Source organism: Phodopus roborovskii, unplaced genomic scaffold (assembly GCF_943737965.1).
Source record: "Phodopus roborovskii unplaced genomic scaffold, PHOROB, whole genome shotgun sequence".
Lineage (NCBI taxonomy): Eukaryota > Metazoa > Chordata > Mammalia > Rodentia > Cricetidae > Phodopus > Phodopus roborovskii.
This window is the reverse complement of record NW_026126540.1, coordinates 5038012-5110100: the sequence shown is the minus strand read 5'-3', so window position 1 is coordinate 5110100 and position 72089 is coordinate 5038012. Positions and strand designations below refer to the sequence as shown.

Sequence of the window (72089 nt, the reverse complement as noted above, 5' to 3'; positions counted from 1 at the left end):
GACATGGATTTGGTTCAATAATTACAATCTTCACAGTGTGCTGTGGGAACCTCGCCTGGAGTCAGGAGGAGCAGGGACCTCTGTAGAAGTGATGGCTATGTAGCCTGAACTCATACATCATGTCCTCACACACCAGATGCTCAAGCTAGAGCACACCACATATTCAGAATCCTAGGGGATTTGGGTATATCAGAATTAAACAACGTCTGTTTGCATAAAATGTTAATTATTTCCAATTTGGGAAGTGGCATTCTGTTGGGAAGACCCCATGTGCTAGAATCTACTGAATTCAAAGTGGATGACATATACCTAGCATAAAAATATATTCTAGGTGATGTCACATATTATGGATGTGGAGCTGGGGAGATGACTCAGCAGTAATGATTGCTCACTGTTCTTCCAGCACCCATTTCAGGCAGCTCACCTGTAACCCCAGCTTGAGGGGATCCAATCCTCTCCTTTAGCCTCTATGGGCTCTTCACTTGTATATACAAGCCCAAACACACAAACACATAAGTAAATTTAAAATATTTGCAAAATATAGAGGTGCTAGTTAATTTGGATTATCAACTTGACAGGTCTGGAATCACTTAGGAGTCAAACCTCCATTGTCTCTGGGAGTTTCTTGGTGGACTGGAAGTGAGGTTGGAACACACACCCTAAATGTGATGAGTGCCATGTTGTTCACTAGAATCCCAGAATGAATAAAGAGCACAAAGCAAGCTGAGCACCGAGCAGCATTCGCCTGCTCCCTGACTATGAATTCAATATGACATGCATGCCCCACTGTGATGGACCTGTGCCTTCAAACATCCCACCAGAACAAACCCTTCCTTCCTTACGCTGCTTTTCAGGTGTTTCGACACTGCAATCAGAAAAATAACTGCGTTGGCGGCCACACTCTGCTCTGCTGCTGCACAGTTCATGAGAACTGCAGTTTTAAAACTGCATCATGACTTGATGTTTCTATTAATGTCACACATGGGGGAAGTTAATCAGACCTTCTGCAAGCCTAGGAAGTGGCCCCTTAGGTAGTATAAATCCATTCAAAGACAGCCTCCCCCTTGAGAAGGTTAACAGTTAACCCACACAGAATAAGTAGCAGGGAGCACTTTGCCCAATTCTGTTTTGGGTTTTGTTTTGTTCCCTTTGGAGGGGGTGTTTGTTTTATTTTGTTTTGATGAAGTTTTTAAAGACTCATTTATATTTTCAAGTATGTTTGTCTCTGTGGAGGTAAAATGCACATAAGTTCAGTTTCCCACAGAGATCAGAAGAGCTGGAGTTACAGGTGGTTAAGAGCCACCCAACATAGGGCTGGAAACCAAACTTGGGTCCTCTGTAAGCACTGAGCCATGTCTCCAGTCCTATTGTTGAGTTTTCAAACAGGATTTTGCTAGGTTGTTCAGGCTGGCCTTGAATTCTCAGCAATCTTGCCTTAGCCTTCTACATACTGGAATTACTGTGTGAGCCACTATTGACAGCCACCAATTTTACTTTATTTTATTAGTTTTTATTCGTTTGATTTTTCCAGACAAGTTTTTCTGTGTAGCTTTGGAGCCTGTCCTGGAACTCAAAGAGAGCTACCTGCCTCTGCCTTCTGAGTGCTGAGACTAAAGGTGAATGCCACCAATTTTAAAGGGGAACCAAGAAAGCCAAGTGTATACTTATTGCTCCATGGTGGTCAGAGACTGCTGAGCATCCCTGAACACTGAGTGGTACTGTCCTCAAGGGAAGCCTGCCACACAGTCCTGGCTATGGTGTTCTGAATGTTTCTCCTTCCAAAATTCATGCATTGAAGTCTAATCATTATAGTGTTGGTTAGAAGGTGGGGGGGGGCTCTTGAACATGATTATATAAGGGTTCTGCTGACAAGGATGAAATACATGCCCAATAAAGAGAGAATTAAGAGGATCCTGGGGGGACTCTTCCGCCTCATGAGGACACAGTAGGAAGACACCAAACCTGTTGTCAAGATGATCTTAAATTTCCCAGTCTCCAAACTTGTCAGCAACACATTTCTGTTGCATATAGATCACCCATTTCAAGGTATTCTGTTACAGCAAACTACCCAAGACAATAGCCTTGAATGTGCTGAGAGCCAGAGGAATCTCTAGTTTGCTAACTCTCTTCTGTTTCTAATCCCTGTGAATAAATCATGGGTGTTAAAGTAAGGGATAATTCTAGATCATCTGGAGATACACAATATAATCATAGCGATAGCTCTAAGAGGGACACATAAGGATAAAAAGGCAAAGGGAGAGAGAGAAAAGTTTGTCAGGAGCAGAGATTGGAGCAATGTGCTTTAAAGATGTAAGAAGGGACCACAAAACAGAATATAGAATTCCTCCACAGGGACTCTAGGAAAAGCCAGTGCTGCCAACACCTAACTTTAGCCAGCCAATCCCCCTTGGGATTTTGACCTGAAGATAAATTTGTCTTGTTTTAAGCTGCTGTGTTTATAGAGGTTTATTATAGCAACAGTGAAGAATGTACACAATTTCTTGCCTTCCCTCCTTATCTCATTCTGGACCACCACATGTCCCATGGGACAAAGGACAGGCAAGCCAGTGGGTGTAAGTTTCTGTCAGGGAAACTCTTATCCCCTGTGATAAGAGCTGAGCCCCCCAATCTTGGCTGAAGGCTGCTGGTCCCCTGAGCAGCAGCAGTGCTCAGAAAGGAGAGCCTCATTTCCAGGGTTTCGGTCTCTTATTAGAGAAGGCATCAGACAGCACATGAGTGTGGACCACAAATTCACACCGCTAGTCTCCAAGGGAATTCAATTAGTCTGCCCATAATTCCAGAAAAATACAAAAAACAAACAAACAAAAAAAGCAATCTCAGAGATGGCAAAAAAAAATGGCAGTCTCAGAGATGACCCTCAAACCCCAAACAAAAAGAAGGGTGTGCTCTTCCATCATAGCCCAGAGGACAGCTTATGTGTGGGCAAAGGAAGGTGACCCAGAATGTGCGATTGGATGGATTACCAAAACTGATTCATAAACCCCAGACTCCTACCTTAAGGAAAAAAGGGGTGGGGCTTTATATCTCAGAATGACAAGTGCCACTCTTATGAGACAGCTCAGTCAGAAAATGCTTGCCTTACATGCACAAGGACCTGCGTTTCTTTTCTTTTCTTTTTTTTCTCAGAACCTGTGTGAAAGCACAGGAACAACAGTGCTCCCTTGTGATCCCAGTCCCCCACAAGGCAAACACAAGTATTTTCCCTCAGACTTGCTGGCCAGGAGGCTCAGCTCCAGGCTAGTGAGAGAGCCGGTCTCAAATAAAAGTAGACAATACATATGAAATGGCACCCAAAGCTGTCCTCTGGCCTACATGTACACAGTCATGAACACACACACACACACACACACACACACACACACAAAGACAAATACCATATATTTCTCTTTTAATTAAAAAATAGCTGAAAAGAGAAAAGTTGACTTTAAAAACTATTGCATTACTACCAACATCTTGCAGGGGGCATATGGCTTAGTTCTTTGTATGACAGAATATCTCTTTCTAGCCCAGGAAATCTTCCTAAGTCCACCTCAGTGCTGAGGTTACCAGTGTGTACCACAACACCCTCTTGAGTCTGGATTTGTAACCACTAAGTAGTAAGTCTCCTGGTCATAACCAAGAGATTTGGAAAGTCTCTTGACAGATCAAAGCACTTTACAGAATTTATACTGCACTGTAGATACCAATATGTTTAGTGAGGGGACCAGGTTTTCTGGTATGTTTGTATTAATTAGTGAGTAATTATAGTGCCATATTGTTTATTGATTTCTAAAATGATATATTGCAGCCATGCAATTGTCCATACCCACAGGGACGTTACAGCAGCTTGCTTCTCTACAAAAATGGGAGAGCATCTTGATCAGTTCAGGTTTCCATCTTCAGTAGCCTCAATATCTGAGGATCTCCTTTGACAGTGCTCTAAAATAAGGGGCAGAAATGGAAGGTGACAATTGGGACTTTAACCTTGGCCACCAGCCACATAGAGCTCTTTCCAGCCACACTTCCCTTAACACCTCTCTCTCTCTCTCTCTCTTTCTGTGTGTGTGTGTAAATGTTCATGTGTCTTCCTTAGTGTCATTGTTAAGTTTGTGTCCACTTGACACAAACTAGACATACCTGGGAAGAGGGAGCCTCACTGGTCAATTGTATCCCATGGCAGGTCTGTTAGGCGTTTTCTCGATTAATGATTGATGTGGGAAAACTAAGCCCAATGTAAGTGGTGCCACCCCTGGGCAGATAGGCCTGGCTTGTATAAGAAAGATAGTTGAGCAAACCAAGGGCAGCGAGCCAGTAAGCAGCATCCTACATGGGCTCTGCGTTTCTGCCTTGATTTCTCTTGAGGATGCACTGGAACCTGTAAGCCAAAGAAAGCCAATCCTCCCCAAGTTGTTTTGGTCAGAATGTTTTATCACAACAACAGAAACGAAATCAGATTACTCAGATACTCTCCATATAATTTTCTGAGATAAGGCATCTCTGAAGCTAAAGCTTGCCCATTTGGCTAGACTGGCTGGCCCACAAGCTCCAGGGATCCATCAGTCTCCATCTCCCCAGCACTGGAATTACACACTGTGGTGGTTTAAATCAGAATGGCCCCCGAAGCATATATATATTTGAATACATGGTCCCCAGTCAGTTGAACTGTTAGGGAAGGATCAAGAGATGTGACCTTGTTGGGGATATCGTGCCACTTTGATCTTTCAAAAGCCTGTACCATTCCCAGTGTTCCCCTCTTGCTCTGCCTCCTACCTGGGGATAAGGATGGAAGCTCTCAGCTACTGTTCCAGCACCATACTTGTTTGCCTGCCCAATGCTGTGCTCTCTGCTATGATGGTCATATATTCGCCCTCTGCAACAGTAAGCCTCCATGATGGCCATATATTTACCCTCTACAACTGTAAGCCTCCAATAAATTCTTTCTCCCATAAGTTGTCTGTGTTCTGGGGCTCTGTGATAGCAATCAAAAAGTAACTAAGGCAGTTATACACCATTAAGCTTGACTGTCTATATGGGTACTGGGGATCTGAATTTCGTCCTCATGCTTGAGTGGTAAGCATATTACTAAGACATCTCCCTGGCTTGTGGTCTTTATTCCTTTAATTTAACTAAATTTCTATTTTGAGGTTCCATGCAACCAGACAAAAACCAAAAAGACAACCATGGGCTTTGCCTTTTCATTGAGTCTGTGGTCTCATAGTCTCAGGCAAAGGAAGGTGTCAAGGCTAGATAACTCCAAAGACACCCATCAACTCAGGTAGAGGTCCCTGGAACTTGAGGGTCTGTCCATTGCTCTTGTAATGTATGTGGCCATCTTTAGACACCCACCCCTAGCATCCTCTCAACCTGGTGCCTGCACCTTCCCAAAACCCTTCCTACAGTTAGGAGACATGCGGTCTGTTTGGTTTGAATTCTAGTTCTGCTACTTACTACCTGTGAGATCAGAAAACTCTGTGGCCTGTGGCCTGTTTATGACTTTCTTTTCTTCAGTTGTGCATTAAAAATAGAGCATCTATCTCAAGGTACTACTGTGAAGAAATACATACGGCATTTAGAAAGAAGTCTGTACTCTAGAGTTTCATGTTGCAGTCACTAAACACCATGAAGGGAGGGTTTTTATCTCTTTCTTCACTGCACTTAAAGCCTGGTACAAGAGAAGTTGAAGGGTGTCGAAAGATTTAGGGAGTGCTTTTTCTGCCCTATGACTTTGAACCTCTGTTCTTATGTCCCCTCCTTCTGGCTCTGGGCACTCTTCTCTGACTGCATAAGAATCTTTTCTCTTTGGGTTTCTGGCCAACATGTTATTGGCCCATATCCCAGCACTAAAATTCCTAAAGCCAGGAAAATGTGCAACCCATTTCTGCTCTTCTTCCCAACTAAATCACCTCAAGGAAGTAAAACAAACAAACAACAAAACCACTTTATCTGCTTGAATAGACAGAAGAGAGAAAATACAAAAGAAAAGCAAAGGTTAGGGGGAAAACAATCTCAAAATAGAGGGTAGAGAAGTAGCTCAGTGGATTAAGTAGTTATTGCACAACCACAAGGACTTGGATTTTTATAAAGCTAGGCATGAGCATGATGGAGCAATCCTATATATAACCCCAGGACAGGGGAGTCAGACAGGTGAGTTCCTACAGCTCATTGGCCAGTCAGACTCAAGCTAGTGAACTCCAGCTCACTTGAATGCAAAATTATGACGATTTTTCTCTTAATCAGAATATGAAAGGCAGCTCCTCTTTGCCAGGTGCTAGCTGAATCTAATCAACTTGTGACTAAAGACCCTTAGAAAGGATGGTCCTGGCCATGTCACTGGGGTCCTATCTCTGACATTTGCTTTCTTTGATAAGGACTCTGCTATTATTGTTTCAATCCATGAGATATTTGCCTTTGATACAAGTTTTACTGTTCTGTAACACAGTCCACATCCAGATATACCACACCCTATTTCTGAATAGAAGTCAGGCCTTGGAAGTGTTTCCTACCAAATCAGGTTTCCTACAAACCTGTCATTCTCTATCCTTCCTTCCCTCCCAGCAATTGGTAGCCTCCCTCTACTCATTAGCTAAAGCCTTCAGTGTTTCTTAGCCAAAAGACACTCAGGAGGAACTCTTTGCCCATATCCTGGGGACCCTCCTCAGCCTTCACCTGCCTTAAAAGAGCCCTGAAATCTGGACACAGAATGGATGGGGCTTCTAGGATTGCAACATCAGAGCCTATAACTTAGTACAAATACTTATGGCAAAATGGCTCAACATTCTGTTTTAAGTGAGATCTTTTTCTTGTTCTTAGTTTGCTCCTGACTGAGATTAGCTTGTCACATACCCTATGCTACCCAAGGAGGAAGATGGTGAGCTAGCCAAGATGTACTTTCCTCTGTCTAAATATTCCTTCAGTCACAATATTGCATCACTCACATGGTATGGTGTGATATAATACTGAGGTGAGAGCCCTGAGGGAAAGCACAAATATCTACTCTCTAAATCAAGGCCCGATTACTGTTTTCCCTTGCACAGGCCAGCAACTCTTGACTATATCCACTTTCCAGGCTCCTCCCCCCAAAATGCCTCTGTCTCTTTGAAAACAACAACAACAAAAATTCAGGTTAGCTTTGTTTTGTTGTATTTTTGAGGCAGGATCTCATGTATTCTGGGCTGGTCTACAAACTCCCTACCAACCACCTATGTCATCAGTGATGCTCTTGAATCTCTCATCTTCCTGCATCACTTCCCCATGTACCACCACTCTCACTTTTACATAGCAGGATGGGTGGAAGCCAGGGTTTTATGTATATAAGGCAAGCACTCTGTCATGGGAGCTACATCCCCAGCCCACAATGCCTCTTTTAAGACTTCACACTAAAGCACTAAGGTTGAAGATGAAAATATTTCAATTTCCTTTTTATTTGTTTATTTATTTATTTATTTTGGTTTTTCAAGACAGAGTTTCTCTATGGGACAGTCCTGGCTGTCCTGGAACTTGCTCTGTACACCAGGCTGGCCTTGAACTCACTGAGATCCCAGCCTCCTAAGTGCTGGGATTAAAGGTGTGCTCCACCACCGACCAGTTCACTACCTTTTTATAGGAAACAGAATTTGCCCATAGCTTTCCCAGTTGTATGTGCTGTGAGCTGTTCAAGTGTGCTTAGCCAACATGGCCCTGTAAACAATGAAGCATTCAGGGCAAAACCGGCTTCAGCTACTGCCTGAGGACTACAACCTCTGGAGACACCATGAATGACACTGACCACCCAAATTCATCAGTTAATATGAAACCCAGGCTCCACATCACAACTCTAAGTAGTGTGACCAACTGTGATCTGCCTGCACCTATGAATGTTCTTGAAATGTGGGGCTTTTCTAAAAACCACAGAGGTGATGCAGCCTTTCCTGGCCTAGCTCTCCTCACACAGCCTCCCTGAACCATATAGTTTTCATAGAGGAATCACAATCGTTTGCTAATGGTCAAAGGAAATGGAAAAAGTGCAACAGAATTTATAGACTTACAAACCACCATGAAGATGAAGCTCAAGAACTTTTATAGAAAAACAAAAGAAGGAAGGAAAGTGAATTTTCAAATGAAAATGTGTTATTCATTACTGCCAAACTTCCCTAGGCCTGTAAGATCTCAGGGACTGGTATTAGATAGGTTAGGCTTCAAAAGGCTAGAAGTTGCTGTCCCTTCTGGGAAAATGTCATAATTTAGGGTGGTATTTCATTAAACAATACAAAACAAAAATTCTGCATGGGAACTGGGTGTCAAAGACACAGATCCAAAACTGAACAAAGAACAATTTAATTAATAGCCTTCAGACAGAAGCATATCTTGTCCAGTCCAACAGCAGGGTAAGTGGATCCCACACCCAGTGGCAGCAAGAAGAGATGCTAAGATAACCAGAGTGAGCTGGGCTCTCCCCAAAACTGTTAATATAGGCAGGCAAGATGGTTCCAAAGTTAGGAGCATTGGCTGCTCTTCCAGAGGACCAAGCTCCCAATGCTCATATCAGGAAGTTTAAAACTGCCTGCCACTCCAGCACCAAGGAATCTAACACTCTCTGTGGCCTCCTCAGATACACACAAACATATGATATAAGTGTTCATGTATGTATACACACAGACTCATGCACACACACACACAAATGAATAAATATATAAAGAAATAAATTAAGACTATTAATATACCAAACATCACTAAGACACAGTCTGTACATCAGTGGCCAACAAGATAGGCTCAGCTGACCATCTTAACCACTTTATTTATCTATACGTATAGGTCATCTGGTAGCTAAGATGGCAGTTACAACCAAAATGGCTGTAGTCCTGTGATGTTGGTATAACTAATGCATGACCACAGGAAACTAAAAGTGGGTAGCACCCAGTGGTGGTAGTCAGAGGGGCTACCTACCTACGACTGTGCCTGGTTATCAGGAGTCAAAGAATGGACGTGACAGTTCCTGCCTGCATCATGAAAGATATGAGAAAGTAGTGTTTTTCCTGGCAAAAACAAACAAACCCACACCACATTGATGAGGTCATCTGGAAGAACCTGGAGATGAAGGTATCAGAAACCTCTAGACTCAGGGATAAGAACAATGGCAACATAGAAAACTGAGGGAGGCTGAGTCTCTAGGAGGGAATCCAGAGAACAGACTGAATATGCCCAAGAGGTAGGATGACCAAAGCCCTGAAGGCTGCTAGACTGGGAAGCATCATCATGGAAATAGAGAACAGTCAGACAGTTGGGTGTCTGTTCTCCTTGCCACCGCAAGGTCAGGTGAGCTGCCCAGTACCTCTGCAGAGGGGAGTAGAAAAGAAATAAATCTGAATGTGCTCTAAGGAACAGGAGATGGAGGAGGGAAACCTACAAACAAGGTAGACCTTATTCTAACCAGTAAAGAACAGGTTGGGAGGGGAAAGGGAGATAAGGAAATATTCACCAGAGAAATAAATAACCTTGAGACCAGGGAAAAACAGGAGGGGAGCCAATTTAATAGAGTAGTAAACACCTTGATCAGAGCTGACATTTTCAGATAGTTTCTGAACCAGGCATGGTGACACACACCTCTAATCCTAGTGCGTGGGAAGCTATGCAGGAGGATTGCCATTGGCTTGAGCCTAACTAGGGCTTTGAGTAAGAACCTGTCTCAAAGTACCATTTAAATAAAAAGAAAGAGGTGTGAAGGATAACCCAGGTAGGTAATGAAAACCTAGGTTACAAGTAAGATGGAATTATGGGAAATTTATTAATTAACTGGCAAGTTTAAAGATTGGTTCCTTCTGTCTCAGCTACTATGAATATTATCATGTCAGTTATACAGAGAGAGAAAAAAATATCAATTTTTTTCTACAACCCATTGCAGGCTAGTTTTATAGACACCACCTCAAGTCTCAGCTTCAAAGGGACAATATTTACTGCCCATCAATATGGATCCTTTTTTTTCCCCTGACTTCTGTAGTCTACCATCCTCTAGACTTCTTCAGGATATGTTCTCACCCATTTTCACAAGACAAAAGCCTGTCTGTCTGGTTGCCCTCTCATTTGCCTTCATTCCTATATCTAATGTATCCATAACTCTGGTAGTTCTGCCTCCAAAACATCCTTATCCCTCCCTGCTCCCACTCACCTTTGTGCTATCCAAAGCCATATCCTTCTGGCCTGGCCAGAAGTCAGTGGCCCTGTAGCCAGCCTCTATTCCTGTTCTTATCTTGCTACAGGCTATTCCATGTCACATTCAGAAAATGTGTCTTAAAATATAAATTAGGTCTTTCAAGTTTTAAAATATAAATCAGATCTTTCAACTCCTCCCTTTAAACCTTCCCTTCTCTCAGGACCTTCAGGGTTTGCTGATCCCCCCAACAGGACTCCTTCTTTGCTATATGTGAGATCTGCCTGTTGCCTTCCTGACCCATGGCACTGAGAGTTAACCTGCTTGAGGCAGCCTCCCCAAATCTTAGCAAAATTGTTTCCTTTTCATAAACCCCCTTTCCTCCCAACTGGTTTCCTTCCCTGGTCTTTTCTTCTTCCATCAATTATCTCTATGATGAAATAGCTAGTCCATCCATTTCTTTCTATTACCCAGTGCCACCCCCACATATGTACTTAGGTAAGCTCCCTGCGAGCAGATGCTTATATTTCCAGCACTCAGAACCACATCTGGCTCCCTTCCAAGGGACCAGACAAACAACTATCAGATGAATACATGAATACCATGGGATCCACTTGTTTCCTGAAAAAGAACATTTTCTTCTGGGCTCAGTTTCCTCTTGAGTGAAATGAGGCCATAGCGCTGACCAGGCAGTGAGATGTCTCTGTCTTTTCTAGAGTTTATACATTCTCCTTCTGTGGTCTTTGAGGGAGTTGAAGACAAATAGTTATGGTTATAGTTTTCTATAGTTAGGATTAAAGGTAAGTTACGTAGACTTCAGACACACAAAGATAGGACAGATGATGGAATATTTTCTTTAAATCTTACTAAATGTTAATGGACTAAATATTGTTAACTGTGATTCTTACTTGATAAATGTTGTGTTATATATTTTGCTTTGTTAAAATTAAAACCCTTCTTTTTATTTAGACAGAAAAGAGGAGATGATGGGAGATGTCATTCTGTAAATATGTTTCTCTTATTTGTTAATGAATAAAGCACTGTTGGCCAATAGGAAAGCAAGATAGGTGGGACTAGGAGACATGGAGGAGAGAGGAAGTAGTAGGGAGGAGTCAGGATGTCCGGGCCCACTCTCCGGTAAGATGAGACCACGTGGAAATACTTAGATTAATAGAAATGGGATAATAATTAAGACAGAGCTGGCTAATAAGAAACTAGTAACTGGCCAACAGCATAATATCAAATACAGAGTCTCTGTGTGTTATTTGGGGCTGTGGTGGGACCAGACAGGTGGGGGAAAACCTTATTTGTAACAGGTTCCCTTTAGTCTGTAATTGAATAAGTCCTCTAATAGTTGGCTCAGTCATAGAGTCATTTCTACATAGGTACTTAAGGGCTATTTGAGCCCTCTCTTGAAGTATCAATTAGTGTCTGCAAGGGCGAAACTTCATTAGTCATACAGTTGAACCTTGCCAATAATGTAAGGCAGAATAAAGGGAAAGTTAGAAGTCACTCGCTACAGCAAACCCTGTCATGAATTGCTTGTGTACAGAGTTTATGTATATTTAGCATTTAGTTTTTCTTTTATTTGTCTCTTCTGAATTGGAGCCCCAAAATTAAATGCAAGAAAACATAGAATGGAGACTGCTCAATGGTTTTCAATTTCCATTAATTTTTCCCAGTTTTTCATGGCCACAAACTAAAAGGGAGAAGAAGCACTGATTTGGCAGAGCTTGCAGCCACATGAATGCAGTTTACTGTGTCCCAGCAAATGGCTGTAGGATGCTTGCTGCACAGCAAAACCCTCCTCCCCAGTGAGAGATTCCCTTTGAAGATCTAGAAAATTAAGGGACTCCTAAGCTCCCACTGAGATCCAAACCAAACTTGTTTCAAATCAGGCCATGGTCCATTTTACTGTATGTAAACTTATCGGCTTCAGCCGATAAGCATGGAATAATAGCTTTAGAAAAATGTAGAACTTGGATTAAGAAGATACTAGCTAAAATGAACCCCAAGGCATTTGTAGAAATTGTCCTGATTCTCCCCTATACTTTGCACAATCTAGATACCCCAGACACTTTAAAAGGTCCTTTCTAATTGCATGCATATCCTTAGATTGTGCACATTGTTGTTTAGATATGCTTATCTCCTTGGGATAAGCCACCTTTCCCACAACCCCAAAACTCAGGGAAAATGAGTCCATCCTACTCAATAGAAGCTGGGCAGTGATGGAGTTCAAGGCCAGTCTGGTCTACAGAGTAAGTTCCAGGGAAGCAAGGGCTACAAAGAGAAACCCTGTCTGGAAAAACAAAAACAAATAAACAAAAAGAATACTCAATAAAGCCTAATATAACATATTTTCCCCAACATCATTATTGCTTCATGAAAGCTGTTGCTAAATGATAGATACTATGTTTTTGTTTTTAAGAAAGGATGTCATTGGGCAGCCCATGCTGGCCCTGAATTTAACACTCCTGCTGTTTTAGCCTTCCAAACTTCTAAATATTCTTAATGAACATTTTTAGTTCCCACATAGGTTATTTTTTAAACCTTTTCCATTTTGAAATAATTATAGATTCATAGGAAGTTGCAAAATATCCAAATTTATTGTACGAGTCACACAGCACTGCCCCCATTGGTAATATCACAAGGTTAAAATAGTTAACTGGCATTGAATAATACCATTAACATGACATATGACCTTACGTGGTTTGGGGTTTTTCACAGGCACTCTTATTTCACAGGCACTGTGCATTTGTAGTTGTGTGTATTTCTGTATATAGTTCTGTTACCATAACAAAGCAGCTGAAGCAATCAGCTCTCAAACTGAGGTTTATTTTGACTTAGGGGCTCAGTCCCTGCCTAGTTGGCCCTGCTGCTTTGGAGCCTGTAGGGAGAGCAGAGCGTATGTGACCAAAGTTGCACACCTCATAGAAGGGGTAGGGTATCTGGGTCTCCCAGTACTCTTTAAAGACATCCTCCTTATGGCTGGGAGACTTCCCTTAGTGTTTGTCTCTTCAAGTTTCTACTACCGTTCAATAGTTCCATGTTAGGGACTAATTCCTTGAAATGGGGGCCATTCAAGACCCAAACGGTAGCACTGTGGTTATATTTATGTTCCTATCAGCATAGTCATGTGGCTGTACTACGACAGAGCCTCCACATGCTCTCCTTTTGTAACCACTCTCCTGGCTCACCTCTGCCTTTTTGGAATCATCCATTCTTCATTTCAAGAATGCCATATAATTGAATTATACAACATATCACCTTCTGACATTTTCCCCCCTCAGTATAATGCCCTGCAGATCCATCCAGGTTGCATAGGTCAACAACTCATTCTTTTTTTATTGCTGAATAGCAGTTCATGGTCTAGCCAGAGTTTTGCTTTTTCTAGTTTGGGGCTATAACAGCGAAGCTGATTTCAATATCTGTTTACAAGTGTTTGTGAGAGCATGGGTTCTTATTATTCTGGAAGAAATGCTGAGGACTAAAACTGTTGGCTCTCTCTGCTAAGGACAAATTTAGTTACAGAAGACATTTCCAAGCTGTGTCCCTAAAGTGGCTGTGTTTCTACTCTCCCAAGAGTACCTGAGCAATCCAGTTCCTCTGCATTCTTCCAACACCATAGCTCATCTGATGGTTTAAGTAGACTCTTAATGTGACTTTAATTAGCACTTTCTTAATGGCTGTTAATAAGCATCTTTTCATGTGTTTCTTTGCCATCTGTAGCTCCTCTCTGATGAAATGGCGTTCCATGTCTTTTGCCTGGTTTCAAATTCAGCGATCCAGATTTTTACTGTTGACTTTGAATGGTCTTGGTCAATCACATAGTTTACAAATGCTTGCTCTCAGTCCCAGGCTTGTCTTTTGTGTTCTTTATTGTTTTATTTTTTTTCCTTTTTGCCCCCTCCCTCCTCACCCCCATCCATTCCTCAGAGGGCAAGGCCTCCCATGTGGAGTCAACATAGCCTGGTACATTCAGTTGAGATAGAGCCAAGCTCCTTCCTGCTTCAAGAGAGGGAGGGGGGATTATATGAATGGGGTGTGTGTATCTTCCGTGTTCTTAAGAAGATCTTTCAGTTTGATGCAGACTTGTTTGATGAATAACATAATTGGCAGCACCTCTAAGAACTCTTCACAGAGCCCTGCGTGCAAAAAAGTCTTCTCTCCATTCTCTCCTAGGTGTTTTTCTTACATTCATGTGCACCATGGGTGTGTGGAAAGCAGAAGACAGACAACTCAGGGGGAGTTGCTTCTCTCCTTCTGCCATGTGAATCCTAGGAATCAACTCAGGTCTTCAGACTTGGCAGTAAGTCCCTTACCCACTAAGCCATTTTGCCAGCCCTTGAAAGTTTTTGGAGTTTTGCCTGTCAATTGGTGATCCTCCTTTGATGAATTGAGGTTTCAGGGTCAGATCATGAAAGGCTGGCCTGATAGCTTATTTGACTATGGGTGCTCCTCTGCTCCAATACATTTGTTGAAAACAATGCTTTTCTGTCATTGAACTGCCTTGCCCCTTTGTCTGATGTCAGGTGGGCATTTATACTGGCATGAGTTGAAGGACATACTCCAACAGGCACATGTGCACTTATGTTCACAGAAGCCAAAAGGTGGGAACAGCCAAAATGTCTACCAACAAATGAATGAATAAACAAACTATGTTGTATGCATGTAATGCAGTGTTTTGTTTTGTCTATCGAGGTATTTTATTTATGTGTGCATTTTATAGGCCTAGAAAAAGCAGGCCCAGGTTTCCCTTCTGTCCTTTGTCGTGGTCTATGGCATCAGCTGACATCAGTAAAATGAAATTAAACTGATGAATTGGGGACATAGCATTTTCCCTTTTTTTCCCCTAGGGTTTTTCCCCTAGGGTTCGCTAATGTATGACTCAAGATTCTGTGAGTTTACAACAGTTCCTGGTTCAAATCCACCAGCGGAGCCACACTTCATCATCATTGTAAAAAGCTGGACACTCACTTTGTATCAAGCCTCATAAGGACCTGGCACTTGCCTGTCTTTTCAATGTTGACACTCTGGAAAGCATCAGCCTGAGTGCTCATGCACACCACTATGGAGGCATAGAAAGGAAAAGATGAAATGATGCAATGTCACTTGACCATAAAAAGGAACAAAGTATTGGCACATGCTGTAGGGTAGTGGACCCCCAAGAATCTATGTGAGTGAAAGATAGCAGACACAAAAGGCGACAGGCTGTACAATTCCATTCATATGGAATATCCATGAGAGATGGCTCCATAGAGACAGAAAGAAGATGGTCAAGTGGGGCAGGAAGCAGACTCCAGATTTCCTCCTGGATGATGAAAGTCTAGAACTAGAAAAGCTTACAGCAGTTCAAGTGCACTGAGTGCCACTGAATTGTTAAATTTGAGAAAATCTTAAGTGAAATTTACTTCTTTTTTAAAAAAAAAATCATTTGAATAATTTTGTGTGTAGTAGGCATGTAGTTACCACTGTGCAGTTCACACTTAGACCCACAAAGGAGAGCTGAGTGTGAACTTTACACTGCATCTGTATACTCCCTGTATGGGCAATTTTACCTAAGGTACAGATCCCCAGCTTCAACGTGCATTCACAAGTCCCCTATAACACTCAGGTGGGGATGGCTGGGCTGGTGCAATTGGTATGCCATTGTCATCCTATTGACAATAGGAAATTAGGTCTAAAGAAGTTAGATTTGGCCTAAGTCACTTCCTTTGATCATTCTTCATGTTTCTGCTTACCCACCTTACTGTTAAAAAAAAATCTCCCCCATGGTCTGGCATGGTGACACATGCCTTTAATCCCAGCACTCAAGACATAGAGGCAGGTGGAGCTCTGTGAGTTCAAGGCTAACCTGGTCTACACAGTGAGTTTCAGGACAGACAGGGATCTCAATTTCAGGGTCTCAACCCCTTTAGGGGTTGAATGCCTTTTTAATAGGGGCTGCCTAAGACCATTGGAAAACACAGATATTACCATTATGTTTCATAACAGTAACAAAATTAATTAAAAAGTAACAACAACTGATGTAAAGGGACCTTGTTTCAAAACAAAATAACACCTCCTGTAAAAATTAAAGATACTGTCTACATTATTTGAAATTGTATACAAAGGGGCTGGGTTTATTGTCACATGCCTTTAATCCCAGCACTCGAGACAGACAGGTGGACTTGTGTGAGTTCCAGGCCAACGACTGTCTCAATATACCATCAAACTGCACATATCAAACTGCAAGTGGGGGAAAGGAGAGGTTTTTCATCTTCCCCTGGCTCTCTAGACTTGTTCTGATTGATTAGAGTTTCACAGCTTCCCTTCCTTCTGGTTTTGACAGTGATGAGGAAACTTCCGGAATGCATTAGCAAGACCCGCATGAACTGTCACCACAATGCCTCTGCAGACCCACAGGACACGTCTGCCTTCCATTCACAGAAGGATGTGCCTGTGATTTGCCTTCTTCACTAGACAGGCTGGAGGCTAGCTAGGGCAGATAGCCTCATCTTATGCCCGCTACCTAACTCAGGAGTTTCAAGCATCACATACCCAATTTGCTGACGTAGTGGAACTGATTCAAGGATTGATTTTTGCTATCTTGTCCTTCCACTCACATGCTGACAGTGGGATGGTAAAGGAATCTGCTCAGGTCACAATCCTTCCTAGAGCCCTCCAGTGACCTCAGAATACAGCCGCAAGTGACAGATGAGCCCCTTGGCTTGTAGCTTCCTCTGCCCACTTCTCCAGCCCCAAGTCCCGCTCTCCCATCATCGCAGTGTACACACCTTCCCAACATCAGCCTCCACCCTAGCTCTGTGCATGTCAGATCTCACATGTGCTGTTGATGCATCTTCCTTTCACATAAGATTAAGACAAAGATTGTGTTAGTAGATGCTCCAATGTTTTTTTTAATAATACAATTACCTATTCTTTATTTTCTAAGAGATTTGTTGAACCTTTATTTTATGCCACCACTGCCTTCAGTGTGAAGGCCCAGTAATCACTCTATAAGGCAAAGTCTCTGCCCTGTGGAGCTTATAATTGAACAAGGGAAAGATGATGATCCTGTGAGGGGGGGTACACATGGGTGTGTCTGTGTTTTTAAGCGGTACTAAAGGATGCAAAGAAAACAAAAGCAAACAGATGAATGAATTGCATGAACTCAGAGTTCAAAATCAAGCCGCTCAGCCATGCTGCTATAGAGGTCCAGTGAACTGCTAAAAATTCAAAACATGAAAGGGTGCTAAAACTGATCCTGGTGATGCAGGCATGTAATCCCAGATTTTCAAAGGGCCGAAGCAGATACATAATGATTGCAAGGCTTGCTTGGGCTACAAAATAAATGCAAGTTCCTCCTAGGAAAGTTATTAACACAAGGTCTCATAACTAAAAATAAGCAAAAGGTTGTGAGTGTAGTTCATTGGTAGCTTAGCATCCACAAAGCTCTGGGTTCGATCCCCAACACTCACACACACACACACACACACACACACACACACACGAATTTACTTGTAAAATACATAAACTATAAACAGTTATCAAGTGCTTCTAATGCCAGCTAGTGCTGTATGTCTAGGACACAGCAAGATCAGAAAAGAAAGTCTGTCCTTGTGGAGTGTGCCTGTCTGCTCTGGGATGGTCTTTCTCAACACTGTGAATATATGTTCCTCTCAATGGTTTATAAATAAAGCTGACAGCCAGGCAGAATAAGGCTGGGCAGGCAATCAAGATGGAGATGAAGAAGGGTGGAATCCAAGGAGCAAGATACCAGGACACCAGTAAGCCATGAGCTACGTGGCAATACACAGATTAATAGAAATGGGTTAATTTTAGATAAGCCTGAGCCATCGGCCAAGCGTTTAGATATACTATTAATATTAAGCCTCTGAGTGTTTATTCAGGAACTGGCAGACAGGAGAAAACCTCTGGTTATACCTGTCATAGCTAGCAAGTGAATATATACTATGTCAGATGAACAACAAGCAATTTGAGGGAAAGTAAAACAAGTAAAAGGGGGAAGATTCTTGGGTTATGTGCAAAAAGCAGGAGTTATTGATATCCTAACTACTCCACCAGCAGCAGCATGATGAATCTCCCTGAGAAGGCTGTTCTAGACTTCCTCTAAGACTTTAGGAGCTGATTTCAACTCCATCTTTCAGCAGAGTGAACTGCTGCATTGTCCTGGTCAAGGACTTGAAGTCGGCACTGAAGGATGAACAGGAACAGGCATTTTACAAGTGGCCCTCTCACATACACACCCTCACACTTCTCCCCCAAAGATACCTGTCTCTTTAGTCAGGGTTGGTTTAGTCAATAGATGGACATGATTGGAAAATAATAAAGGTGTAAATCTTCGAGCAAGGAGGTAAAGGAGGTGAGATGGGGAGACACAGCAAATAGCGCTGAGGACGCAGCAGGAAGATCCTGAGGCGGGCTGGACTTCTGATCCAGAAACCAATTCCCAGGATGCAGCAGCTCACCTGAACAAAAGCCGCATAGACCCAGGTGAGACTCAGAAACCTTACTGGGTGACTGTGTTTCTCTCTCCTCCCCAGCACCAAAGGAAAGCCTGATTGAAGGGCTATGCTATGCTATGGCTGAGAAAGGAGAAATAGGAATCCTTGTCCTGCCTCGTTGGGCTGAACAGTAGTTTTCCCAGAACCAGGGCAGGTAGCCTTAGTTCTAAACCACTAAATACTCTGCATTTTCTTTTAAGGTGTATTTCTGGCTAGGTGTGATGGCACATACTGCTAATTCCAGTACTCAGGAGGCAGAGGTTGGCAGAACTTTGTGAGTTCCAGGCCAGCCAGGTATACACAGTGAGTTCCAGGTCAGCCAGAATTACATAATCAGAATCTGTCTAAAAATAGAGTGTATTTATATTCATTCATCTCTCTCTGTTTCTAGAAGTTATCCCAAACTACTAAACACATTAAAAAATGAAAGGGGCCAGAGAGATGCAAAGCATTTAAGAGCACTGGATGGTCTTCCAGAAGACCTGGGTTCAATTCCCAGCACCCTTAATGGCAGCTCACAACTGTCTATACTTTCAGCTCCAGGGGATCTGATGTCCTCTGTGGCCTCTAAGGTTACCAGATATTCATGTGGTGCACAGACATAAATGCAGGTAAAACACCCACACACATAAAATAACTTTGAAGAAAAGAAACCCAAGAGTCTTTCAATATCCAATGACCAACATAAAGTCAAGATCTGCAATCACTGTTCACAAAAAAAATTCATCGGGCTGAAATAAACCAGCTGCTCAAGACAAACCCAACTACTGCCCAACTTGAGGATCAGAAGAGTATTTTCTCATAAAGCAAAGTAGCAGCCTGTACCAGTATGAGCAATACCAGCTACATCTTCATCAGGGGAGATGGCAGCAGACTCTGCAGCCAGACTGTCTCCATACCTTACACAACCTGTCTGGTCTCAGCTGCTTCTTCTGTGAATGGGAAATGAGTAACCCTGGAGGGTTTTATGAGATAATGGAGGGCCTTTCTCACGGTGTCTGGTGACCAGGACACTGCACACAGGTACTGGAGCTGCCATTGGCATGCTTCTCAGCATGCCAGGCCCCTCCTGCCTCAGGCCTCTGTATCCACCATGCCCTCTCTCGGCCTCATATGCTTTCTCCATGACATGTCTGTCTGACTCCCTCTCCTTTCTCACAACATCATGTTCTTCTAAAAGCAAAATGCTTTGGGGCTGGGTTGATAGGTAAGTACTAGAGTTCTTATCTAACATGTGAAGCTCTTGGTTAATTCCTTAGTATTGCCAAGAAAAGTATAGATGCTTTTCCTATTTCCTGTCCAAACTGGCAGCGACCTTACCTGCCCTGACTCGCTTTTCTCTATAGCACTTCTTATACTTCAATAACCAATTGCTCTGCTTTCTTTATCTGTAGCAAGGCCCCACCCCAGACCTGAGTAGGCCCCCAGAACTTAGCACAACTGACTCCATGATGGAAGTACCAATCAGGCCATAAAATTCTGCACACAGACAGTACCACCTGCCAAAAGGAAACAAAGACTTAGTCCATCGAAGTCCATAGTTCTGGGAAAGTCTCTACATGTACTGGCCTTTGTGGTTTTTTTTTTTTTTTTTTTTGTTTTTGTTTTGTTTTTGTTTTTGGTTTTTTTGGCTTCTGTACTTCTGCTTCTAGCTGTTCTTGGTAACTGACGTATGTCAACCCAGGACATGACTTTTGTGCTTAAAAGCTCACCCTGAGAATGGCTCAGGGCTACACTGGTATTCTGAACACCCAGTGTAGTAGTCACCTAGCTAGTAAAAGACTTTCTATTGGCTTAAACCTATGTCACAGCAGGCTTCTCTGGTGAACACCCCATATTATCTACCTTCCATTAAGTGAGATATTTCTGCCTTCTACACTACTCTGTTCCTAACAGCTAAAGCAGCAGAACAGAGTAGAAGCCTCATGAATGAGTGAATGAATAGGGTAGTCAATCAACAAACTTAACACTTTACATCTGATTACAGGGTCCCTCCACATACTTACTGGAATCAGCCACTCAAAAGGAGATCCAGCAAAGTTCTAGATCTTTCCATCTTGTAGTAACAATTCCAAGACTTTGGAAGTCTCAGAGAATTCAGTCAGTGGTGACAAAAGTAATTATGTTGAGACTTCTGATAGCAGATTCCATTTTACAATCTTCTGGTGAACTCAGAATTAGTGATTGACGGTCACTTTCTGCAAGGGCAAGGCTAGAAAAATTACTCAGAATGCAGAGGAAACTATCAGAATCAAACCACTACTGTCAACTGTGACAATTAATGTTTTTAAATTTAAATTGTTGTGTTTGTGCTTGTGTGTGTGTGTGTGAGAGAGAGTGTGTGTGTGTGAGTGTGTGTGTGAGAGAGAGAGTGTGTGTGTGTGTGTGTGTGTGTGTGAGAGAGAGAGAGAGAGAGAGAGAGAGAGAGAGAGAGAGAGAGAGCGTGTGTGCATGTGTGCTCAAGATCAGAGATCAGAAGAGGGCATCAGACAGGTAGCTGTGAGCTGTTAAACGTATGTGCTGGGTCCCCTGCAAAAGCAGCAAGTGTGCTTGACTGCTTTGTTATGTACTCTCTGTTAAGTACTTCTGGCTGTCCTGGAACTATGTAGACTAGGCTGGCCTCCAACTCACAGAGATCCACCTATCTCAGACTCCTGAATACTGGTGGCATATGCCACTATGCCCAGCTAAATGCAGTGTGTTGTGTTTTGTTTTGAAATACAGACAAGAAAGAAAATTGTGCATATTTATGACAAGCTGCCAATTCTTTATGCAGCTGGTCTGAGGAGATCACAAGCTTTCATTTGCAGCTCTGTCCTGACAGCAGACAGAAGCAGGGCAGCAGGTCCCTGGCACTTTATGTACAATGCACCTTGAGAACACTCAGAATCCCCTACGGTGAAATGCAGGAACTCAGGAAGATGCGTGTTCTGGAGTAGCACCAGGAGAGGTAGGGCTCCTGTTTATTAACGAGAGGTACATGCCTGCACAGGCCACTGGCGACAGGTCATCTTTACAGCCAGCAAGGAGCAATCCAGCAGAACAGAAAACGTGCTCCAGAAAGGGCACCGATGGTAGACAGAGTGAGTCAGACTGCAGGTGCAGCTGAGAAACTCGCCCAGTCAGTTAGTCCCGAGACCAATGCAAGTGGTAAAACTGGGACCTCTCAGATGACGGAAGCCATTTGTGCCTACCCCTCCCTTGCCAAAGAGCAGGGCATGAGAAGCCATGCACAGGCATTAGAGCCTGGAATATTTCCCCAATAAATACTGTTTTTAAAATACTAAAATTGAATTATGAAGCTGCATTCAACTGAACAGTCTAGCACTGCCACCTCTGTGTGTGAATTGTGCCCAGAACACAGAGGTCACTGTGGTTCTGTGTCCTATGGGTTGCTGGCTGGGAATCAGCAGGGATTTCTGAACTCTGCCTGCTGCAAAGCCCCCAGAGCCTTCATAGCATTTTAGTTCTCTCCAACCCAACCCTTTCCCACAGGCGCCTCCATTCTAGTCTTCCTAATTAAATTTAAGTTCACCCTGCTCTGTTCTTCTAAAATCTGTGACTCCTCTCTCACAGATATAACCTGGGTTATAGGTTCTTACCAGGCAGAAATACATTTAAGAAGTTGGGGCTTTCTATCTTTTTCTTTCAGGGAGGATTAGTATCCACAAAAATAGACTCCTTTGTATCTTTAATAAGCTGAGCAACTCACAAAGAGAGCTCAGAGATGGACATGATGAGGCAGGAGCATCACAGTTAAGAGCTCCAGAGTAAGACCCCATCTCAGCCTAGATCTCACCACTCCTCAAATGTGCCTGCCTCCCGTCCTCTCCCTCGGTTTATTTAAGCTTTGGTTCCATCCCTACACCCATAAGCTCCATCCCTGTCTCAGCTTTGAAAACTGCCTTTCCTTTCCTATTCCACTGAATTAGAAATAAACTTGAAAAAAAAAAAATGTGTACGATCCCCATTCACCCTTGGCCTATCTCCCCTGGGCACTTACTCCAGGAGATCTCGCCCATGTTCCCAGTACCCAATCTGCCCTCGGGTGGCACATAAGGCCACCACTGGGCTCATCACAGTTCAGGCCTTCAGGCAGAGCTAGATATACTGGTCATGTTGAGTGTGGCAGGCACAGGCGACATTCTGCTCTCAGTGGGAGCCCAGCTACAGCACCTGTCAGGCAAGCAAGGATGAAGGTTCTGGCCAGCTCACTATCACCTGGGGTGACATTTGTTTTATCAGGGACAGTGAAATGAACTGAGGAAACAAAATATAAAAGTGGAGAGATCTGTAAGTTCCCTGGAGGTAAGACACATGTGTTTTATTCATAATTCAAGCTTAGGGCATACAAGTGTCTTGACAGGAGACCCTTGAGACACTTGTTCAAACAATAAATCAGGGAAGTAGCAGTCTCTGGTCTTCATCTTGCTGATCTGAGGGAAGTTAACCAACTCATTATTCTACTCACAATGGAAAACTTGCAAACATGGGGACAGGTGGACAGGGTACACTGGGGCTGAGGAGAGAGTTCAATCCATAAAGGGGCTGCCACTCAAGCACAAGTACTTGGGTTCCATCCACAGAACTGAAAACTTAAACAGTCAGGCATGGTGATAATTGCTTGTAATCCCAGTGGTAGATAAAGACAAACAGACCCTGGGGCTTCCTGGCCAGCCAGCCTTGTCTACTTGGCAGGCTACAAGTCAATGAGAGACCCTGTCTCAAAAAAAACAAGATGATGGTGCCTGACAAAAGAAACTGTCCTACACACACACACACACACACACACACACACACACACTCACACACACACATACACACCCAGAAGAGAAAAGCAACTTTTACTCTTGATAAGCCTATAGCTCCTTTAAAGCATCCTTTTAGATGCCTTTGTGTTGTTTGATGAACAATATATTTAAAATGCTATGACACAGAGACAACAAAGAGTGATTTCAAAAAAAAAGTGACAATTGAACTGGGACTTGAAATAGGCAGTACTTCAAAACTGACCTCATTACTAGGACTGAGGGTCAGCCCTAGATTCAGCAACAGAGCCTAGTGCTGCTCAGATCCAATTGCTGACTGCAACCTTCTACCATGAAAGGTCCAACATCCACCAGAGAAGCCCCAACAGAAGCGCCAAGCAACAGTGATATGGAGCAAGTAGCCTAACAACCAGCTTTCCCCCAGGGTCTGCTAATGATGCACAGCTCAGCTGAAATGTGTCTCCTTATTCTCGGCACTCTTCTAGGGAATCCCAAGCTGCTCTGAGTGAACCCTGGGGACATAGTCTGGCTATATGATTTAGTATCCTGAAGAGTCTAGAACCTCAGGGAGGGCCTAGAACTACATGAGGCTCTAGAGTGACAAGTCTCCTGCAGCATTTCCTGCAGTTCTGTAGGTGACCAGAGAACAAAGGTACTATGAAGACCCAGGCTGGTCTACTTATGTGCGTGTTAGACATAAACCAGAAGATTCTCTGACCTGCAGTCTCTCAAGTAATCTATAAGCTACAGACTGATACAAAGCCCATATGAGAAAAAAAAAAATCTATCCATGCATGACCAGGAAGAAGCTATGGGGTCTCAAGAAAGTCAGACCAACTTGTAGGAAAAGGCATCTACTTCCCTAAGCAGTTTATTAGTTATGCAAAGTTGAAGAGGAGGGAGCTAGGTGCACTGTTGCTCTGCAAGTTTGAGGCCAGCCTGGGCTACATACATAGTAAGACACTGGGAGGGAGGACAGGGATAAGTAAAGAAGATGAGGAAGAGAAAGAGATGGGCAAAAAGGCCATGCTTGTTCAATGTTTGTCCACTGGTCCACGGCTATTCCAAGAATGCATACTGTACCTCAAAACAGGGCATGTACCACCCTTTGCCACCAGGTGTTTCAGTCATAGCTTCGCTTTGTCCAAATTCTACCTAGTCTCCACTATTCTAGTCTGAAAACATTGGTAGGCTCCCATGTTGGATGGATAATAAATTTTTACTCAATCAAAAAGACAAATGAAACCAAACAAACAGCTTAACAAAACTTGGCAACAAGCATCAAATAAAAATGCTCTTATGAAATAAATTTAGCTAGGGGAAAATTCTCTGGACTTTTAAATATGGTAGCTCCTACATTTACCAGAGCCAAAACATCCTTGCAGTAAGCTGCTTTTTAACATCTTAATTATTACTCTGAAATAAAATTCAAATAGACTCTATATCAGCATAACTTCCAAAAGAGGCCACACAGTTTAGTTAGATCATTCCATCTGTATTATCACCACAAAGCTGACAGGTACAAATATAAGCTAAGCTACACAGCCATGCTCTATCAGCCACTCAAGCGCCAACAGTGGCATTGATGGTGGTGAGCAATTTTAGGTAAAGTTCCAAGCAAAATAAAAGTCTTTATTTGACATACATAATCATATTCTTAAGATACTCAGTCACCCTATAAAATCTCAATTACTCCATATTTAAATGTAAACAGACATAGGCAGTAATCTTATTAATTATATACTGGCACAAGACTTGTCAAGATGAGCTAAAATCCAAGAAGGTGGGTGGTAGGGACTTTTATGAGTCTCTTATGGGGACTGTGGTTTCCAGGCCAAATACTGACAACAACACCCATCAAATGTTCCTCAGGTAGTAGTGCCTAGGGATTAAAGAGTGCCTTTAATGTAAGCTAAACAGAAGTAAAGATCAAATAACAAAAAAAAAAAAAAAAAAAAAAAAAAACGTTTCCTATACTCCCTCAAAGTATTTTCTTGGAGGACTATTGCTTTACTGCCCACACTTGGGAAATGTGGGTATAATTTGTGAAAGGTAGCCAACAATGAAATCATACAGAGTACTAACTGTAAGTGAACAGCAACCAGAAAGATCAGGAGATTTATTTTCAAAGAGCAGAAACCATTAGTTACCTGTGCCTCTCAGCATACCAATAACAGAGAAGACTGGTTAGGAGGGTGTGGGAGAGGATGGGAAACCTTTCTATGGCAATCACACAGACAGCCTGGCTCCCATTGGTGCCATGAACACTCCATGGCTTTTTGACTATTATCTGGAGTCCAGAAGGTTGAACATTATGATACATAGACATATTAATTCATAATGAACTTATGTTTTCAAGAGCTCAGTCTTTACGGTCTTTTCTCATGATGAAAGAGGATTTATAGTCTAGTAAATAAGGTAAGCAACATTGACTGCCATCATCAACATATAAGTCTATACGTTTATTTTCAACTTTTCTGTGAACCTGTAGGATTTATATGCATTCAAACACAAATCTAACAGGAAAACCTACACTTTAAATTTTTTCTTCCAAGCCTAGCTTTAAATCATAATCCAGAGTCACACACACACACCACACACACCACACACACACACACACAGAAAAAATCTAAAACGCCTCACTGTTCAAAGCCTAGGCTCATGAAACTGAACAAGTCCTGACCCTGCCTCAGTGATAGAGACTCACTATAATTACAAATTATAGAGAAGTCTGAGTGCTGTTACCACAGGAGCCTGAGCCTCGCAGAGTGTTTCTTGAGGTCTGATAGTGGTGTCTTTCAGATTAGTCAGGCATTAGTGCCACCTGGTGGACACGTGAACTAACCCTAAAATTATTGTCCCATCACTTAAAATGTCACTTAAAAACAAGAGGTAGGAAACCATTTCTATTATTTGGTGACATACTTCATTATCTTAGCTTCAGAGACTTAGTTTCAGATGACCAAAACCCATGTCAATTGCTTTCCCAAAGGCCATACCTCATTTTAATCCAGACTGAATGGTTCAAATTCCATTACTTATAAAGCACTGGGCAGTAGCACTGAAAATGCATACAAGACAGGGCACTTCAGGGTAGAATGTCTGCACATGAAAAGCCAAATGACCAAACAGTAGACCACCCCTCAAGTCATTCCACATTTTTTCCCTTTTTCTGTTTTTTTTTTTTTTGTTGTTGTTGTTGTTGTTATTCATATTTACATGATCAGTGTTCTCTTTCCAACATGTGGGTGCCAGGAATCGAATTCAGGACATTAAGCTTGATGGCAGTACCCACTGAGATATCACACCAGCCCTCTCTTCTATTTTTTTTTTTTTTTTTGTTTGTTTGCTTGCTTGTTTAAGACAGGGTCTACTATGCAAACCTAGCTGGCCTGACTAGCTATATGGACTATAGACTATCCTGGAACTTGAAGACATGTCTGTTCTGCCTCCCCAGGGTGAAATTAAAGGCATGCACCACTTTACCTTAATTCTCACCAACTTTTTTTTTTTTTTTTTTTTTTTTTTTTAATGTATATGGGTGTTTACCCTGCACATACCTGCCTGGAGCCCTCGGAGGCCAGAATATGCAATAAATACCCTGGAATTGGAGTTCCAATGTTGTTACAGGGTTGTAAGCTGGGAATATAGCCAGTTCTCCTAACCACTGAACCATCTCTCCAGGCACATTCTCAACAATATTTAATACAAAGGCCATGGCATTATTTGAAAATATGAATTTCAGATGTCAGTTGTCCTGCCTAGTAAGACATGAATCTTAAACAAACAAATGTATGACTGTAGCTACATCAAGTGAAACTTGTTTGGCAAAGAACAGCATAACAAGCAAACATCTGGGCATTTTCCACATCCAAAACCATCAAGAGTCTTTTACATAAGAAATGTCTTCAAATCAACAAGACAGAAAAATAAATATGAGCACTCAGAAACGGAATCTCAAGTGTCTAGTTAATATTAATGGCTACTCAATATGTAATCAAACAAATGTAATTAAAATGAATACCACTGTTACCTCTTACCAGGTTGACATAAAATCAAAATGAAATAGTCTAGTACTACCAAGTGCATGGGAAAGTCAGGGAAGAGGAACCCTTGTGAAATAATGGTGAAAAAGAACTCTGTAACCTCAAGGGTACATATAATAGTTACCAATTGCTGGCCAGATGACACACTCCCCCTCCCCCACAGATTTAATGATTAAAGTAACATTTATCATTTTAGATTTTGTGGGTCAAATGCCCAGACATGTCTTGCTGGAGTGCCTTCAAGTCTAAAGGCTGGCTGATGGTTGGCTGGGGTTGCAATCTTATGAAGGTTAAGTGCTGGGTAGAGCCTCAGAAATCAAGTTAGGCCAGGGCATAAATGGACTATAGCTGGATAGGATGTGTACATTTGATGGTTACTAAGGGTTGCAGAAATTTATCCCATTGTTTAAAATGGAGCATGAAGCTCTGCAGGTAAGGGGCTCTAGGTTGCTATTAGGCTTTGAGGTGAATTATTTGGGGTGGGGGGAGAGGAAGATTGGGGAGAGATGGGAGAGAGAGAGACATACATATAGATAATAGTCTTAGAATGCCAGGTATGTTATTAGAAGAGGAGTGAGTGCATAGCCTAAACCAAGTGGATTCTTGGAGTAAGTAAACCTATTGCCCAGATAATGGTTTATCAAACTATTTTCCAGTAAGCAGAATAAGATCTGTGGAAAATGGCCAACTCGAGGATAAATACACAAGCTGAGCATAGGCATTTTGTAATTCCAAAATGAAAAAAAAAAAAAAAAAGCTCACTGCAAAATACCCATATCATGCCAATCAAAAGGGCATAGGTAGTAACTCAGTTGGCTGAAGTTAGGATAATTCTAACAAGATAACACAGTATAAGATGATATAATACACACTAAAAACTACCCATGAATCCATACTGAGTTAAGTGATAGAACTCACTACATCTTAGCTATGGGCTATACACAATGAATGTCTTCTGAAGGAAGGGGAAGGCAGAAGAGTCACTTTACAGGATAAACGTAGACCAATAAGTTTATCTAGCATGCTTGAGGACCTAGGTCCTATCCCCAGCAACACACACACACACACACACACACACACACACACACACACACTCACACCACACAGAGGAAGCAGATACTCAAATCCCCAGCAACACACACACACCACACAGAGGAAGCAGATACTCAAAATATCTATTAGGTGGAAGATGACTCCAAACGGTTTCCATTTTTTTGCTTGTGGTAATGGGAACTGGACCAGGGTCTCATGCATGTTAGACAGGTGCTACACCACTGAACTACATCCTACTCCCACACCCCAAACATGCCATTACTTTCTTCTCTATCTCCATCACAAGGCCTGCCTAGAAGAATTGCTTATTTAGCACTTCATGAACTAGTGCTAATGCATTTTATCTCAAAATACTTCACAAGAATGCTGTGAAGTAGGTTATAAGTACCAACTTATGTGAAACTGACAAAAGGTAATGTGTAAGAATCATAGTTGAAGTACTAACCCCAGTGGATCAAAAAAAAAAAAAAAAAAAAAAAAAAAAAAAAGCAAGCAGCATTGCTAGAGAAGCATGTGGCTACCCAAACTATTCTTAAAGAGAACAGGCATTCTTTTCCCCAGGAAAGAGGGTAATTCATTCAAAATTATCATCATTACAAGTTCAAGTCAAAGTTTTAAAGCTGAGTATTTTCATCACTCTACTTTGCAATAAGAGAAACCTGGACAGGTCTCTTGCCTTAAAGGTCTACCATCCTGGAATTGGTCAAGTTATTTGAAAGTGTCACAGGCCAGGCATGACAGTATACTATACACCTTTAATCCTAGCACTTGGGAGGTTTCCAAATGTGAATCTAAATTTGAGGCTAGTCTGTATAATAAACTCTAGTCCAGCCCAGATTACACAGTAAGACCCTGTCAAAAACAAGTAACCCACATGTGACAAAACTGAGCAGCTGAGAATGATCAACCCTTACATTTATGTTACTTTTTATGAAACTCTTTCATGATTCCTTAAAACAAGTGGCTCAATGGAGACCTGTCTGATTTCTAACTAACAGCACAGCTTCATGAAGCAAAATACACCACACCTGAACAAGATTTCGTGTAGCAAAAAGGCAGATGTCAAAGACAGAATTCAACTTGAAAAGGCATCTACTAGTCGGTTTTAGTATATCAGCACTAAATTTAAAAATTAACTACTCAGCAATAAGAGCAAACAACCTGCTATGAGCTGAATTTATGTTCCCCAAATACACGACGTTAACAATGAGGGGAGGCCTTGGGGAAGTAATTAGACCTTGAGAGTGGCACCATTAGTACTCAAGGAGGTGACTCGGATAGGGTTTGCTCTGTGCCTGTGTGGAATCAGGGTCCTTGCAAAACTGTAAGGCCCTCCCCAGAGTCCAACCACAATGGAACCCTGAACTTGACTTTCTAGCCGCAGAAGCATCCAAGTTTACAGTGTTTATATAGCCCATTATATAATATTCTTCATAGGACCGCACTAAGACAAAAATCATTAAAAAAAAGAAAAATAGATGAAAGGAACTATGGGCAACTGAGTAAAACTGGGAGCTGGAAATGTGATGTTCCCCAGGAAGAACACATCAATTATTTGTCAACTGCCAAACAGTGAGCCCTGAAGACATAAGTATCATTATATGGACAGAGCAGACTGTATTTAGGATTACATGTGTATATAAATATACATATACACATGCAATAACAATTAGTGAAAAAAGACAATATTCAAAAGAACAAGGGGAAAATATATGAGGTTTGGAGGGAGGAAAGAAATATTCTAATTATAATCTAAAAAAAACCCAATAGGCAAAAGATTTGAACAACCATTTTATCTAGGAAGATACACAAAACTAGCACATGAAAAGATAAGTGTTGGGACCCAGCAGTCTGCTAACCCCGCCCCCGACATTGGGCAGGATGCTCATGGCCATGTCATCGCTACATCAAGCTTTACCTGGCTGCTCAAGCTTTACCTAGCTGCACAGACGACTCAGTTATGCATGCACAAGCCCCCCTTTTAAAGCAAGCACGCCAAGCGCACCTCTCTCTCTGTCCTTGTCTCTCTCCGCTGTTTTTCTCTTCTCCTTCTCTCTCTCTCTTTCTCACCTGCTTTCAGTTGGCCAACAGCTGAGGTCATTCTGTAAAATAACTGTCTTGAACTCTTTAAAACTGTCAAATAAAACATACTCCAAAAGGACTGGTCCAGATCAAAGACGCACAAGATGCTAATGTAACACAGAATCTTACACTTACACATTCTGTACCACGGCAAGGTATTAGCCTGACCCTGCTAAGCATCTTAATTATAAAAGCAACTCTCCCTCATCTTCTTTCTTCCTTGTTCATTAGACTTCTGACTACAAAACAGCAGCTTTCAAGTGTGTGTGTGTTCCATTACATACAATGATAATCACAGAATTTACCAAGCTGATTATGAACAACTTCTTGTGCATTGGGCTAAGATTAGCTTCCCACTACCACCCCTTGAAAAGCAGCCAGAGTATCACAGGACTCACTGAAATGGTAGACCTAGCAACCTGCTTAACTCTGCAAGCAATTGGATGCCTTTATTCAAGACCAGGGCTAGAAGGAAACTAAATAAAGTGGAAAAATCACTTCAATATTTAAATTGACAATTCCACTTTAGAAAACTGCACGAAATGCTGCCTTAAAATCTTGATAAAGCAACCAGTGGTAAAACAAGTGAGGACTTGATAAGGTCATGCTCATCTCTGAAAAACAGCCATCCTCATCAGTCTACCACCAGGGCAGAATATGACTATTAGATGAACACACATACAGAAACAGAAACTGAGACTGGAGGTTGTCTGGGCCTTTATTCTTAACTTGAAAAACCAGGGAGTTGAGTCTCAATAGACTATGTTGCACAGTACTGAGTAGCTGTTCCATCTGCTTATGGTATACAAAGACTAAGTAAAGAACATTCAATAAGGTTTAGCAAATCTGCTTATAGGAACAAGGTAATAAAACTACATTTTCAAAATGCTTAAACCCAAACCAACACTCTTCTTTCAGGATACAGAAGGCATTATTCTTGGTTACAAAAGCTTTTCCTATTCTATCATTTACAGTCACATTTTTGCTGATGGTGGTGTTATATTCAATGACAGAAACTTATAGAAAAAAAGTCATCCTTCTCACTTGAAACCCCAAATTTAAAAACTGTATCCTTAATAAAAGGAGCAGGTATTTTTATAATATAAGCAAGCTATCACCCTAAAATGATGTCCAAGGTAGAATCAATATAAAACAAATTGCTATTTAACCTATAAAACTACCCTGTGTTCCCTACAAATCTATAATGCAATCTATTGAAATAAAAATTAAAATAACCATCAGTTAAAAGATTTTTGTAGAGCTAAAGTTGTAGCTCAATGATACGACACCAACTTTGCAAGCAAAAGGCCTGGGCTTTCTCCCAGAAAGGGAAAAAAGGGTAAGGACATTAATTCTACATAGAAATAAATCGATTGCCTTCCCAACTGTCCAGTGATAAACCTTCATTTCCCTACCCAAGAATATAAAAATGATTTAAAGTGGACCAAAGTGCTTGATTTAATATCAAAAGAGATATGCATGTTTTTATATGTTCATAAAGCAATCAATATAAGACAAACGTAAGAGGTTGGTTTATGTTTTAATATTTGGTTGATATCTACAGGATCCTGTCATTTGAATCCAACACTAAAATAGTAAAACTACTACAGTTCCTCTGATAAAATTGAATAAGATGGCCTAAATATCAGTAATAATTATATTCCATATAATCTCTTATTTCTAACTATCAAATTACGAAACCTTTTCAATACTTTAAACAATCAAAATAGTCATTTATTCAAGTTTAAGGCCAAATTTCTCCTCTCAAAATATAAGGGAATACATGTTCTATACAATAAAGATTATTTTGCTGACTTCCTGAGGTCACAGATATGCAAACATCACATAACATGCCTCATGACATCATTGATGCACCTTCTTCACCAGTGGCATCTTGAGAAATATGAAGGTCTTCAAGCATCTCAGCCAGACTAACTCGAGGTGCTCCTTCATCATCTGTGTCACTTTCCACAGGGATGGCTGGATCTATGGAAGCCGAGAAATATTTCACATATAAAATATGGGAATGCAGGGGAGGAGGGCAGGGAGGGGGAACTTAGATTGACATGTAAAACAAGCTTGATTCTAATTAAAAACAAAACAAAACCTGATTACTATGAGAGAGCAAGCTGAAAAAGCCAGTAAACAGCACCCCTCCAGGTTCCTGCTGTTTGAGTTACTGCCCTCACTGCTTTTGATAATGATCTGTTATATGGAACTGTGAGTGAATAAAGGCTTTCTTCTCCCCACAAAAAAAATATGGAAATGCACAAACAACCACCCCTACCACCATCAGTACTACCTACCTAACTAAACTATGCTGTAGTACAAGTTCTCAGCTCTTACATACAGCACGCTTCCAAATACTTACTGAATAAAGGAGCAAATTAAACATGCAAGAGCTAGCAACTTAAATAATCAGGTGGGATAATAACCTCATCATATGTATACAGTAAATAATATTTAGTAAATTTTACTGCTTCTTATTATCTGTAGGTAAAAGCCTGACTATAGTACTTTATAAGATAAATAAAAGTCACTTATGAAAAGTTTAAAATACCAAACATCCTCACAGATACTACCTGCAATATGACTTCAATACAACTAAAACACCAACCTCTGTAAATGTTGACATTTTTCCTAATTGCCTCATCTTCTTCAAGATCTTCAAGGAAATCTTGATATTGCCTATAAGAAAATGAAACTTTGAGCACCTTCCCAACAATCATAATACAAAGGTCAATGGATGCTAATTAAGTAGGCAGGTTGGAAAACAAATTTCCTTGCAATATCACATAACTGATGAATATTAAGGTGAAGGTAAATGCAAGACAATGAAAAGATACCTCCCCTTCATTCTACCCACACATGCCAATTCTTACAGACAAGCAAAATATATAACCTTTTAAGACTACCATTAATTTGGGTTGTTCTGTTTTATGTTTTAAGGATTTATTTTTATTTATGTGAGTGTGTATGTGGGTATTTGTGTGAGCATTTGCTAGAAGTGAGAGGGTACCCGCAGAGGCCAGAAGAGGGAACTTGATGCTCTGGAGCTAGAGCTACCCCATGCGAGTGCTGAGAACTGAATTTGGGTCCTCTGAAAGAGCAGGAAGCATCTTTACAGCCCAGAGGAAAATGTTGAGTCAGTCCTCACCTTCAGTTTTTATGTTAGCTCTAGGGGCTGGAACTCCAGTCACAGAGCTTGCACACAAGAGCTCTTAGCTGCTGAGCCCTATCTCCAGGCTAAGATTACAGTTGAAATAGTCAAGTATGTACTTCTGAACAGTTTAACATGCTACATATATATATATATATATATATATATATATATATATATATATATTTAAATTACATTATGAAATGCTATTGTTTCCTAATAATGTAAACTCTTCGTTTTTTTCAATGTTTTTACCATCACCAATAATTAAGGTCACAGGCTGAAGACACAGCTCAACAGTTAAGGTCACTGGCTGCTTCTACAGAGGACCCATGTTCACCACCTAGCACTGACAACCATTTCTAACTCTAGGGAATTTCACACCTTCTTCTGGCCTCCATGGGGACTATATGCACATGGTGCAAACATATATTTAGGCAAACACTCATACGCATAAAATAAAGACAAATAAAAAGAACAAGAGAAAAAGGAAAGAAAGAATTAAGGCTACATCTTAAATTCATTCAATAAACACTTTTAGAAAACACGACTTTTACTTCTGCTTAAGTTATCTGAGTAATATCTAATGTCAGTAACTATTTTACTGAGCTTAAGACATAAGCAACCATCTACTTATAATAACCACATGGTAATATTCATTATAATGGAACTTTTAAACTAAATTATTTACATCAAACCTGTAAAAGATAATAACCCAAGAAATAATTACTCAGCTGTCATTACATTCTTATCGATTCTCTTATGCAGATTCCATTCATAACTTTCTAATCCAAAGTTAATTTTGAGTGTAAAGATCGACTGGATAATAGCAATTTCTTTACAATGCAAGACTAGTTTCTAAGGGTTTCCCTGGAAACAACTTTTAAGACTTAATTAAGGAAAGCAGGACCTTTCATCATCTGTGTCCATGTCTTCTCTGTCTCTTGCAAGCTCTTTCAGTTTCCAGTTTCTACGGCGCTGACGTTTGGTACGGTCATAGCTCTTCTTAATTAACACCTGTAACAAAAATATCTGCAGTTACAGCACAGACACACACAGTAGGGAAAAAAATTCAAACTGATGGCAGCAGTTATATTTCTTCTAGAAGAAAGGTGTAGAGATCAAGAGGCAGTGTCAAGAGGACTTTTAAAAACCTTTACCATGTATTAATGAGGAGACATTCGAACATTGTTTATCTGTGAAAATTTCAAATAACTAAATGTTAAATTTTTAATGCCAAAAACCTACATTGTTTTTCCTACACTTTTAGTTTTCAGTCACCACTCATATAGCATTTTGAAACTTTACAGATACATTCCATTTTTCACATAAGCACTTACAAAATTTACATGAATTTTATAACAATTATGTAGTAAAAATTTTAGAAATCAGGAACGTTTTAAGATAACTAGTGATCTCTTCATGTGACCTTTTAATAAATACCTATACTGCAGCTGAAGAGATGGCTCAGCAATTAAGAGCACTTGCTGCTCTTGAGGAAGACAAGGATTCAGTTCCTAGTACCCATGTGGTGTCTCACTGCGACATGTAACTCGTTACAGGGAATCTCACAACCTCTCTGACATCCACCAGCACTGTACACATGTGGTGTACATTGTTACATGCCAGCAAGACACTCATATACACGTTAAATTAAATAAGTAAACCTAAAAAGTAAATTCCAATTCTGACCCACACCCAAGTTCTTTTTCTATGTTATCAACTGAAGAACAACCAGATGACATAGGAACCTGCTATTACCAGGACTTCATTTTTGCTCAGTTAAAGAAATTCATGTTTATTCTAAAAAGATTACGCAAGTAGGAGTAGTAATGTTATCCTTCATCCGGTGCTTTTTATGAACACTACAACTCTATAGACTTTTCACAAGTAAAAGTCTTTCTTTGGGAGTAGGTGCTAAGAAGATTATTTTCAATTCTAATCTGTACTTGACACTGAATAATGGTCTTAATTCTAAATGTCCTATGAAGTGGAGAAAACATATAAAATAAGCTGAGCCTAACATAAGACTGAGTTTGAATAAATTTTAAAAGTCATTTCCAGAAACAAATTTATTTTCACTCCATCAATAGTATTTTGAGTTTTGCTTGGCAGTACTGGGGGAATTAAGCAGGGCTTTTTACACATGCTAGACAAGTATTTTGTCACTAAGTAATATCCCCAGTCTTCTCTCCATTTTTGTTTTATTGAGACAGGGTCTCATTAAGTTTCCCAATCCAATCTTAAACTCATTTAAACTCACTCTCTAACCCAGAAAGGTCTTGAACTTGTGATCCTCCCAGCTCAGATTCCTGTGTACTTGAAACTATAAGCCTGTGCCACCAGGTCAGGCAGTAGTAAGTGTTTGCTAAGAAAATGGAAATTTGATCATTGAAGGTGGGGATGCCCTGAATATATCCTCAGAGTTACATCAACCCTCTGTAACACTTGAAAAACTGTAACAACAAAAAAACACCTAAAGCCTTACCACATCTGGAACTCTATCTGAGTTCATTTTGTTGACATGTTCATCATTTAAATTACAGTTGGCCAAATCAAATCTGTAATGCAAACAGTGAAAAGTTTAATGAGTATCCTCTGTGTATAATTCCACTCTATATATACATCTCTATATGTGTACACACACTCACATATACACATACACCACATCTATCTTTCTAAGTAAAAGACTTAGTATTTTCCCCATTTTAAGTTTTGAAATTTTGGGCTAGAAAGATCCAGAAGACTTGGGTTCAATTCTCAGCATTCACATGACAACTCACAACCATTTTAACTCCAGTTCCAAAGGATGTAATGTCCGCTCCCAGCCTCTGAGGGCACCAAGCACATATATTCATACAAGCAAAAGATGAATATAAAATTTTAAATTTTTAAAAATTAAAATAAATAAGTTATGAAATATGCTATGCAAAACAAGAACACAATGCACGTAAGTTTTTCACTGTCCACCATGGGTCCTCTTTCCACATACTTGTTAAAGAAACAGGACAGATGGACATAGAATCCTTAATTTTAGGATGCAACAAAATGACAAGCAAAAACAACAAAAAACAAGCAACAACCTTACATTCTCTTGTAAATGAAACTCAAATTGGGAACAAAGCCCAGCACACTGATGAGCTCAGATGCAGAGACTGTTATTTACTTTATAAGCACTGTCTGGCTTAGTGTTTTAATTTATTATGTGCACATGCATGTGCCTGCATATATTTATGTACACTAAATGCATGCCAGTGCCTAGAAGTCAGAACTGTCAGATCCCTTAAAACTGTAGCTACTGACGGATATTGGTGGCTCACGCCTTTAATCCCAGCACTCAGGAGACAGAGGCAAGCAAATCTCCGTGAGTTCGAGGCCAGCCTGGTCTACAGAGCCAGTTTCAGGAAAGCCTCCAAAGCAATAGTTGTGACCTACCCGATAATGAGGACTGGGAACTGAACTTGGGTCCTCTGCCAAGAGCAGTACAAACCTCTGAGCCATCTCTTTGACCCCAAAAAGTGAAGTATTTTTACAGCCATTAAACAACCCACTACCACTATATAAACTACATAAATTCAGTGTTTACCAAAATCTTTGAATAAATGACTCTTTCAGATGATGGCCCAAAATGGAACAGCTACAAGCTTCTGTGTAATTCATGGTTTTATAGTTACCAATACTAAAATAAGTAATAGGCTCATAAGAACTTCTAAATCTTTTTCAAAATTAACAAGTTTAGTATTTTAAATATTTATTGGCTCCTGAAGAAAACTTGTAATGTTATCGGGCAACATAAAACCAAACAAAACAAACCCCAGCACCAGGTCTCCAGGATTCAAAAGATGTCCCAAGTGAGTGCGACAAAAATACTGTTTATCCGTATTCATTTCAGATGTCTTCTGGATCCAGACTTCCCCAAGGGTGTGCTTGACAGAAAAGAAATAAGATTCAACAAAAGAAAAATTCAAGAATCATTTCATAAAAGAATTAAATACAATACTGACATTTTTTTCTCATTTAATACACATTTAGAACTGCCTCCTACTTTCCAGAATTCTAAAACAATCAAAACTAACAAATTACCAAATCAGGAATACATAAATTGACTTCAAAGGAAGCCATAAAAACAATCTAAAACTTGTATAAAACATTAACATCACTCCCTGAAAAAACAAACATGCAATATATACATACAGCATTTTCAAAGCAAATATCTTCATAGAATAAGCACAAAAGTAACTGAAAAGGTAAAAAGACCTTAAAGCAAGGAAACAGTCCAAGCAAATGACTATAAGACCCAAGACTTAAAACAATCAAGGGTTCAAAAAAAACCTACAAATTACACCAGAACACTAATACTGAAAACACCCCCACCCCACCCCCACCCCACTAGGCTGGAGAGATAGCTCAGTGGATAAAGATGATTGCCACAATTCTAAAGATCTGAGTTTGATCCTGGAAGTTGTCCTGACTTCTACATGCACACATGTGCACATGCACAGCTTCCCCCCTCCCAAAATACAATTTTAAAAAAGATATCACCCCTTAAGCATTCTCATAAAAATATTTGTTTGCCAAAATGTAGGTGTTCTTCTAATTTAGAGGGAAGACAATAAATCAAGTTAAATGACACTAAAAGCAAACAGTATAGAGACCCAGAAGGTAACACATTCTATAAGGTATGTGCCCTTTCAGTTTAAGAAGCTGGCATCGTAACAAGAAGGTATCATCACTGAAGAAAAGATTTAAGAATTACAGTATTCACATAATTTAATTTAATGTGTGCTCCCCATCTAGACACTAGTCTGAGAAATCCCAAAACACTTATGAGACAAGGGAAAGAATCTGAATGCAGACCAAATGTAGTTCTCATAGGGATAAACTGATTTGACTCAACTGATCCCTACGCTGTGTAAAACTGTATGGATGACTTCATATTCAGTAATGATTTTGAAGCCTAATTATCCACTTGGTTCTCTTCCACCAAAATAAAGGGGAAAATTTATTTTAAATAAAAATAGAGCAAAAGAAAAAAAATCCTTTTTCCCAATACAAAAAGAAGAAAATTAACTTATCAAACTATACTTCAGAGACCTTTACCACAATGACTCCATTAAATTTTATTTTTTGTGAGAGAGAATCTCATGCAACACCAAATCCAATAGATTCTATGTGACAAATTCCACAGACAGAGTTGATAACTTTAAAAGGAGATCTCCTGGAAACAGCTGTGGAACTCTCTGCTAGGGAAAAATATTGAGCTGTCTTTCTCATGGCAATCTCCACTCTTCTATTATTTTCTCATATTAACAAAATATTCCTGAAAGCCTATGCTGACATTTTAAACAAAAGATACCGTCCCCTCTGGTCACTGACCATGGTCTCCAGGAAAACCAGCACTTTTCAAATCATTCATGTCATTCACATAAGTACAACAAGTATTGATGAAAACCTTCCCAACAGTAAAATTTCATATGGCTGTACATGTGTAATGAGAGTAGGTTTAAACATTTGGTAAAGAAAGTCTTTTGATAAGAAAAAGTCAAAATAGCTCAGTATTTCAAAGATTAACAAGAGCTAGACAACAAATGTTAAACAATAACTGACCATAAAATTTTATTAACCTGATCTTAGAAAATAAGTGGTTAGCTTATGATATTCTGATTTAATGTTAGCCTTGGCTAAGTTGTATGTTACTGTGCCTAACAATGACGATGTCATTTGTTCTATCTGGATTTGCTTCAATGAACACAATTTCTGAGAAGCTATGCTTTATCCTGGATAAAAAGCCTTGCTTGAAAGCTGCAAAATACACTCAGACTCAAACTGCCTCTACGTTTGTTTCTGTTTGTCAGCACCGAATCCTTACCCACATAATCTTCGAGAACCCACATCCCAGGGACCCCCATACCCAGCTGGGATGGTCCATGGCACATCAGTATGCAGTCCTCAACATGTTAACCAGGCTGGCCTCAAACTCAGAAATCCAAATACTTCTCCCTCCTGCGTACTGGGAGTAAAGGGATGCACTACCACACCCAGTCATGACTGTGTGTGTGATGGGGTGTGCACTCATGCGCATGTGTACAAGTATGATGGGGGTCCTGGCACATGCCACAGCATATCTGGAGGTCAGAGGAAAACTTCGTAGTGTGGATGCCAGGGATCAGATTCATATCACAAGACTTCACTTTTCCCTGCAGATGTCTCTGGCCCTCATGGCTAACCTCATGGTGTTTTCCTTTATCTGGACTCTACATTTTATTATTACTAACAACTGAAAACCAAAATTTTTCAACAAGTAAGAATGGGCAGATGCTACTTACCTTTTTTGATATGACTCCAGCCCCGGCACTTCGTTTCAGATCTCTGACTATGCTGCATTCCATCACAATAAACTCTTCGAGCTGTTTAGGGTGGCATAAACTATTGAAAGGATGGCTCCAGAATGTGTTTCCATCAATATCTGCAACTAAGAATAAGCATAAAAAACAAGATAACTGACAAATTTCTGAGTCATCAAACATATTAACCAGAAAGATGTATGTAACAAGCAGGAAGTATCCCGCCAGCAGGAACAGAAGTCAACCCACTTTAAGTCATCACTTATTTCCATACATGAGTGTCAAAATATTTACACCTTATTTAGGCATTCTAAGCAGAGTACCACAGAATAAATTCACCCAGTTTTATGGCGATTTTATGTGCTGACACTTTGCTATAGAAACTGTTGGTCACATAGCTACTTAAGTTATAAGCCATAAACCCGACTTTTATCTGACAGGTATGAAATGCCCAACTACCCTTACTGCAAAAGACCTTAGCTGATAATATAACCAATGAGTTTCTGAAATGTACCAAAATAACAGAAAACTTACATGAAACTTAAAAATTGAGGAGACAAATATCAAGACTTCTATCACTATGCAGTCTTCCTTCTTTTAAAAAAAATGATTTATATTGAAATATGCTAATGACCCATAATGATGAAAAGTTAAAATTCTTAAACTAGGTGTTCCACTGGACCACAGCTCAAACATCCCAAAACTTAAATTACTTGTTAAAAACAGGCTAGACATAATTTTGCAGCAAAATCTCTGCCTAGCAGGCACATTGCTCTAGATCCAACCCTCACACATGAGCACACATATACATTTGGCAAAAGACTTAGTCACCAAAATTATACAAATCAGAAAATGAATAAAATAAAACTGAAATACCTAAAAGTTCACAGAATTGTTTCTTTAAAAAAGAAAAATAGTAACAAAAAAAACTTTATAATTCTAGTATTTTTAAGTACTAAACTTAAGTATTGTCTTCCAAAACAATATTATCAAGAATGACATTTGGGACTGGGGATGTAGCTCACTTAGAAGATGCCTAGCATCTATCAGTCCTTGGGTTCAATCTCCAGAGGCATATAATAGTTTCAAGGCATACTTCTGTGATCCTAGTATTGGGGAGATGGAGGGAATCAGGTCAGGGACTGAAAGTAACCCTTGACTACATGTAGAGTTTATGGCCAGCTTAGGCTACAGGAGAGTCTCAAAAAAACTAAAAGAAAAAAAAAAAAAATGAGGGTGGGGGAATAAACAATATAAAGACCATGAGTGATTACTATTTACTATAGAGTATAAAACTGTTAAATCTAGTTCCAAAGCTTACCTTGTAGGGTATTTGGGTCTATGAGATGGATGGCACTAGTTACTCGAATACAAATACATATCTGGCTCATATTTCCAAGACTCTGCGCCAACTTTGGTGACAGGCAGACAACATTATCCTAGCCAAAAAGAAGTAACATCTAAAACAAGGCAAATTCTACGTTAGCATCCTTCAACACTCACTAATAAACCTGGCAAAATTGTTCTTGCATGAGCAAACCTGTCTGTCTGTCTGAATGTGTACATGGGCTGATCTCAAATTATCAAGCCTCGTGATTCAGCCTATAGGATGCTACTATGTCTGGCTCCACGTTATGCTTCAGTCTTGGGCCAATAAAGGGCCAGCAGATAAAAGAGCCCCACCTTAGAGAAACTGAAACACTCTGAACATTCCTAAAATGGAACCATTTTGTCTTAACTGAAATATCTTTTGAGAATCTTTTTTATAATCTTCCACATCCATATTAGTTAAATTCATCTCAATTTAATTATAACATGAATATTTGCCTGACATTTTATATGTTAATATAACTTATACTCTAATCAAAGTATAAGATCAAGAATAGAGTAACCTTCTAAATCTCCTTGTGACTGACTTCTTTTGATCTCCAGGCATTGGTAGTGCATGCCTTTAATCCCAGCACTCAGGAGGCAGAGGCAAGGGAATCTGGGAGTTTGAGGCCAGCCTGGTCTACAGAGCTAGCTAGTTCCAGGACAGCCTTCAAAGCAATACAGAGAAAACCTGTCTCAAACAACAACAACAACAATTCAAAGAAAAAATACATTTCTTTAAAACAGCTAAATCGTTGAGTATATAATCAAAGACTGAATAACTGAAAAAGTCAAATCTACATGTATAATGAAAGATACTATATTAACCAACAATGTTACTCATCCATTTCTTAACTATTAAAAGATACAAATGGTTGGGCATGGTACACCTCTAACACCTCTAATCCCACACTTGGGATGAAAGGCAGAGAATCTCTGAGTTCTAGTTCATCCAAGATTTGAGACCTTATCTCAAAAAAATAAAACAACCAAATAAAATAAAAAATATTAGGTTTACATAATGTATAAATGAGTAACATACACTACACAATTTTATGAGGAATTTGTACATCTCAGAAGTTTAGTATCTACAGAGAATCCTAATTACCTATAAATACCACAAGACAACTATAGCCCTTCGTTATATTTAATACACCAGGCCTGATTATGCCATTACACCTAAATTTCTATTACTAAAGGCTTTCATTATTTTTCATGAAGACTGGCAAAAAGTGGTACTCAAGATAAACTACTTCAGTTATGGTCATTGGCTTTCATATTAACATCCATGGCTACTCTTGTCAACAATAGAGTTGAACAGTTGTACTAGAAAGATGGACCGAAAGCACAAACTATTTACTAACAGAAATATTGTTAGAGAAGCCCGCCAACCATATTTTAGGCTGTCATTTCATCCCTGGTGCTGTACTGTTATGTAATTCAGTGTTAACAACTTCAAAAGCTCTAGTCACAGACCTAGGTACAAAGAGTAGCTTCATCACTTTGCAGTTACATAAGTCATCTATCTAAACTTTCTAAGCTTCAATGTCATCATCTTTAAAATCATATACCTTATTTCTATTAGTAAGATATAAATCTAAGTGAAAAATACTGAAGTATATAGATATCAGCTTAATGTAGCACAGCCACCAAAAATTATAATAGTGATTTTTTAGTGATTTAATATAAACACAAGTTTCTACATGGTAAAGAACTCTTTGTTAGTAAAATCTTTCCTTTCTTGTTGGAGATAGTCTCATGTAGCCAGTCTTGCCTGAAACTATTTGTAGCTGAAAATGACCTTTAACTGTGATCTTCCTCCCTCTATCTACCTCCCCAGGGCTAGAACCATACGTGTGTGCTAACACACCTAATTTTATAAAGACTGAGCCCATGGCTTCAAGCACCTAGACAAACACTCTATCAACTGAGCTATGTCCCTAGCCCAGTACAACTGTTATTACTATTTGTTGAGATTTTTTGGTTGTTTTCTTGAGAGAGGGTCTCACTAAGTAGTCTGGCTGTCCTGGTCTTAGAACTCAGAGATCTGCCTGCCTTTGCCTCACAAATGCAGGCATTAAAAGCATGTGTCACAATACCCAGCTAGTTGTTGGAATTTACTCATTTGGTTTTTAAAAAAAGTTTATCTTAGTACATTTAAACGAAATGATAATGTATGTTTTAAATGTTTTATTTAAATTTGTTAACTAGCAAAGACAATTCTAGGGTCTCATTTCCATTAATACTGTAGTCAAAATCCTGTTGGCCAGGCTACAAAGATAGCACAAGATGAGTATAGATTCGCAGCACTCAGGTACAAAAGCTTATAAGCCTGAAGCAGTAGAGCCAGGCAAATTCCAGGGGATAATTAGCCAGCTAACCCAAGCCTAGTCAGTTGGTTTCAGGTATAGTGAGAAACTTTCTCAAAAAAAGAAAATGGACAGCCATTGATGAAGACACCTAAAACTGACTTCTGGCCTCCACATGTACAATCCAAGTATACATGCACTCAGATGTGCATATACAATGTAATATGTAATAAATAGAACAAATTCCAAAGCGGCCCACTGCCTTTTTTAACTACCATTTCTTTTGTCTAGAAGTTCAATGAGCTATCCATTGTGCCACAGAGCCAAGTTAACAACCATTTCTTATGGTAGTTTCATGAAAGTTTCATGAAAGTATTGTATATCCACTAAGATCTAATTTTTAATAAAAGTAGATTATAAACTTTTATAATCAATTTGTTATAATTGTATTATTTGTATATGTGTGCACACATGTTCATTCAGGTGTGCATGCTGAGATCAGAGGACAACTCTGTGGAACTTGTTCTCTCCTACTTTGCCATGGGTGCCAGAGATGCAACTCAAGTTATCAAGCTTGCATGGCAAGCACTTTAAAAACGCTAAGCCATCACCTTAGCCCCATCTTTTTCTAATAGGACACAAAAATGAAGAACATTCCAACTCATAGTTATAAACATGTATATTAAACCTTTTCAACAAAGCTGAGCATGTCACAAATCACTGAAGGAAGTCATTCTTAATTTTAGCAAGCACGAGTAGGAAACCAGCAGCAATAATACTATTCTCTTACAGGCATGAATTAATTATATGAAGAGATGTACCTTGCATATTGGAACAATTTCCACAGAAAAAGTGCTCTTGTAATTGTATGTGTTACTATGGATATCTTGGGAGATCAATCTTTGTGATGCTTTGTATCTGTTAAGAAAAAAAATCATATAGTGAAAAGGACAGGTCCTTCCTTGTATAAAGTTGGGGGCATCAACTTTCATAATCAAAGTCCACTGTCTTCGAACAGCTTCCTGATGGTGTGGTTACAATCACCTGAAAGGACTGGCTTAGTACTGACAAGGACCAGGCTGGTTGTGGGACGATCCAGCCCCACAGTAGCACATTCCCTAGGCTATCAGTTCTCAGTCTGTGGGTCCTGCATATTTGCATTGCAATTCATAATAGCAAAATAGTTATGAAGTAGCAATGAAATCTAGGATCACCACAACATGAGGAGCTGTACGAAAGGGTCACAGCATTAGGAAGGTTAAGAATCACTGCCCTAGGCAGAGGTTCCTGAACTGTTTTAGAATAGAGAAATCTAGCTGAGAACAAGCAAGCAAGTGGAAGGGCATGTCCACATCCATTTCTCTGCTCTTAGATGTGATGTGACTCATTGATTTGACTTATCCATGATGATGAACTGTAGCAACTGTAAGACTAATAAAATAAACTCTTTCTCCTAAGCTGCTGTCAGACAAAAAACTAGAACACAGGGCAAAGCCTAATTTTATTCACTTACATTTCAAACCTTCATCAGAATGACAATACTACTCTAAGCCACACTAATGTACCTCCCAGGTCTTTGCTCCTGCTAATCTCAGCTTTCAATATAAACTCAGCTTATGAAAATTTCTCCCATCCTCAAGTCCTAGCTCTTCTATCCATCTTACTTAATATTTCATGACAGTTTAAATAGTCATACTAAAATTTTAATTTTAATAAAGTATGTTGTCTAAGCCTGAAGAATAGATGTGACCTATGTATGTCCTATTCCCAGACCTATGGACTTAACATACTTAGGTTCACAACATACCTACAGGGAACCACGCCCTGAAGAAACTCCACCATCTTCTGAGCATGCTGTTTTGAAGAATAGTAGAAATCCAGACCATCTAAAAAAACAATAAAATTGACTCTACAAAATAAGGGTTTCCTCTAACATATCACAAATTAAACCTGTAGGCAAAATATATTATTAAAAATATTATAGCCAGGTTGGGGATATCAATTAAGACCTGTTGGACAAAAAGGCAGACAAAAATCTGATAAAAGTTAACAAATGAAAACAAAATTCATATTAATTCACAAGAAAAAAATTCAGGGCCAAGAGAGAAAAGGGAAAGAATATTTCATGTAATAAATAGAACAATCTACCAAGATGATGACAGTTAACACACATGAAAAAAGTCCCATGAGAATGAACAAAGCAGTCACTAGACAACACTATCTATGCAACTGCACTATCATTTCATACATCAACAAAGGAACAGCCCAAAGCAAATCCATTGCTATTATAAGATACCTAACGTAGAATTAAATTTACCCATAATAGTCATGACAATATTGAGGGAAGAGAGCAAATTCACAAGCCTTACATGAGATTAAGACAGCATGGAACTAACATAAAATTGTAAGTACATGTAACTTGAGATTACAGAAATAGGCTATTATATTTAACCAAAAGAACTTAACAGATAAAAGATGAACTTAGGCACTTCATACCATTTAAAGAATTAAGACATAACTGAATTAAAATTATAAAGCATATAAAAAATAGGATATGTTTGTGACCCTAATTAAACTCACAGTTTTCAAGCACATGAAACATATAGTTGAAAAATGAAAACATTTGATTAGATGGTGCTGTATACAGTTTCCTAGAGATTTAAACATTCCATCCTGCAGGGCCACTTAGACAGCAGAAGGAAGGTAAACAACTAAAAACAGCTTCACAAAGTCCCTAAACTAAGTAGATTCCCTAGAGCCTGCCTGCCACAGTAAGGAGAGCTAAACTGCAAGCAAAACTGAGATCAGAGCAGCTGCCTGGAACAGGTTAGACCAAATGAGTCACAAAGACACTCTTCAACCTGAAGTCTACACATTTGGTCTGTAGTGGATCCCTATCTGGGGTAAGTAAACATGTGTGTTGCAAACCTCCCAGGAAAACTTCTGTCACCCAACAGCGGGACCTCATCAAACTTTAAAAGGGGGACTGGAGCAATGTCTAAGCAGTTCAGAGGCTCTTTTATAGAACCTAGGTTCAGTTCTAGCACCAACTTGGCAGCTCACAACCGGATGCAATTCCAATTCAGGGAGAGGGTGTCAATTGGCTTGTTCTGATCTCTGTGGGCACTGCACATATATTGTGTACTTATATACATGCAAACAAGACATTCATGTGTATAAAATAAATAAATTTTTAAAAGTTAAAAAAAGTTAATGTTTGCAATAGAAAGGACAACATTAAGAAAAGGAAGAGACAGGCTATAGTCCTGAAGAAAACACTGCAAATCACACAGGCAGTAAGAGATTTATATGTGGAATATGCCTCATATCACTAGTTCTTAGTGTAATGGAAATTAAAGCCATAGTAAGACACACTACAGACTTCCCTCTACCAAGACAGTCAGCAACTGAAAGAGAATCTGGAACCTTTCACCACTCCTGTCAGGAGTGTAAAGAACACAGCCACATACACTGTGGCCATTTTGCAACATAAACACCAACATAAATTTTCCATATAACTCAGCCCTTCTGTTTTTAAATACAGACTCAGAGACAGAGCTAATGAAATGGCTAAAGATGACAGATGTTCCCTAACTTCCACACATGGCATGGCATATGCCACAACAAACAAAATTAAATACATAAATAATGCAATGAAAATGGTTCTCAAGGAGAACTAGCTGAAATACATTAATGTCTTAAAGGGAAATGAAATTACTTATGCCCAGGAAATACCTCACTAAATGGCTTAATGGACAAGTTCTTCAAAAGCATACATTTAATGAACACTAAAGAAAATGAAGGCAAAGTTTATAACTTTCTCCAATGCTAATGTAACTGATAGCAAAATTGGACAAAGGTCAGGAACACATGTATGTATGTATGATGTATGTACATACACATACAAGCACATGTATCAATTAGAAACCTCAACAGCTGCTCACACACAAAATCCCAGTACTAAGAAGAATGAGGCAGGAACACTGAGAGTTAAACGACAGCCTGGGTTACATGGACCCTGTCACTCAACACAAATCGGACTCTTGTGTTTTTTATGTGTTTTGAGGGGGTAGGGTGATAAGGGGTTGGTGATTTTCTTTCTTTTTTTCTGAGCGAGACAGAGAGAAAACATGAAGTTGGAAGGTAATATCTGAGAGGAGATGTGATATACGAAAATTTTTTAAAATTCATTTAAAAAGCATGAGAAAAGGAAGCGATGCAGCTTCAACAAATATTATTCTTAGCACTAGAAGGTAACCAACATCCTAAAAACACATACAAAATTAGAAGAGAGTGAAGGATAACTAACAACAGATGACTCACATTAGAAACAAAATGATTAAGATGCATAAGAAAACTGTTATCCCTCATTACTAATCAAGAACTACAGATTAAAACAATATGCCATCATCGTGTCCAAAATCTAGAAAAGCCAATACCAGCAAGTGTCTGGAAAAATGAAATCTTACTTACTAGTGCTGGGAAAGTAAACTAGCACTATCATGCGACATCAAAATTTATACTTTATAACACCAACAATATAAACTCAGAGATAGATACTGGGATTCAAGTTGAAGATCAGAAAAACAAAGCAGCCAAGCAACCAGAGAGTTCTTACCTCTACCAAGGCTAGGGGAGGGATCCTGACCTCAACGTAGCTAGAGACTAATTTCCAGAAGGCCGAATACTGAATGCCCTGCTCCTATATCATATACCTCTCTCGTGCTGGGATTAAAGGTGTGAGCTCTGTTTCTCCTTTAGACTGATTCACTTTCATGTGACCTTGAACTCACAGAGATCCATCTGCATCTGTCTCCTGAGTCCGGGGATTAAAGGTGTGTGCCACCACCTCCAGCTTCTATGGCTGTGCTTCCTTTGCATTCTGATTTTCAATGGCTTTATTCAACCATAAACAATATTATCACCACATATTTGAATTCTCTTGTCCAGTAATTGCCAATTCTTTACATCAATTTCCAAGAAAAACCACTACATATGCACAAAGATGAACGTAAGGATAATCAGTGCTATTTTCAACAGCAAAAAATAACTGTAAGTCCACTAATAAATCAATTTATAGATCCACTAACTAAAGACTATCAGTCAGGAATTAAAAATAATTAGATGGTACTACATGCACTGCTGATGAAAGTCTTCCAAATGTATTAAAGGTGTATCAGTCATGGAGCACTACATGAGAGCAACTACTGACTTACAGAGTGTATTAGTATATTTTGTTTTAAGGAGCTATATATATACTATCTCTAGAGGTGACAGACAGGTAGATAAGGTAGATAAAGTAAAGTGGGGGAGGAGTTCTTAACTTTTAAAATTAGTTTTAAATGCACACTTTGTTTTTATTAATGTGTGTGTGTTTATGTACATACATGCAAGGTGCCTATAGAACAAAGAAGGCATTAGATTTCCCAGAGCTGGATTATAGTGGATTTTGAACTACTCCAGTCCTCTAAAAGAACAACTAGCACTCTTACCTTCTGAGTCATCTCTCCAGCTCCAATTACATTTTTGTTTAAGTTACTAATATACAAGCTAAGGAAAACACTCATTTAAGTCAAAAATTAGTAATGAAAAAAGACTTTAGCTGGAAAAAGGGTTGTTAAACTTACAGCTCTGGGGGTTTGACAGTAATTTAAAAAATGTATCCAGTCTTTTGCCAACAAAACATTCTGTAGGGATAATTTCTACCACAGTCCTTAAAATGTGAATGTGTTCCTTGCCTCAAACAACTTAAAAACAAAACAAACAAACAAAAACAGACTCTCATGTTGCTCAGGCAAACTTTTATCAAAGACAACCTTCAAATTCTAGTTCCTCCTGCCTTCAACTCCCAAATACTGAGATTAAGAATGCAACACCACCCCAGCTTTGAGTTTCTTTATCGGCCATTACTCAACACACTTCTGCCTAGGGATTAGCCAATAAAGGAATCTTTTACACAAATGTGGTGGTTTGGATGAAAATGCCCCCACAGACTCACAGGGAGTCTTGTGTTTGCTTTAAAATATCTATATTCTAAATTATTAATTCCAGAACTATAGCATATCCATCAAACATATACACATATACTGTATCTATTGATGGGAGATGTCATTCTGTATATGTTTCTCATACTGGTTAATGAATAAAGCACTGTTGGCCAATAGGAAAGCAAGAGAGGAGGGCTAGGAGACAAGGAGAGAGGAAGTAGTTAGGAGGAGTCAAGATGGAGAGTCTGGAGAAAGCAGAATGCCGGCCGGCTCCCCAGTAAGAGAAGACCATGTGGAAATACTAGATTAACAGAAATGGGTTAATAATTAAGACAGAGCTAGCCGATAAGAAACTAGTAACAGGCCAACAGAATTATATCATATACAGAGTCTCTGTGTGTTAATTGGGGCTGGCACAGCAGCGGGACCAGACCAGGTGGAGGGCGGAAAAACCTTACTCCTTACAATCTATAGTGAATGTTATGGGCCTGCACTGTCACTCAGGGGCAGTCATGTAAAATCCAGATGCCAATCCCTACCAACATCAAAGAAACCATGCCAAGCAAACAACAGTAAACTCTGAGGCAGCACTTATAAAGTACTAAGGAATTTTTTAAGTTTTAAAACTATTCAGACATTGCACTATCTATTCATCCCTCTTTATTTACTTCATTTATACTGAATTCTAGTCATCAAAAACACCTCTCAGCACATAAAATACAGAAGAAAAGTACAAAAGAACTTAAGAGATCTTCTAATCACAGCAATCTTTCCAAGTTGAAACAAGTTGTTAGTGAGTTTCTTAATGTAACACTTTACACTGCATTAATGGAGTCGCTGGCTTATTCTTTAAGATAAGCAACACAGAGGACAATAGTTAATATTAATGTATCATTATATTCAAGAATGAAGAATGGCATCTATTACAAACTAAATGCTTAATAAATGAATGGGGGCCATCATCACAGCAAACAAACAAACAAACAAATGGTTCTAGATACAGAGTAGTCACTAATGACATGTGAGCTTAGTATTAGCTAACAGAAGAAAATTCAAAATTCAATTCCTAAATTGGACAGTCATTACCATACTGGACAATACAGATAGAAAATTAAGTCTGCTTTCTTTTTTCACATGCACATGCATTTTTAAAAGAATTTCTACAACTGTTTCAACTTTGAGAAAAATCATTTAGGATAACTGAAAGAAAATTTTGATATTGTTTCAAATTTGAAACTTTTAAATTTGAACTCACCATGAATCTCTTTGATTCGCAGTGTATTCTGATGCATTCCATATTTCAGAATCAACTGTTCCAGATAGTAGAAAGTTTTCTTGTGCAGAGTCTAAATATCCATGCATCATACAATCAATAAATCACATGCCAAAAAATCATTAATACATATAACACACATATATCATCTACAGATATAGCACATTTTATCAAACAAAACATCTTTTAAAAATTTACATAAAATAGTGCAGTATTTCTAAAGTTGAATGTTCCAGAAACCTAGATTCTGATTACACATAAAGGACTTAGAAAGGGAACAGAGAAGGTCTTATCAGCTATTTATAATGGACAATGAAAAGTTCAAGATGCAGAATTCCCTGTTTTCATTACCTTCTGCCTGACTTGAATCACAGCCTTCCAGAAGTCCTTAGCTTCTACTCTATGGCAATCACCACACATTTGGGACTGAACAACATAATCCACCACAAACACTTGCTGAAGGATAGCACCATTCATCACCTGGAAAACAAAGCAATCACACCACTCCTTCACTCTTACAGTTCCGTCCAATTGTCAATGTCTGATTAAACAATTAGTAAGTAATTTAAAACTTTTTTCTATGAATGCATTGAGGACAACAGTTAAACTTAAAAACATAAAACTAAGTTATGCTACCTATTCTAGGAGAGGGAAAGGCACAAACAGCAACTGAATATGGGACCTCACCTATGCTGGCCAAGTGCTCTGTCACATATTGTTTTAAGAAAGGTACACATGTTGAATTCTAAAGATTAGATTACCACTTTAAGTTTACCTCTAGAAAAAGTGGTAGTGAACATAATCTCTTATGGGGGTAGACATGTGGCTTGATTGGGAGAATGCTTGTCTGTCACACTTGAAGCCTTGTGTTTGATTCCCACTGCCATATAAAGCCAGGTGTGCTGGCACACACCTATAATCCCATGACTTGGGAAGTAGAAGCAGGATATCAAAACTTCAAGGTCATCTGTGGCTATTTACTGAATTTGAGAACTCACTCTAAAAGAAAATTTTTTAAAGTTATATATACATATACATGCTGTGTATGTATGCATGTGTACCTCTATGTGTGTATGTATGTGTGTGTGTGTGTGAGAGAGAGAGACACATACAGAATTCACTTTTAGAACATTAAAAAGGAAATTCTCCAAAAACAAACATCACATGGGAAGCTTTTTAAATGCAGTCTAGGGATATACATAAGCTTAATAGTCAAGAGCTCGCCTAGCACACCTGAAACCCTAGGCTTGCTCTCCAGTGCTTCAAGAAAATAATAAGCAAATAAATAAATATTCCAGAGATTGATTCTGCTACTTTGAAATATGATAATCAGCCAAGTTTGAGAATCACTGTCTTTGGTAATGTTTTAACTGCAGTCTTTTTAAAATTAATTATTTTTGCTTTTAAAAAAGTTTTAACTTTTTAACTGTGTATGGATGCGTACATGAGCGCAGGAGTCATGGTGCCAGAAACGAGTGTTGGATCCCCTGGAACTGGAATTACAAGTGGTTGAAAGGTACCCAATGTGGGTACCAGGAACTGAACTAAGATCCTCTGGAAGAGCAGAAAGTATTCTCAACAACTGAACATCAGTTCTGTTGTTTGTTTTGTTTTGAGAGTGTGTCAAAGTATATAACTTCTTGTTGTATAAACCAAGAAGACCTCAGACTCACAGCCCTGGAATTACAGGCACAAACAACATATAAGTGAGAAAAAAACTAAGGGTTGGGCACAGTGGTACATACTACCTTTAATGCCAAGACTCAGAAACAAAGTCAGGAGGATCTCAGTGAGTGCCAGGCCAGCTTGGTGTTCTTAGTAATAATCTCTAGTGAGAGCCTATCTTAAAACAAAAACAAAACCTTTAAAGAGACTACTAAACCCACTAATTTTGAGTAATGATAACTACTAGTGACCACAGTCATGACCAGTGATCGATCATATGTCAGATGATTAAAAAATAACAAATGAATAAGATTTAAACTGTACTCTACCTTTCTAAGCCATTTAGTCTATAAAATAATTTAACACTAGTCCTTCATTCTCACTCATAGTATTTTAACCATGTTTAGAGAAAAAAAAAAAGAACACCTTACCTCTTTCTGAATTGTCAATTTAACTTTAAGCCTCTTGGAATGGGGTTCAGTCCAAACAAAGCCTGCATCAACAAGTCGAACCTTTGATAAAATATTAAAAAAAGAAAAGAAAATGTTAAGTCCCCACCTGAAGGATAAAAAGATACCTTATTAATAGAGGCATATGATCTTTGAAGGAACATGTGAATAACATCATTATATACCATTCACTACAAAAACAGGAAAAAAAGTTATCACTAAAGCCATAGCATCAAAAGCAGCAAATAAAAGGGCAACCCAATGACTGCACTAATGAACCAAGAGAGAATTAAAAGTATTTCACACGTGAAAAAATTATTTGAAGAAAAAGAGTTACTGCTCTTCAAGCAACATACATACACACACATACACACTTTAATAAGAAAATGAACTGGTAACTTCATTACCCAAAAGAAATAGAACAAAAGCTTCTACTCAAGTTATTAATTGTTCTATGTTGGTCTGTAGCTTCTTTTTTGTTTGTTTGTTTATTTTTGCCTTTTAAGAGTGGACATTCGGGGGCTGGAGAGATGGCTCTGGGGTTAGGAGCACTGGCTGCTCTTCCAGAGGACCCTGGTTCAATTCCCAGCACCCACATGGCAGTTCACACCTGTCTATAACATCAGTTCCAGGGCTTCTGACCATACATAGACATACATGCAGGCAAAATACCAATGGACATAATATGTATATATAATGCAGTAAGGTTAGAATAAGAGCTTTGGAACAGAAAGACTGAGAGAATAATGGGAGCTTTGTAATAATCTGAGTAGAAACCTGAACAAAGAGGAACCAGAAATAAGAGAAGCAAGAGCAGCTACTTAGCAGATAGTTCTACAGGATTTAATATCTATATATTAAAAAAGGTAGGACACATTCACTAGTACAAAGTCCAGTATCCAGCTTAGGCAAATAGGTAATACAAATTTGTTTTGACACAAACAAGCAATAGATTTAATGGAAAAAGATTTCTTCATGGCATCTATGACACACATAAGTAGACAATGATACTGGCCTAGAGGTGCATGGAGAAATCTGTTAGCAGACTTTAAAGTATGAGCAAATGGATTATAATTATACCAAATATTGTCTGGTGAGAACAAGGCTAGCCAAGGCAAATGCAGTACTAGGCAATAAAACCCACCCAATATGACTGACACACAGCATATCCCAGTAGTCAAGAAATCAAGTCAGATAGAATGATAAGCAGATTCCTAACCACCCCACACCCCAGTCTCATTACCAACCCCACCACCACCACCACCACCACCACCTAGTTAGGAGGAAATGTACACAGTACTAAATAAGTCTGCCTTCCCTTCCTATACCCTCCACCCTTCAACTGCAGGAAGGGCAAGCCCCTGACACCCATCAGCATTCAGAAGGCTCACCACACTTCTCCTTAGAGAAGCAACTGACAATTTTACTGACTCCTTTATCCTTTACCATAATTCCAGATATCTCAGTCACCCCCTCATTTCCTACAATCAATCTCCATATAGTTCTCCAGTCTCTCCTGCCTCTATCTAATCCTAAAATCTTTTTACTATGCTCTATTCACAACAAAACCTTTAAAAAAAAAAAAAAAAAAGAGCATCCTTTCCCCCTTCCTGATTATATAACTTCCCTCCCGACAATTAAAAGCCCAAGGATAAAAAGAATCAGAACTTTAAAATATTACTGCTAAAGCTACAGCAATGGCTCAGTGGTTAAGAACACTTGCTTCTCTTCCATAGGACCTGAGGTTCAATTCCCAACACCCACAAATCTGATCACAACCATATGGAACTCAAGTTCCAGGTGATCCAACAACCTCTTCTGGTTTCCAAAAGTACTGCACATGTAATGCACAGACATACATGCAGGCAAAGGACCCACACACATATAATAAATAAAAATATTACTGCTGAACAAAGGTCAATATAAAAGTTAAGTGTATGTGTAAATCAAAACATTTGTAATGGGAGTAGCAAAATGGCTCAGTGGTAGAGTACCCTGCAAACATGGGCAAGGACCTTGGTTAAATGTCCAACACCAAAAAGCAGAAGGAAAAGAAAATCAGAGAAAAACAAACAATAGTGACCAAAACAAATGCACACAGAAGGATTTTCTGAAAGGAAGTGTTTTATTTTAACTGTTCCACCTACCTTACTCAGAGGTGCTTTAATTTTTTTCAAGCACAAAGCAAGAAGCTCCCTGGATTCTAAAGCACACTGTACCCAAGATGCTGGTGGCTGAAAGTATCTGAAATAAGACAACATACTAAATCTGCCACTTCTCAGAAAAAAATAGCAATTTCCATTGGATATGCAGAAATTATACTCATTATTAACCAGATGCAATAACCAAAGCTACACTGAAGACTTAACCCAAAAAGACTAAAAACCCATGAGAGTCCACATCTTTAGCTCAGAACTGAAATTCTGAGAAAGCCCATTTGTAATATCTATCACGTATTGTGTCACTTCAATTAGTAAAAATTCCAGCTTAGAGACACTGCAGATAGTTCAGAGAGTGAAGTGTGCTACAGGCCTGATGATGTGAGTTCACACAGTGGAAGACAACCAGCTCCAAGTCATCCTCTGACCTCCACATACATACAAAATAAATCCATAAATGTTAGGGTAAATTAAAACAATTCCAGTGAGGAGGGCTGGAGAGATGGCTCAGCAGTTAAGAGGACTCAAGTTGGATTTCCAGCACTCACTATTAGCAGTCCATAAATATAACTCTAGCTCTAAGGGTATTCCATGCCCCTGACCTTCAGGGGCACTGTATTCATGTGCACATACCAACATATACAATAAATAAAAGAAAAACAAAATTTCTAAAAATTCCAGTAAGGAGAGGCAATATGCCCAAAATTCCCTTGAAGCTATACTGACAAACAGGTAAGAATCATTGCAAAATGCCACTAAAATTGTTTATTTTATATTTCTAAAATGTTTGAGAAATGTTTATTTCTCACACAAAAACCCACAGAAATTTAGTACATCATAGCACCGTGTGTATTAACAACAGTTTGTCATCAAGTTGTTTCAATTTTTAAAAAGATGTTTCAATTGTGAAAAACACAATTTTCAAAACAAGCCTCATTAACCCAAGCATTGGTGATACACATCTTTGAATGTACTCTACTCAGAAGTCAGGGACAAGCAATCTCTGAGTTCAAGGCCAGAACATCCAGGACTACAGAGAAACCCTATCTTGAAATAAATAAATAAATAAATATATATATATATATATATATATATATATATATATATCCTCATTAAAGTGAAGCATAAATCCTTTTTTTATATTAAAAAAAATTTAACCTGGTCTTACAAGCAGTAGTACACAATAGGTATTTACTTACCATATTTGTTAAATATTCTCAAATGAATTATATAAATGCCATAGTTATTAAATGGTTAAACACTTTGATTTTCATAATTCAAGTTTCAAGAAAAACCATGTTTATAAGTACTTTCAAAAGGTATTTCAAATATTACCTATATTCTAATAAAAATTCCTTCATTCTCATGAGAAAATTCAGATTCAGAGAAACTATACCTGAACATTGCAGAAAACCAGTTGATATGAAATCCAAGATAGAGAAGTGATAAGCAAAAGGATCAAAACCAGGCTACAGAAACTGACAGAGACAGCTGACCTGAACAAGGGGGACCTCATGGTCCCCAGGCTGATAGCTGGGAAACCAGCATAGGACCAACCCAGACTCCCTGAATTCGAGTCTCAGTTAGAAGGCCTGGGCAGTCTAAGGGACCTCTTGACAGAGGAACCCAGGTGCATGACAGGATATATCTCTGGTGCAGGAAAGGACTTTGGGAGCATATTCCCCATGTAGGGATATTCCCTTAGCCTAGAGACACTAGGGAGGGCCTAGGCCCTACTCCAAATGACAGATTTTGATGATCCCTCCTGGAAGACCTCACCTTCCCTGGGGAGTGGATGGGGAATGGGAGGATAGTCAGTGTCTAGTAAAACCCCACCATGTGTTTAATAATATTTATAACAGATCAAAAGCCTCATACTTACCAGGCTCACCCACTATATATCCCCCAAAACAGTACACTAAGTACATGGACTTGTGCATGTGCACACAGATATTCTGAGGCAACATACTTTGAATTCATGGGGAGGTCCAGACAACCTCCCCATATACAAAGCCAAGTGCTAAACCTGTTTGGGAAATTATAGGCATAAAATTTTATATTCACTAGCAAGTTTTATGTCTCTCAGTGGGTCACCAGATGTAAGTAACTTGTGCCAACAACTAAAAGAATGAAACTAAAGGAATGAAACATCTACTCTCAGAAGGCATCTCCTACTGTCAAATTCAAAATACTATTTATATAAGGACTTTTATTATCTTTACCAGATTAGTAGGACAGTAGAAAGCACACTATAAAATTGCAAATTATGAAATCCTTGGTACCATCAAATTAAATCACAATTGCATATGCTTCCTTCTGTGTACTTTGGTGTAATCTCAACACATCACGGTGGCTCTCTGTAAGAACATCAACTTAAGAAAGCTAAACAAGTAATGTACTGTACCTTTGACATTGTTTGCAGAAAGAAATGGAGACCTGCTTTGGAACACCTTGGCTGATGTCAACTTTACTTCGTAAACAGGCCACACAAACATTGGCAGGATTTGGACTAATTGGAACGCCACACTCACAGCACAAACTTGAGGAAATAAAGTATAAGAATTTTCTGATTAGATTTTATAAATTCACTAGGCAATATATATATATATATATATATATATACTTTTTAAAATTAATTTTAACATAAATTAATGTTTCATTTATGACATCTTTATGTATACATACATAAGTGTGTGTATATATACACAAATATATACATATACATATATATATACATACAACATACATACATACATCCTACCAAATCAGAGACCCAGAATCAGTTTCTAGCACCAAGTGGCAGCTCACAACCATGTATTTCAGTTCCAGGACTGATCTCTGTAGCCTCCTGCATGTAGGAGGTACACACACATACATACACTCATGCACACACATGTAAAACAGCAACAACAAAACAAGAACAAGCTGAGCACAGTGGGAAACCCCTTTAATCTTAGCAACCAGGAAGCAGGGGACACAGTTCTGAGTCCCAGGCCAGACAGGACTACACAAGGAGACCCTGTCTCAAATGGGGACACCCTAAGGCAGAAAAAAAAAAAAAAAGCAATCTTAAAGACAGAGTGAAGAAGAGCCCTGGAACACTGACATAAACGCAAGCAGGCTACAACTGTGAAAATGCTTAGAACATGGCACTACGCAATAGAACGTCACACAATGATAGAAAAATTCTAGTCTTTCACCATTCCTTCTTTAAAACTGGAAAACTAAGGAAAAGGAGATTAACAATGCAAACTGTAACATCAATGGCAAAAACTGAAGCATATTCTGTGAGAATAATATTTAAGACTGCCCAGTGTGGTGGCGCACACCTTTAGACCCAGCAGCACTCAGGGGGCAGAGGCAGGCAGATCTCTGAGTTCCAGGACAGTTGGGCCTAAACAAGGTGAGACTGTTTCAATAAACAAAGAAAAAACCAAAACAAACAGAACATGTAAGGACAGTTTCTTTTTAATCTAAACACTGACAGATTTAGGACACATCTGACTAGATGCCTATGTTCTGAGCACCATCTCCAGGACATTAGGAACAGTTCAGTTATTGGGACAGGAAGGAGGTTATTATGGGGAAGAAGGAGCTTGGTGGGGGAGACAGTGAAGCACAGTGGCAGGGTAAATATGAGCACCGTACTATGTTAAATATATGTATTCTCATACACACACGTATGTATGTATACATAAAGATGTCATAATGAAACACGTTAACTTATTATGTTAAGACTAATTTTAAAAAGAAAAATAGACTACAGGACAGGAAGAACATCTATGTCTGCTGAAGCTCTAGACAGAAGTATAACTCCAGTGTACCTGGAAGCAGAAAATTTTTGTGAACTGGACTTGACATAACCTCAGCAGGAGGGAGGCTAAGGCTGAAAGACCAGGCCCTCAATGCCAGTCTTGGCTACTGGGTGAATTTCATGCAAGTTGGGGCTACATTACAAGCCTCTATCTGAAGCAGATTAAAAAAAAAAAAGTTTGTGAACCACTGACATTGTTGCCCAAAAGAAAAATAAAAACTTCCAGCGGTAGCCACTGGCATATGTGACTACTGAGCTCTTAAGTGTGTGGCTGTTGTGTTGGAGGGACTGAGTTACGAACTCAAATACCGGTTCATGACTACCCAGTGCAGTGCCTCTCTGGCAGGATGTCTAGCAAAAAAGCATGCATGATCTAGATCGAACTTAGAAACGACCTGAATAAACTAAGATGAGTTAGATTTCCTAAGGGATTAAGACCTGAATTTTTCCCAACTGAGAAAAGGGCTTCTGACACTAAAAGTTTTCCCGGGAAGCTTTACAGGGCTCATTTTACGATCCATAAACTAAGGAAGGAAAGAGAGGCTCGCAACTCACATGTGTCCCGGGGTGCGATCAACCGATTCTGTCATATACTCCATCGTTCGGGACCTATGGAGGGAAGGGAGAGGGGGGTGAGCTTTACAGGCGTGGTACCTGCCGAGCAGGTCAGGCCCCGGGTGGGCGTCCAGACACACGAGCCCAGGCCGCGAGCCGCCGACCCCGCATGTGGACGGCCTCCGCCCCGCCCCGCCCCGCCCCACAGCACCCACGCGGTCCGCTCGCAGCCGGGGTGCACGGCCCGGCCCGCTCCCTCTGCGGACCAGTGCTGGTGCCAGGAGACGGATCGCGACCCCAGAACCCACCGGCTGCAGCGTGACGAGCCGAAGTACAAGGGCTCCGGCAGTTCGCCGGCCTGGAACTCTCTTTCAGTTGCCTCAGCTGTCCAACGCCACTCGGAAGATCTCGCGATAGCTGGACCGGAAATTCCGTGTTCAGAATGGCACCCGTGAGTGAGGCGGGTGGGCGGGGCAAAAGTACATGTGTAGCAAAGGGCGGGGCCTATGGAGGAAGCAGGTCGTGAGAGGCGGGGCCAGCTGAGCAGGCAGGGACACTGGTCACCGCAGCTTGGCTAGTATAGTCCTCCCTCTGGGCTTCACCCTTCCCATGCCTTGAAGATGCTATATATAGGTAAGGCCTGGAGAGATGACTCACCGGCAGTTGTTTTTTATCGAGGACTTGAGTTCAATGTGCAGCACGCGCGGACGGGGTGCTACAGTTCTAGTTCTAGAGGATCTGATGCCACAGATGGTGCACATATGGTCATGCAGGCAAACACACATATACATAAGACAGATAAACCTTTCTAAAAATTGCCCATTATAAATATCACCATGGATAGCCTGTTTACTAAACAATTGATATACAAAAAATCTGATAACTCTCCTATATTTACAAACATTGTACCTTTTTTTAATGGCAAACGTTTTTCATTAAAGAAAATTATTCTTAAAGAAATAATCCAGACATACTTTCTGAGAAATGAATTCACAAAATGGAACTGTTACAATGTGGTTTCAGAAACTGGTATCAAAGGGAGATCCTAACATTTCTAAGACATTTTTAAAATGTATTGCCATTTGAGTGTTTCACCTGCATGCATGTCTGTACTAAATGCATGCATGATGCCAGAGGAGATCAGAAGGAGACAATTGGTTGTGAGCCACTTTGTGGGTGCAGGGAAATGAAGCCATGTCTTCTTAACCTCAGAGCCATCTCTCAAGCTCCAATTTGACTCAAGCTGAAGTCATCTGTGAGGAAGGAACCCCAACTAAAAAAAAAAAAAAAAAAAAAAAAAAAAAATGCTTCCATATTCCATATGACTGAGCTGTAGACAAGCCTGACAGGAATTTTCTTGAATAGTGATTGATGGAGGAGGGCTCAGCCCATTGTGGGTGGTGCCACCCCTGGGCTGGTCCTGGGTTCTATAAAACAACAGGCTAAGCAAGCCATGAGAAGAAAGCCAGTAAGCAGCTCTCCTCCATGGCCTCTGCATCAGCTCCTGCCTCCAAGTTCCTGCCCTGCTTGTCCTGATTTCTTTTGATGAAGAACTGTGATATAAGCAGAATAAGCCCTTTTCTCCCCAACTTGCTTTTGGTTGTGGTGTTTCATCATAGCAATAATAGCCCTAACCAAGACACAAAGTTACACCCTTCTGAAGATCTTAATAAAAGAAATAAAGCAAGAAAAAGAAACAGTTTCCAGAAATTATCAGTGGAGTTAAGCAGAAAGCAGATTGCCAGTCCATTGGTAGCATTCCATTTGATTCTAACAGAGACGCCATCAAGGAAACAAAAATTGACAACATCTATTGTTGTGCCTACCGAGTTTCCTCAACCTCCAAGGAAGTGACTCCCGACTGTAAAAGCACAAGGTTTTTATTGCTAAGAACCGAACCGGCTGGGACCTCACTCTATCAGAAGAGTAAGATGCCCACTTACAATTGTGAAGCGTTTTAAAGGGAAAGGAATGTTTGAGACTGATAGTCTCAACCCATAAGTTTTCCAAGTTTACAGAGATTTCACAGAGTACAAAGTTTTTACAAGGCAGGATTGTTTGGCGCACCTGCAAGGTTAGGGGGTTTTCTTTCTCTAGGACTGGCGGGCTCAGTGGCCTTGTCCCTAAGATAATGGGGAGCAGGGAGAATGTCCTCTCCAGTCAGGGAGTTATCTATATCTATTGGCAGAAGCACTTGTTCTTTCTAGTTGTCCCTTTTTGCCATGAGTCCCGTATCTTTTATTATTAATTTTCTGTAGTCAGTAACTGATGCTCATCATCCAGAAGTAGAAGACTGTTGAGACATGTTTAAACTTGGAACAGAAGTTAAAACTTATATATTTAATTGGAACTCTTAGGCCCAAAGTTTTAGTGATCAAGAAGGACAGGAGTCCTAAGATCAGGGAGAAAATCCCATCCTCAGGAACAGCCAGGTAAGATAACAAAAGCTGTATTATCTGGAGTCCTTTTGACCTGTGAGAAGTGGATCCAAGTTTTATGACTTTTGATCTTCTTAAGCCTATATGAACTTTATTATATAAAAGGACATCAATGTTTAGATATATTATCATTACCAATCTGTACTGAAATCCATATTGTAGAAAAAGTAGATATTGGGTATCTGTAAAAAGCAGGAATATACGTATACCTTTGAGTCCTAGCAAAAACTACAGATTTGGGTTAGAAGTTTGTACATTATTTTTTCTTCTGTCTAGAGAGAGCCAGGTATAGATTGGACAGCGGTTTTAGGCTGATGAAAAGCCCTTTACATTTATAGTTAGATGAAAACCAAAACAAATTATAAAACCTTGAGCTTGTGACTGAATAGCAGGTAATCACTATTCTATTAGCTTATCAGAACTTTATTAAATGTTAAGCTCTGAATTTTTATATTTTAAATTATTGTATGTCTTTAAGACTTACATATTTTTAGATTTTTATTTAGGAGCCATATTAAGGCAGCCTAATACTGCCAAGCTGACAAAGTTATGGCTAGCCCAGCCATCAATACTATCAGAGATCTGAGAAGGATAAATTTTATGTAACTTTTTAAACTATTAAAAATGACAGGGACCAGTCCATATACAGTTAGCCATAACCAAGTCTCTATAGTGTTGGGGGCAGAAGTAAAACTTCACCAGGTCCATAAAGTGGGAGAGTTTCCCTCTCTCTCTCTCTCTCTCTCTCTCTCTCTCTCTCTCTCCCTCTGACTCCCCCCTCTCTCTTTTTCTCTCTCTCTTGCTCTTTCTGTGGAAGAGGGACATGTGGAAGACTGACTAGGCAAAGGTGGTGCAATTAATTTTCCAGTACCCTGCAGCTTGTCCACAGTCTAAGCCGGGTCCTGCCTGGCAGCAGGCATCACATTTGAGCATCTTGCTCACTGGTCAGTGTTGTCACACTCTGTGGTGCCCCTTAATCTTCTTTAGAGACCTTATGTCACTGTCAGGATCTGGGATTCTCTGTCTGATATAAGCTTCTAAGTTAACATTGTAAATGTCATAGTCTGTAGATCTCTGTAGTTAGAACTCTGCCTAAGTATATCTGAATAGACAACTCTCTTTTTATTTACTTGTTTTAAGCTTAACTTTTGAAAACATATACAGGCAACTGAGTAAGGTTTATCCCCATTATTAATTATTAATATTTAGCTTGATTATAACCAACAGTTTATTTATAAGTGAAGGAGTATGGTTTCTCCACCCACTGCTGGTCTTGTTCCGCCGCCGCGTCAGCCCCAAATACACGGAGACTCTGTATTTGATATTATGCTGTTGGCCAGTTACTTGTTTCTTATCAGCTAGCTCTGTCTTAAGTATTAACCCATTTCTATGTATTTCCACGTGGTCTTACCGAGAGCGGAAGGAATGGTGGTTCTAGTCTCTCCAGGCCCTCCATGCTGACTCCTCCTTCCTACTTCCTCTTTCCTCCTTGTCTCCTAGTCCTTCCTATCTTCCTTTCCAACAGTGCTTTACACATAATGGCATCTCCTATCATCTCTTTTCTGTCTAAATAAAAAGAAAGGTTTTAAACTTAACATAGCAAAATATATCACATAACAGTATAAAACCTAAATCTTTTCTTTAGACTAAAAGGGGATTGCAGTGGGATATTCCCTTTGTCTCCTTCTGTGGCACTGACCACACCCATTGGGGGGTGGAGCCAGGGGCGGAAGTGACCTGGGGAACTAGGTCGGGGGAGGCTGGCAAAAGCCTCACGGGACAGGAGGACATCCAGAGGAATTCTTGGAAGCAGGAACCTGTTGGTGTTCACCTGTCTATGTTGTGAGTTATTTCTCCCTAAATAAACATCTGTCCGGCCTAATTGTTTGTCCTGATCCTTGTTAAACCGCGATATATATATAAGGATGGCTACTAACGTATCTTTTTGTAATATCAAAAATAAAGTACCCTTTATGTTTTTAAAACCATTATCACCTGGATGACTGTTAAATTTGTGTTACCAATTTTTAGTATTACTAGTTTTAACCTTTTAGTTTTCATTTGTAACAGATTTAACCATAAAACAGCTTTATCTGAATTTAATGATCAAAGCTCAGAGATAAATTCTGAGCTATATCCATAAATGACTAGCTGCTGTTAGCATTAGACAGTAAAAATATTTAAACCATTTTTGTTTTAGCTCTATGTTTGTAACAAAACTTACATTTATACCAGAAAACACAGATAGAACTTTTTAACAAGTACATATTTTTTTTTTTAATTTCCCTTTAAATCTTGAGTCTCTCTGTGCCCTCCATTCTCTCAAATGTTGACTTCTGTTGGAGTTTACCAGCTCACTTATTATTATTATTATTATTATTATTATTATTAGGGGCAGGGTCTGGTAAATCATTTTTGTTTTGATTTGTTTTATCTTTTATTGTCCAGAGAAGTAGAGTTGTACTTTTAACACTTGAAGCTCCTTCCGATGTTCTTTGTGCTGCTCTGGTGTGTTTTGTGGACCTCTGAATTTGCAGCCCCATTTGACCTGTCTCTTACTTCCACTGTTTTATCATATTTTCTCTTCTTTGTATCGGACTGTACCAAGTCTGCACATAACCATTAAATCTATATACCATCTATTTTGTTAGTTTTAATTTTTTAGTTGACATAAAAATCTTTACCAAAGGCATCCCCCATCAACCCTCCCCACCCCCACCACCCCCATACCTGCATCGCTTGCCCTGCAGCCCCTGTGCAGCCACTGCCACCTACGGAGAGGAGGGAGGGGCTGGGTGCTGTTCATCCCAGTGTTCTGCTTTGCCACCAGGCTGTAACTTCCTAGCCTGGGAGCTGATGCGGCAGAAATTTTATGATTTTATACAGGGGAGGAAGGAGTCTGTCCTATGTTATGTGTAGGTCTGGTCCCACTGCCACGCCAGCCCCAAATAATACACAGAGACACTGCATTAATATAGAATTCTGTTGGCCAGTTACTAATTTCTTATCGGCTAGCTCTGTCTTAATTATTAACCCATTTCTATTAATCTAAGTACTTCCATGTGGTCTTATCTTACCGGAGAGAGAGGCCACGTTCTGCTCTCTCCTGTCTCTCCATGTTGACTCCTCCTTACTCCTTCCTCTCTCCTCCTTGTCTCCTAGTCCCACCTATCTTGCTTTCCTATTGGCCAACAGTGCTTTATTCATTAACCAGTAATAGAAACATATTTACAAAATGACATCTCCCATCAGTCCTATGTTCATTTTTGTCTGGGGTAGCATCTGTAGGGGAAAGACAAAGAAAAAATACACCACACAAATAAACGCCACAAGTAGACAAAGGGTCTGTAATGTTCTGGAACAGCTTCAGAAGGAGGTATATAAGCAACTGGCAAAGTTTATAAGGGAATTCTGTAATGAAGCTATATAAACAAATTCAACAACTTGGATGAAATAGACTAATTCCTTAAATCTACCAACTAGCAATACTTGCTTACTATAAAAGCATTTGAGTTACTCATTAACTACTAAGGAAATTGGATGTGTAACTTGAAAAGTCTTCCCATTTCCACCAGGTCCAAATCAGTTTCCTGGAGAACTAAAAGACATTTAAAGAACGGGTGGCACAAATTTTGTGCACTTTCTGCCCACAGAAGAGCAGAGAAAGAAACACATCCCAATTCTTTACAGAACAACTGCTATCTGTATACCAAAACTGAAGACAGTATGAAGAAGGAAAGCTGCACAGTAGCATATCCCATAAACAAGCATGTAAGAATCATTAAAAACTGGAGGCATCAATTCACTAGTAAAGCAGATGCTCAGCATGTGCGAGGCCCTTTGTTTAATACCCCAGCACCTCCCAATCAAAGCCCTCATGATTGCCAATGTAGTTTGTTAGCATCATAAATTAATTACTATGACCAACTGGGATTTATTCTAAGGGGATGCAAGACTGAACTGATATAATCAGTATTACAGAATCAAAACATTAATTCCATTATCAAATTTAAGAGCCTAAAGTAGCACACAAACATACCAACAGAGAAGAAGCATTTGACAAAATACAAAATTATTTCACAACAAAAATTCTTTAAAAAATAAGAATAGAGGAAATTGTCCCTAATTTAATAAAGAAGATTTACAACCTATACTCCCCTCTAAGACTGGGAAGAAGCAAAAATATTTACTACTACCACTCTTGGTCAATCAACATGGTAGAAGTCCAATCCAGTGCAATAAGACAAGAAAAAGGAATTAAAAGTGTGTTCATAAATATTTAAATAAGAAAGAAAGGAAACTGCCTCTAAAGGCAAATGGCATTATTGTTTGCATGGGAAATCCAAAGAAAGTTCCTAGAACTAATAAGTGAACTCGACTAGATATCAACATACAAAAGAAACATACAGAAATTGCTTAGATGTATTTGTATTTATATGTATGTATGTCTGTGTAAGTTTATTCTGTGTGTGCAGGTGCCTGTGGAGGTCAGAAGAGGGTGTCAGATCCCTTGGAGCTGGAGTTACAGGTGGCTTTAAACTGCCCAACATGGGGGCTGAGAATCAAACCCTGGACTTCTGAAAGAGCAGCATATGCTCTTAGCTGCTGAGCCATCTTGCCAGCTCCATAAATCATGTATGTTTTCTATACTCATAATAAACACTGAAATTTAATTACAATATAAATCATAGTTACTTTTTAAAAGATATGCTTAATTTCTATTAAAACAAACAAGAGAGACATAAAGAAGGATTACAAATAAGAAAGGAGGAAATAAAAAATACTCTTATTTGCAGTGATAAGAACCTATACATAACAGACTTAAGGACTCCAACAGAAGTATTAGAACTGGTAGCTAGGGAGATAGCTGTGTCAGTAAAGTGCCTGTCATGCATGCATGAGAACCTGAGTTTGGATCTCCTGGCAACCACATAAAAAGCTGGGTGTGGGATAGAGAGATGATTCAATGGCTAAGAATGCTGTTCTTTCAGAGGACAAGAGTTCAATTCCTAGTACCCCGTTAGCAACTTACAATGGCTAGGAGCTTAGCTCTGCACTCTAATCTTCAGGTATTATTTATTTGTTAGATTACAAACAAAATGTCACTGCAGATGATAGAAAATTAACACAACACAGAATTCAATGACTTTTCTTTATACCAATAACAAACATGCTGGAGAAGAAATCAAGAAAAAAAAATCTCATGCACAATTACCTTATAAAAATACCTTGGAATAAATTTATCTAAAGACATGAAAGGCCTCTACAATGAAATCTTTAAAATATTCAAGAAAAAATGATGGAGAGACCCCCCTCATTTTCACAGATTGAAAGAATCAATATTGTGAAAATGACTATTTTATCTAAAGCCATCCACAGATTCAGTAAAATCCCTATCAAAACTCTAATGCTATTTTTTACAGAGAGAGTAAAAAGATTCTTAAAATTAATTGGGAAGTACAAAAAGACCTTGAACAGCCAAAGCAATGCTGAGCGAAAAGAACCATGCAGGAGGTGTCACTATTCCTGATTTCAAGTCATGTTACAGAGCTGTAGTAACAAAAGCAGTATGAGACTGGCACAAAAACAGACATGAAGAGCAATGGAACAAAACAGAAGATAAAGGAGATTTGCTGAACTGATGCCAGGGCAGGGCAGTGCACTTGACAAACATCCCTTGAAGACAAAAAAAAAAAAAAAAAAAAGTTCAGTTAGTAACATTTCAGTGTTCCTGGAACTTTCACATCTGGTGCCCAATGTGGGGCTTGAAGAATGCCATGCAGCTTTCAGTAAAGACACCAGAAACTGAAAGAGAAGGAGTCCACTGGGAAATAATGGCAACTTTTGGCATCAAGAACAAAGACAGGGGAAATTCCCTGTCAATTGAAGAAAAGTATATACAATTACTCAAAGCCTTACTTAAGGGGGGCAGGGTGCATGTGGATTTTGAAGGACTGTCCTATCTTGGCAAAGCTTGGCAGTTGCTTTTTTTTTTTTTTTTTTTTTTTTCCATCCTGCTGATCCAGTTCAGACAGTATAACTGTCAGTAATGAAAGCAAGGACAATTTTTTCTTCCCAAATGGCTAGCTTTTGCCATAAAGAAAACAAACTCCATACAGTAGTTCTTCGATGCCCATCATCTTCTCTGAAGTAGATTGGTGCTGCCAGGAGCAGATGTGTCTCACTATCATGAAAAGCCTTATGTTACTAAACATCTTAAATGCCATATTATTTAGTTTTTGAAATGATCAAAGACCACCCATCTATGTAAATATATCTGTTTATGACCTTGGAAACATATTAACATGACTATGAGTTTGATTATTAAAGATGACTACTAATCTGCATTTCTTAATTATATATTACATTTTTAAATGAGCTACATAAGTATCATATCATACAGAAGAGTAGAAACCTACATATAGTATAACAAAATTAACTTTAGATTTGTATCAGTAAACTAAAATCCATACCAATGTGAAATATTTTAAAATTAACAGTAGTTTTTGGATTAAAGTAGATTCAATAATCTATCCTTTCATCTCATCATTTTTATATTATGTTCCCCATTTAATCCTTTAGGAAGAAATCTTTGAATTTAACTCTTGTTTGGCTTTTTCTAACCAACCCCCCTAATCATTGACAAACATCTATAATCCATTGAATAACCAAAGCTCATCCATACTCCATCTCTTAGGAATGTGGGAATTGTTCTCTAGACTACTTCCTGTTGTTTATGGGCACTGGTATCTTTGGGGGAACCTTGAGAAAATTAGGATAATTGTTAGGTCTTGACTGGAGTAGTTTGTGAGGTTGGACCATCTAAGCCAGCAGCCTTGAAGCTGTTCGGGATGCTGGATCACATGGGCCATCTGTTTCCATTGGTGTCTGGTTCCCTTATTTTGAAAATACATAAATGTTTAAAGGTAACATACATGTCTGTATTCATAAAAGTATATATTGTGCATTGTACACATCAATCAAAGAAGATTTTTTTGTTTTGTTTTATGTTTGAGCAGGTAAAGTATACATCACATCTTATAGTTCTTTTAAGTTTATTTTTTTATGTCTATAGCCAGGATTTCAGGGGGAATCTTCCCCAATCAAACCTAATTTTCTTTAGTCTGGAAGGAATCCATAGCATTTCATTCTGTGGGGGGAAAAAGTGTAACCTCTCCCCCAAAGTTACACACCTTTTGACTTAAATTTTGAAGTCAAGATATTTTTAAAATATATAGATTTGTTTAATCCAGCAGCTTTTATAATCAAATGTCCCTTAGCAGTTATTATTCACTAATGAGCAGTCAAAAAAATCTAAAACAACACAATAACATACTTTATTATTTCAAAACTGTATTTTTAATATAAGACTGTATATGCCTATGTATATTTTTTAAAATGCTGTAACCCGTTTAGAGGGTTTTTTTTTTCCCCATGTGAATTTGTCTTTACTGTGTATCTGTAATCTTTTACTATCTACATGAGCAAAACTCCAACATCCATGAAGTATGCTAGCAGAGCTTGCCCAGACAGCTTAAGCCCATAGGCAGCTGCTGAGAGATGCCTCAATGTACCAGCACTCATGTGAAGACTGAGGAAATCACCAAGTCGCTTAGCTCATGATAGGCATACTGGCAGCTGCCAGATGTGTCTCTGTACTGTGGCCAGCATGAGAAACACAGGACAAGGAAAGTGAGTTTGATTCAGTTCTTGTGTGTTTAGAACCTTTTATAAGCTTCTTTTAGGTCTTACGTAGATCTATGCCAGATGTCAGGCACCTTTTGTAGATGGAGTTTTCATGTCCCAGCAGCTATTTCCCATATAACACAGAGCCTTAATCAGAGACTTAATAGTACTTACAAATATTCGACCAATAACTCAGGCTTGTTACTAGCTAGTTTTTACAACTTAGCTGATTTCTATTCATCTATGTGCTGCTGGGAGGCTCATGGCTTTTGCCTCTAGCCCATTTTGTGTGTTCAACTTGTTCTGCATCTGGATGGAGAATCCTCTGACTCTGGCCTTTTTCCTCCCAGCATCCTCTCAGTCTGTTTTTTCTGCCTAACCTCCTACTGCCCAGCTATAGGCCAGTCAGCTCTTTATTAGCCAATGAGAGTAATAAATATTCATAGTTTATAGAAAGATTGTTCCATAGCACTATGTTGCACGCAGTTTAATTTTCCAAATTCCTCAAAACGAAACACATCCATTTGCCAAATTTCATTTCCTTGAGTATATTTTGGCTTATTTCCTGCAGGTAATGGAATTAGGTTATACAAAGGACAAGTGGGACATTTTTTTGGCTTGCCTCCAAGTGATAGAAAAATCTTTCTTCAAACCTTTGCTTTTAATGTGGTGTTTCTTATGAAATTCTGAGGCTTCTAGCACATTTCTTACAAATAGTTGATCAATTTCATTGTTGTATTGTGCTAGAGTGCCTGGTAGACTCATATAGAATCTGATATGTGTTATATACAAGGGATGATTTCTATTTCTGATTATTTCTTGTAATTGGATAATTAACAATGTTAATTCTGAATTCTCTGGAGTGAGCTTAGGAGTTTCAATATGTAAAACAACTCTTTGTGTGTGTGGAGAGTTAGAGAGGTTCTGGAGAAGGTTCATGAGAATAGCATATAATTCTGACTTTTGAAAAGAATCATATGGGCTTTGAGATTCTTTTACTTATTTTTCCTGACGTGTAACATGCCTTTCATGTTTTATTTACATCAGTATAAAATGTTGAGGCTCCAGAAATTGGTGTTCCTCATACAATGTGAGGAGGGATCCTTAGTTCTTTTTATAAATGGAAATCTCTTGCTTTTGAAATGTTTGTTGTTAACCACTCCTAAAAAAATTACTGCAAACTCTTTGCCAATGTTCATTTTCTGCCCATAATTAGGCAATTTCACATTAGTAAAAGGCACCACAATTTATGTTGTGTCTATTCCTGTTAAGTGACAAAGTCTCAATTTTCCTTTCAGAATCAAATCGAAAACCTTTTCATAGGTCTTTGTGTTTCACTCTGTGTGGCAAAATACCCATTCTAAAATATTTTTCTTAAGAATTCCTGTGGAAGAATGCATAGAAAATAAATAACCTGAATACAATCAAGCTCTGGATCCAAGCATTCCACATGTGCAACCTATAGTTTCTTTTCTACCAAAATCAAGTCTTTTTCAGTCTCAGCTGATAATTTTTTGGACTATTTAAGATTTTATCACCTTGTAAGGTTTGAAATCATTACTTAGCTCTTGAGTTGTCAATCCAGTTGTGAGCTGTAGCCAGTTAATATCTTGCAGCAATATTTGGAAATCATTAAAATTGATTTCTCTTGATTTGTACTTTCTGTGGTTGAATATTTTATAAACCTATTTTATGTCCTAGGTAATTAATAGATTCTCCTCTTCGTATTTTTAAGGAGTAACTTGGTGTAATTTAATGCCAATCATTGGACGCCAGATGCAGCATTAGTTATTCTTTCATCAATAAAAACTCTGGAGTCAGACATTGAGGTAGACACCTGATAGATCCACAGAGCACTGGAGAAACGATCAGCTGACCCTGCCTCTCCACCTTCTATATCTAAAGAACCTGTGAATCTATCTAAGTCTCTCCCTATTCCTTCCTGTGTCTCTCTATCCTAATCTGGGTCCACAAAAACTCTGTGGTTTACTCTGGCCAGCTGAACATGGACTCCATCCTCTGATTCAAAGTTTAACTTTATTGCCAGTCTCGGAGGGACAGTGTCAACAAATTTCCTGCAACATCTATCTCCTCATATCAGCATTGAGTAACATTTGGGCCTGGAAAGGGAATATATAGAAAAAGATTTCTAACAATAAGGCTATGTTCATATATATATATATATATATATATATATATATATATATATACACACATATATATATATTCTATCTTATAATACTATGGTATGTATTCATCTTCTTTATTTATGATTGGAAAAACTACTTGGAATCAGTCT

At 39.2% G+C, this 72089-nt stretch overlaps 1 protein-coding gene across 1 annotated transcript; it reads right to left on the bottom strand.

The window, feature by feature from the left end:
- Window positions 1-32292: 32292 nt before the first annotated feature.
- Nmd3 (NMD3 ribosome export adaptor) lies at window positions 32293-60029 on the bottom strand. The gene is made up of 16 exons (XM_051198804.1): window positions 59975-60029; window positions 59667-59720; window positions 57702-57836; window positions 55286-55382; window positions 53121-53201; window positions 51376-51504; window positions 51007-51097; window positions 45572-45650; window positions 44586-44682; window positions 41406-41523; window positions 40067-40212; window positions 37554-37666; window positions 36229-36301; window positions 34651-34757; window positions 33198-33268; window positions 32293-32566 (listed from the first exon to the last, which is right to left on the bottom strand). The coding sequence occupies exons 2-16, from the start codon at window positions 59708-59710 to the stop codon at window positions 32436-32438; spliced, it is 1512 nt and encodes a 503-aa protein (XP_051054761.1). The 5' UTR covers window positions 59711-59720; window positions 59975-60029; the 3' UTR covers window positions 32293-32435.
- Window positions 60030-72089: the final 12060 nt, after the last annotated feature.

Coding starts and splice junctions, on each gene's coding strand:
- Nmd3 (XM_051198804.1), bottom strand. CDS start 59,710: ATGGAGTATATGACAGAATCGGTTGATCGCACCCCGGGACACAT. Junction 45,651..51,006: donor GCGAATCAAAGAGATTCATG/GTGAGTTCAAAT, acceptor TTGTTTTTTTAG/ATGGTCTGGATTTCTACTAT. Junction 37,667..40,066: donor CTGGAGTCATATCAAAAAAG/GTAAGTAGCATC, acceptor TTTTCTGTCAAG/CACACCCTTGGGGAAGTCTG.